Here is a 72,089-nt window from a genome sequence, read left to right on the forward strand (position 1 = left end):
ATTTAAGTCACACGAGCCCTTAGACGTTTCCGCCGTCTGGTTCGGGGGTGTGACATTTCTGCTGAGGAATGAATCAATGAGCTCCACGAAGCGTTTGACATTTACGGTTTGAACAAGAATGGGTTAATTGGTGATGCACGAACAAAAAAAGGTAGTTGGAGTGGGCTTACGAGAAAGAAGGCAACATCACGGTGGAGGGTGGTGGTGGCTGTGAATCGGTGGTGATGGCAGGTGGCCGACAGCCTCTCGTTGCCATTTTTTCTTGCTTTTTCCGGTGAAGTCGAAGGCAAAGGGGAATAGAGGGAGGATGGAGAAGGGTTTCTAGACATCACACAGTGGTAAAGGGGTGGTTTTCCGGTGGGAAAAGGGTGGAGGCAGTGGGGTGTTTGGTGGTGGCAGTGGGTGGTTGATGCCCTATTTTCTCCTTTCTTTTTTGACATAACTCGATGGGTGAGAAGTTGAGGAGGTGTAAGGGAGATGTTTGATGGTTTTAGTGGTGGTTTAGGGTGGTATAAGGTGGTGGAAGTAGTGGGTTATGGTGGTGGTGTGGGGTGGTTTAAAGCATAACACACATAGAGAGGGAGAGAGATAGTATATTTTTTCTTTTTTTTAAATAAAACAAAACATCATAAATGGTCCCTGGTAGTAAAATGATGGAATGTCCCTGCAATATAATATTAAAAAAATGAGTTAACGGTGAAATGCTAACGGAGTTAACTCAAATGACCAAATGTTAAATGTTTTGAAACCACAAGGACCATCTGTGAGGTTTTTTGAAATTAGGGACTAAACTTGATATTTTTGAAAACCAGAGGGACCATTTTTGAAGTTTTGTCATATATATATATATATATATATATATATATATATATAGAGAGAGAGAGAGAGAGAGAGAAAGAAAGAGAAAGAGGTTCAAATGTTTCTAGCAACTATTGTTTTCTTAAATGCACTAATAAGAATTCAACAAATAATAAATCTTGCAATTAAGGAAATAAAGTAAATATATTTGACCAAGTCATGTGTGTGGTCAAATACGTTCATCATCGACATCAACATCATCACCATCACTGTTGCCCACTTCCTCTCTTCGCTGACCTCCATCTTTTAATTTCTTCAATTCTTAACAATTCAAAACACTCAGTTGAGTGCTAATCTTACTGCAGCAGGTATCAAATACCACCGCCGTATATATAAACTTTTTTTATTCTTTTTTTGTAATCGATCGACCATGAAGACTCTGTTGGAGTCACGTTCCTTTTTCTTTGTGTTTCACTGCTGGGAAAAACCACCACCGAGGGGTGGTGGTGTTGCTGCTGTTGTCCATCGAACACCACTAAGAACCACTTTTTCCTCACCATTCTTACCGATCAGCAACAACTCAAACCACCTTCCATCTACAACATCGATTACATGTAAGCTTCATCTAACCTATCAATTTTGCAAGATTATTGGTATTTCTAATTTTTTTCTTTCATTCTTTGTGTAGCAATCCTTGCCCGCCAACTATTCGCTGAAATGGGTGAAAGAAATTTTTTGTCCATTTCCATTTACTCTTCATCACTCTTTTACTTTAATTCAATTTTAGTATATATATACATATAAATATAAAAGACGATTTTTATACATTTTGAAGGTATACATCAAATATCTTAGTGCAGTTTTTGACCCCCTTCCATCAAAAATAATTATGTGAAGAACCTAATGGAAATGGTGCAGGGCAAGTGGTGGCGAGGACACCGTCTGGTATTTAACAATGTCCTAATTAGTTGATACATGAATTGCTTCGATTGATTTCCAGTACTGTTATTGTGAATAGAACTTTTGGTTCTTGCCGGCAATTTTATGGAATTAGACGGTCTCATCTTTTCATCTTGAGTCTATTGTTTTTGTTTCTTTTTATGACTTATTCATCTTTTCAAACCCTCCATTACAATTGAAGTTTTTTTTTATGCAGCCTTATTATTCATTGTTTAGACTTGCATGAAAAAAAACAACACTTTTTTATGTATTCTGTCAGAATGTATTCTGCACAAAGCTGTCTAAGAGGAAAGTTGATGAGAACTTGCATTTACTGCATACCATCTTTTTTGGAAAACGAATAAAGGTGAAAATAAACAAATTAAGCAATCTTTTTATCTTTTTTCATATATGAAAGCTAGGTTTTTGTGGCTTCTGAATATCATGTAACAAGTATATTATTCTGTTAGAATATTCAACAAAAAATGTTAAGAATTTTATGCAACAAATATATTATTTTGCTAGAATATTCAACAAAGAATGTTATTTTTTAGTCACCTTTTGTGTTAACATGATCTTTTCATGTATTTATATTTCAAATGTTTTTTTTCGTTGGATATATTCACGATAATACAAATTCTTTAAGAATATTCAAAACCATTCTACAAGAATATTTTATTCTATAAGAATATTGTTGCTGTATTTTGATAGAATTGTAGTTAATTATTTATATGTTTAGTGTGCACTTGTTACAAGTGTATCACTATAAATTTTTTGGCAATGAATTTGTGATAGAAATGGTTTGAAGAATGACTTGAAGACCTGATGGGAAATGCTTGAAGAATGAATTAAAGAATGATCACACTCATTGTTTAAGAATGTTGTTATTTTCTAAGAATTATAATTGATATTCTTTCAGAATGTTGTTATTATTCAATGAATCACAATCATACAATGTAATTATTTGGTATATTATTAGTTCAAGAATCGATTTTGTGTATTCTTTCAGAATGTATTTACTAGTTTATGGTTGACATTCTATCATTCTGACAGAAATAAATTGAAAAATATATTTACTAGTTGATGGTTTGCATTTTATCATTCTGACAGAATAAAATCGAAATTTTAAATTTGAATTAAGTTAAAATTTTCAAAAATTTAAAAATAAAGGAATTAATTATCCCTAAAAATCCGAAAATTTTCTTTTTTAATATAGGTTAATTGACTAAAATGCCGTTATGCTGAATTTGTGTGATTATATGGTACATGTTATCCTATTCTAATATCATAGACCCTCAGATCATGACCTTTGATTCTATACCATCCGATGGTCCAGATCTGTGCATTCTGGCATACAATAGTTAGTAAAAACAAAATAACCTAAACCTATATATATATATATATATATATATATATATATATATATATATATATATATATATATACTAATAGAGTTAGGTTCAAATGTTTCTACTATCTATTGTGTGCATGTAGAAATCATTTTGGACCAATCATTTTAGTTATTTTAAAAAAAGTAATTAATGCATATTAAATGTTGAATATTTAATTAATACTCAATATATCCTCAACATGTAATATGCATTAATTATATTTCTTAAAATAACTATAATGATTGGTCTACAATCAATCCTACATGCACATAATAGATAGTTAAAACATAATAACATAACCCTATACTAACAACCCCCAAAGTTTTATTGCTAGGAAGGGGAGGGGTTGTACATACGTTTACACTAGACCGAAACTCACTAAATAGAGATGGCGAAAACCATTCGATGAAAATATTTGCATACTAAAAGGTGGAATGAACATGAAATACTTGAATACGAGCAATATCTTTGTGATTGCAAACCATGTAAATATCAATTTCATATGTGCATCCTGCGTTGGCGTTGAACCAGATAGGATGACATTTAGACCACATTTGGGTGGAGACGAGAACATCTCTCAAAGAAGGTTGTGGATTCATCATGTCTCAGAAACAACATTGATGAGGCCTTGGTATTCTGCCTTGACACTCGTTCATGAGATCACACTTTGTGGCTTGGAAGGCCAGGAAACGAGGTTACCGTCGGGAAACACATATTGATCGGATGTGGACCCTTGAGCATCTCGACAACCGCCCTAGTCAATATTCGAGTAAGTGACTAGGTCAGATATAATGTTGGTGTGAATCTGTAAATTATGGTCAAGCATGCCCCATGCATAGAGAAGAATGTGCTTTAGCACACAAAAGTGGTCCTCATGGGGATTGATGTGTTATTTTTATACTAAAATTTTATCAGGTTTTATTAATCCTAATTTATCATGGCTCAACTAACGCACATATGTAGTGAACCCGATCGTGTAATAGTGTATTGATGGTAAATAAAGATGTTAAACTCTCCGGGAACAGGATTGATTCAAATTCAGAATTTTACTATTAATTAAACTAAAGAAAATAATACGAAGGGGTTTTTTCTGATTTTAAAGTTCAGAAACTTTTACACTTAATTATTAACGATTAAAACTAACAAAACTTAAACAAATAATGAGTACAAAAAGATTTTAAACAAGATTTTAAAGATACTTCCATTTAGATTCAATTCCCTTCTCAACTATGGTTGATTTCCTAGTGCAATGGATTGAACTTTATTATTTACCGATTTCTAAATTGATTAGTTTTCCTAATTAGATTAGCAATCATTTAATTTTAATTGATTCATAAGTGCATTGATCAATTGTATTACATACCTAACATTGGTGTTCAGTTCGGAATATGAGAGACTTGATTAACTACTGAACTCATAGATAATAAATTCAATTTAACATATACGATTGATATATATATATATATATATATATATATATATATATATATATATTCTTACACATTAAAGTTATCAATTTTACTATATAACCTAAGGTTTTAATTAAACACTAGTAATACAATCTTACGACGCATAAAATTAATATTATTCAAGTATACAAAGAAATGATGATCATCAATTTAAGTAATACTCGACAATAAATAATAAAAATAGCAGCTTTAACACATAACAATTTTTATCAAGCAAACATATGTTATAAACAACTAATTTAATCCGAAATCATTGAAATCGACACATAGTTTTGAGGTCCATCTACTATAAACGAAAGTAAATGAATTTTACCTAATCATCTAGTTAGAAATATAACTGGGAATCATAAAAACTATGTTAGACATGATTATAATTACAAACCGAATGATTTCACTATGTATATTTGCTTAATTCCTTCTAATCTCCCTCCGATGTTGATATCTGTAACACTTGTTTCAGGTCTGAGTTAATTTCTAATCTTAAACTTTCATTTTTGGTGGCCATGGCATGGTGGATCTTCACCATGGTGTGGCAATACTTTTTATGATCGCTGGATTTTAATGACCCGCCACGACGTGGCCATGGATGCCACTGTGTGATAGCTGTTTTTGAAGAAAACCCTAAACCTTGGGCTTTAGGCCCTATTTAAAGGACATTATGGCTAGAGTTTCGTGATCATTCAACCTCCATCACCCTCCCAAGCTCAGAAACCCTAAACCAAGCCTTCTTTGCATATTGTGAGCTCATTTTTGGTACTTTTTTTTAATCATTGATGGAGAAGGAAGCCTTTTGGTGTGGTTGTTCACCTTGCAAGCATCATCCTCATCTTCTATCTTATCTTCTGGACCTTGGTGAGTGTATAAGACTGAATCTTTATGTTGCTAATATGCCAAATCCCTATATTTGTCCCTTATTCTTCATGTATTGGTAGGTTGGGATGGTGGGTCTCATAAAGTTTGCAACTTTATGAATCTTTGGGACATTTACGGTGTTTGGTGCCTTGGATCTGAAGTAAGAATGAGTTTTAGTGTCATGCATGAAATCTTGGTCATAAAATCCTTATTTTGAGCTAACATGAGTTCAAGACATGCATTAGAAATGTATGTATGTAAAGCATGCATTTTTATGATAAGTGTTGGTGCTAGAAGCTCTTATGGAGCTGATGGACAAGGAACTTTCAAGATTTAGTGCTTAATGATTAAGTCTATGTTATGTTTTGCCTTGTTTGGACCTAGAGTTTGAGATCTTGATTTCTTAGAGGGGGTCTTAGGGATAAAATTGGAAACGTTATTCATCAAGAACATAGGAAGGACCAGATCCGAGCTTTGGATCTCTTAGAATCGAAGAAAACAACTTAACCCATAAAGCTGTTAAGAATCCAGTGCCGACGTCATGGCCTTAGGTCGCTACATCGTGGCGTCTAGGAAAATTCCCATATGTGTTATCTTTTATGGGCACAACACGGTCATGGATGGTCACGACGTGGCGGTCGACTAAAGTTAACTCTAAAAACTGACTTTAAAGGTTGAATTTTGACTTGAGTTGATTTTTGGTCAAACTCCTAGTTTTTTTAAGGAAGGCTAAGGGTTTACCTTGTGTGACTATATAAGTGGTTTTTGGCATCTGTATTTTGGATAGGAGAGTAGTAGCAGCTGATTATCGTCTTAAAGGTGAGTCTCTTCACTGTATTTGTGGGTCGAAGGCACCAATGCCGGCCCATTGGATTATGTTCGTAGGGTGATAGCTATCTTTGTGAGTATTTCATGTGTTTGTATGTTTTATATGGGTTGGGTATGATTATGTATGTTATGGGCTGGGCCCAATTATGTATGATATGGGCTGGGCCCAAAGCAATGTATGTTGGGCTGGACCCATTTGTGTTCTATGTATGGTATTTTGGGGAACTCATTAAGCTTTGTGTTTACAGTTTCATGTTTATGTTTAAGGTACTTCCGGTTGCAAGGGGAATAGCTCGACGTTATTGCATTGCATCCACCAGTAATCCACACTCTATGATTTGTTTTGTACTATGATGACTTTTGATACATTTTCCTTATACTTTGATTGGGTTTCTGAAATGAACGAATGGTTGTTTTGGTTGACTTAAAGAAAATTTTTACTTAGTATTTTTGGGACCTTACAATAGCTCTTCTCCAGAATAGTTATGGGTTTTTTTGTCGTAATTCTTCGTATCAAACTTATGGTCTCTTCAAAAAGTAAAAGTATATCCATATTTATATGGTTTCTATCTTTTAAGGGATCGCGCTGCTATCGCTGATATATCATGTCCTTAAGCAAAATCTTATGACATAAAAGTTTCGTTTTTAGATTAATAAATCGTTAATACATAACATCTTCATAAAACCAAGGTAATAAAGATTTAGCAAAATATCATTAAATCAGAGTAATTCACAGAATGCGGAAACATATGGTGTGTGCTTTGTAATCATCTCGAGCCCGTCCATTTGAAAACCAAAGTACATGAAACATAATCTGAAAACCGTAAGCACAAAGCTTAGCGAGTTCCCTAAGATACCCCATACCACACATACATAAATCACATACCGGGCCTTCGCCCTCCACCGGGCTTCGTCCGGTCTCGAGTCCCACTCGACCTCAGGCCCTGCCTGGCATTGAGCCCTGCTCGGATAATAGATCTATCAATCATCAGGCCCCGCCCGATACATACATAATTGTATAACCATATAATCATATAAATAGATACCCTTACTGACGCATGAAATAATCACAAAGACTATAACATACGATACCATCATTGAGCCCCGCCGGACATTAGGCTTTACCCGGTAAGCATAAAAACAGATCCTAATTACTAGCATACAATATACTCATCAGGCCCGTCCTGGAATCGGGTCTTGCCCGGTAAGCATACCATCTCATAATGCATGCAAGAGTTATGTATACATTTAGCCCTCTAACATAAAAACCATGGGCCAACATTGGTGCCTTCGACCTGCTAAACCTAGTGAGGAGACTCACCTCACACTGCCAAATCACACAGACGATCCCTGACTGTTGGCTGACAGATTCCCAAACTGTCAATATCAAAACAACACCCAATTAACAATTGGATTCCAAACCATAACCATAAATCCGTACTCGAGGTAAAAAATCCATTTTACCCCTAACCTAGCTTGGTCCAAGACTAAGGCCTAAACTCACAGACTAAAAGGCCCAAAATCAAATTAACCAACCAAGGCCCAAATATGTCCCAATTTTCCAAATTGGGCCCAAACCCCTTACATGGGCCTTACCCTAAAGCCCAACCAATTTTCCTAGTCCAAAACACTTGTACTCAGATGGCCTATTTGATGGGTTTTGGTCATAAGACATCCTATGTGCTCATACAAACCCTAATGCTTGGATCTAGGTTTCTCTATTGTACATGCTTTGAATCCAAGACTATAAACCCTAATTCTAGCATATGGAAATCAATATTAACATATAATTAGGTTTATGATATTACCTTGATTGTTATGTAGCAATAACAATCCCAATTCCTCCTTGAATTGACTTTGGAAGGCTTAGAGTCACAAGTGTCACTCCTCTAATGGTTTACAAACACCATAAGCAAGTGGAGAAGGTATAAGGAGAGAGGGGAGGTATTGAATTTGTTTCTAGGACCTCTTGGGAAGGCTTAGACGAATTCATGAGCCTTGGGGTCTTTATATAGGGTTAGGATTAGGGTTTCAGTCCTTATCCTTATCTAGTTACTTGCCCATCAAGCAACCATAAGATAAGCCTTGAAAATCCCTATCTTTTGGACCTTGGACGATTTTAAGGATATCCTTATCCTTGAATTCGTCCATCCTGTAACAAGGATAACCATTGCCCTATTTTGTAACTATCACATAATTACAATTCAGCCCCTCTAGTTTAATTAATTACACTTGATCACAAAATTAATTCTTAATTAATTATTGACCAATATTAATTAAACAAATATGATTTCTCCTTTAATATATTATTCTTATAACATATTAATAAATCATAATAACCTCTCTCTTTATTTATTTCTCCAATCAAGTTGCTTTGGTGAAGGCAACCTAAAAGGACCATGCACCATCGGGTCAAGTACATACCAAAATAGTTATGGACTTAGACACTAATCCAACAGTCTCCCACTTGGATAAGTCTAATAACTATTCTGCGTATGACTTCAAATCCTGATCTGCAATCGTAGCTTTCCAAAGCCGCTGTCAACTCTGATCCTATCAGATACGCGTGTCCTTAGATAATGGATCATATATTCCTCCATTCTAGATATCATATGAGATATGATTTCAAATCATTCTCTTTGTACTATATCTCGATTCCCGATTTATGACGAATGACTAATTGAACAAATCAAATTAGCCCTAGCCCGGCCGAGCATTTACGTTTGTCATCACTAAATCATCGAGGGGCCCAAAGATATCGTTTTTATCCTACTTTAGATAAAAGGAACGGATAAAATTTGATACAATGCTTGCTTGCACTCACTCACCGAATCACACACAACAATATGTTTTATAACACCAAGTTACTAGTGCGTTTACATATTATCAATGTGCAACCGATTTGCAAGATACAACTCACACAGCTCAGTTTCAAGAATATAAGATGTTATCGTCTCACCAATCACTCGTGATACAATCCATGGAGTGATCCAAGTGAGCGTGGGTTTATTCCAATGCTCAAATCATATTCATAAGCACTCATGAACGTTGCAGCAAACCTTTGCTATGTCTAATACGCTCTAGACAATCTACAAACCAATTCTTGACAGTCTTCATTCATACTTACTTCCAACGTATGACTAACTGTGGTCCGTTTGAATAATTCGATTATTCTTAATAAACTTAATTATTCTGGAAGTCAAAACATGCAAAATGAAACACAAGAATAATACTAATCCCATATGGCCTCAAACCTTCAAGTATAAATAAAACTCCTTTTATTTATCACCATATCGATTACTCATTATTTGTCGTTTCGGGTAATCAACTTCTTACTTGAATTATTACACTTGTCCCATGCTCCTAGCATGCACACAATGTTTACCTACGGTTCTTACTTTGTGAAATAGATCACATTGAACACATTTCCAATCATTATCATTTCACAACTCCAAACCCTTTTCATAAGTGAAAGAATATCAAATTCTTGCTACTTATAGAATATGCTAGATTCTAACATTTTATGCAATGATCTCCTTTGTAATGTCACTGCACCAAAGTCACAAAGACTATTGCCAATGATATTACAAAGTCTTCTATCGGAGATTGTTACAAGACAATTCCTTAGATATGATGTCTCTCACTCAAAGTACATTCCTTTGAACATCCTTTTGCATAAGAGTTTCTAATCTAGACATAGATTTTCAATATTTAATTCCCTAATATGGACACGCTTCCATATTTTCCATATGACAACTCATTCTTAATAGAATCTTATCTATTCGTAATGATGTCAATATGGTCCATCCGATATCATGCTTCCAACTACTCACAAGCGACCAATCCTCGTCGAACTTTGGATTGTCCTTTGATAGTTGTTTAATTATTTTAGCCAAAACCAATTCTTGTCCTTTTTCCTTCTAAATGCGCTAGACATTTGGAAAATTTTAGAATGGTCAAACATTAAAGCATTCGCAATCGATCCTATACCCGAAGCGTATGAGACACGACGCATAATGTTTTATTTGCTATGTTCTCAAAATTCGAATTGTGAAGAGGAATGCCGTAATCATAATCGAAATTTTAAGAACACACTATGTACCTTTGACTAAATTTATTAACATTTCTCAACCTAATCCTTTAGATTTGAAATGAAGCATAATATTCTCTCCCTTAATTATAGCAAAACAACTTTACAACCCTTACGACTTTGCAAGGTATAACTCTTGTTTTCTATAATTAATATTGCCAACTTGCAATACGTGCCTTAATAATCATACAATCATAACATTTATGCTCCCACTATCATGATGATTATTATAAAACATAACACTTATGCTCCCACTAGCTTCGACATGTATTCATAAACATCTTAACTTTCAGAAAAACAATGCTTATTGAATTTCTTAAGTTCATGTTTCTAATACTTAGTGCTTTGATAATCTTTTATCAAGGCTTCTTGAACTTATACACCTTTGCCTTCGATAGTTCATATGTGTGTCTAAACACTTAAGACTAATTGCCAAACCTTACAATTCAAATTATGGAAAGGGATACCGTAACCATAATCGAATTCGAGAATGCAATTTTACAATCACTATCTTCTTAAAATCTTTCTTAGTGAAAGCATTTCCTCACAATCATTTTCATGAAGGAGGAAATATTATGACACTTAGATTTAAACGGTGTATGTGTTCCTATCCATGTGAATTTGTTAAAACCAAAGTTTACGACAAATTCAAACTCATATGGATCGAACTTTCTTAATCTCGATTTCTTGCCTTATGGTAGCACAGCTGCCCACCATGTCTTCCAAGTAGTTAATCACCTCACCTTTTTCTTATCAATGTACTTTCCATTGATCAAGGTCCTTGCCTTTTATGCATTCAAATGAGAACTCATAGGACTCACATGCATAATTAACTCGATTGGATTGGCACATAAACAAAATAATGTCATCACGATAGGTTGTAAACCTCAACTCGTGTGCTAGTGATGATCGATAAGGTTTATTTGATTTGTTCTTGAAACCTTTCAAGACCATTAAGTCTCCCACTGACTCCTTGACATATAAGATTCTCTTGTCAACAAACATTTCTTGACAAACAAATATTCAAGAGTTAGTGTAGCTTTTATCAAAAACATTTCATAAATTGGTCCTAGTTGGTCTTTGTCTTATCCAAGACATCACAACTTTCCACATTTGATGAATGTTATAAACTTTCTTAATACTTGTCACTCAATGTTACAATCTTAACTTTAAGACTTGTTTCGGAACGAAGTATGATTGACTTATTGATTTAACCATTTCTTCAATCCTTGATTCCTCTTCTTAAACATACAATTGTACTAAGACTCACTTAGAGGATCAATTGAGATATGGTTCTTAATCATTAAGACCTATCATAAAGCATAAAAGGTACTCTCCCTTCTTCTTAGAATGGAGAAACTTTTATCTTTCTGCCTACTTGATTCTTCTTATTCGTTTTGCTATTGATTTAAACCTTTTTCAATCAATTCATAATTACACTTAATCTTGTAAGTATAATCATATTTACTAAACCTTTAGTAAATCATGACGAATATCTTTGTTACTCTTATGGTGGACTTGATCAACACGCAACTTTGTGTATTCGATCTCCAAGTCCTTCACTTGACACTTTGTCAATGAATTAGTCTAATTTCCAAATATGAAATTTCTCATTCATCGTGCAACCAAGTTGCATGATTCCAAATTTCTGTCCAATTGAAACTTTGGCGATGAGAAACTCTCCCTATTTGGTAAATTCTCTACTTTTCCATAAACACCATAAATAAGAATCATATCCATTTGTTGTAGAAATATGCAAACACCAATTTTCATAACGATTTCATTGCAAGGAAATAAACAAATAAATAAGTCAAACGAAAATTTATTTTATTTATAAACGGAAAACATTTGTCCTTACAATGCAAAATCCATTGAAAACTATGTATTTCAAAAGAAAAATTTCTAACAACTCTATCATAACTATCTAAGCTCAAAATCTAATCTTCAAGTCCATGCGATCAAGATCCATTCCTTGTGATTAGATTCATCTTGCTCTTTCACCAAGCTTCCTTTCTTTTCACCGATCCTGTAAAACATTCAAATGCAATCTTATTACATTATGTATTAAGAATTAATGAATAGGAACTTAATGGAGTTAGTGGATTTTACCTGAAGCGCAGCCATACTCTTTGACTCTCCCATCTTCTGGGCTCTTCAGGCTCTTTGGGCAGACTTGTATCCAAAGCCCTTTCTTTTGGCAGTAAACGCAGGCCGGTTCTCCTAGAACGTCCTCGGAAGCATGGTCGGTTGACTTTCCCAACAAATACGCTCCTTTGCTTCGCCAAATCATTTTTGATTCAGCAACAATGAGCATGTAAGTTAGGTCAATGAGGTTGTCGTCATGATCCATCATATAATACTTTCTTTTGAACTCATTATATGATTCAGGAAGTGACTGCAAAACCCAATTCACAGCCAACTCATCTGGGAATGACACACCCAACATTATCAACCTATCAATGTGTGATTTCATTCCTAGAACGTGGGCACACACGGGTTTACCATCTTCATGTTTCATTTCCAATAGGGCTTTAGTGATATTGAACCTTTCAATTCTTCGATCTTGTGGGTTGGGGAGAACAATAGGAGGAGGAGGAGGAAGTGAAGCATGATTTCTTGTTCCTCGATTTAATCATGGAATACCATCTTCATGTGGAAGGCTTGTTCCATGGGATTTGGGAAAACCATAGTTGTCGAACTTTGACATCTACAAAACGGGAGAAAAACAAATTCAAGTTAGTTGATAGATTGAGTCCTTAGTAAATCACCCAAATGAGATACTAAGGCTAGGACCCAACACAATATTCTACAACTCGGGAGAGGGATGCCGTAACCCTAATTGCAGAATATTTGAAGGTAAGTGAATGACGATTCACTAATTTCCACCACGAAAAACGAAAAAGAAATTTAAGTTTTAAATCTATGAAAACTCCTAGATCCTTTGAGATTCATTGAACTTTCAATGGCATGTTTAAATCTCGATATGCCCCTCTTGTTTGTGACTGGGATGCTGAGGATCACAAAGCGGGTGTGAATAACCATGCAAACTTACATGGTGCCCTCACATGTTACAGTCACCTATTCGATGTGCCGGTAAACCACACACGCTCCACCGAACTATGACAAACATTGAGTCACCCTTTGCTACCTTTGCTTAGAACCATTTAGTGTGCCGGTAAACCACACACGCTCCACTAACATCTTCGCAAGGGCACAAAGTGTAATTTCATGGAATTGCATCAATTCACTTTTGCCTAAGTAACTAAGATTGGGAATTTATAAAAACATTTAGTTACTTTGATAATTCATTATACTTATAATGGAAGGTTTTGTCCTATCCTACCCGTTCGGCTAACGACCCTCCACTAGTCAAGAGTGCGGTGGGTAAGAGTGGATACCCATTCAATCGCCATTTTATAGGCAATTTCCTTAAACACCCCTCATAGACCAGCTTCGTGAATGAGACCTACTAACGGTAAGACTGACTTTTACTCATACATATATATAATGTTGGACTTTTAATGTTATATATAGTATAGGGTGTATTTTATACTTTTAAAATATTAGGTGGTCAAATTTAACAATTATACCTTTAATTCAATTAAATTGTAAACCAAAACTTTTATGGATTTATTAAACCTCTTTTAATTATACACCTTAATTAATTAATAAAACCATAAGGGTGTGATTTGAACTTTTTCAAAACAATACTAGGGTTTTAGAATTTAACATTCCTAATTAAACTTTTAATCAACTTTTAAATTCCAAAACTTGAGGGCAAGTTTTGAAACCTTTTTCAAAACATAAGGGTTTCAACTATTTAAATTTCAAAACTTTTGGGTTCAAATTTAAACTATAAAACCTAAAGGGCAAAATATGAAACTTTTCATAACAACAAGGATCAAATAAAAATAATTTAAATTAACATTTAATCATATAATTATCCATATTTGATTTGTTTAATGATTTCTTGCAAAACAATTTATCAATTTAGTCAAAATAATTAATCAATTATCTTATAAGGAAACAATTATCCTATTAATTGATAAATATCTTCAATTAGATCAAAATTATAGTCAAATATATCATATAATCGGATTAATATTGATCTAACATGATAAGGTAACTATCCCAATGCAAAAACAGCAAGAAATCCCGAGATAACCTCCATCTGACGAGTTGACTCGTCGAGTCAAGCCTGGACTCGTCGAGTCACCTTGGACTCGGCGAGTTCAGCTATGGACTCGGCGAGTCCAGCCTCCAGAAACCCAAAAAAACGAATTTTCCAGATATGCAATGCATCAATACAATTGAAACCAAGCTAGACTCTGATACCACTGATGGGTTTTGGTCATAAGACATCTTATGTGCTCATACAAACCCTAATGCTTGGATCTAGGTTTCTCTATTGTACATGCTTTGAATCCAAGGATATAAACCCTAATTCTAGCATATGGAAATCAATATTAACATATAATTAGGTTTATGATATTACCTTGATTGTTATGTAGCAATAACAATCCCAATTCCTCCTTGAATTGACTTTGGAAGGCTTAGAGTCACAAGTGTCACTCCTCTAATGGCTTACAAACACCATAAGCAAGTGGAGAAGGTATAAGGAGAGAGGGGAGGTATTGAATTCGTTTCTAGGACCTCTTGGGAAGGCTTAGACGAATTCATGAGCCTTGGGGTCTTTATATAGGGTTAGGATTAGGGTTTCAGTCCTTATCCTTATCTAGTTACTTGCCCATCAAGCAACCATAAGATAAGCCTTGAAAATCCCTATCTTTTGGACATTGGACGATTTTAAGGATATCCTTATCCTTGAATTCGTCCATCCTTTAACAAGGATAACCATTGCCCTATTTTGTAACTATCACATAATTACAATTCAGCCCCTCTAGTTTAATTAATTACACTTGATCACAAAATTAATTCTTAATTAATTATTGACCAATATTAATTAAACAAATATGATTTCTCCTTTAATATATTATTCTTATAACATATTAATAAATCATAATAACCTCTCTCTTTATTTATTTCTCCAATCAAGTTGCTTTGGTGAAGGCAACCCAAAAGGACCATGCACCATCGGGTCAAGTACATACCAAAATAGTTATGGACTTAGACACTAATCCAACACTATTAAGAACTTAAACACCCAAGGCCAAAAGGAAGCCCAACACGAAGCCTAAAAGCCAAAACCCTCCTGACTAAGTACGTGGGGTGTACTCAGTTGTACGCTAAGTGTACATACAATTTGGCTTGTACGCTGTGCGTACAGACTTGTACGCTGGTCGTACTCATCAATTAAGCCAAAAACTCCATTAAGCACTTAATGCTCAAGACCAGGAGTCCAAACCACATATCTATTTCTTAATGAATGTCTAAAACCATAAAGTCATTGACTTGATGACTTTGCATTCCCCAAAAGAACCCAACATCAAAATAAAGCATTATACTTTCACCAAATGGACACCATCTTATGAATGGGGGATTCCAAACCCTAAAGGAGACAACTTTAAGCATCTAGAACCTCAGAAACACCAAGAGTGGCAACTCATAGCGCCTAGAGTGGTACCAAACCACTATATCTCATTCTTGGGACCAAAATGAACCAAAACTCATACAAATTAGATCTAAGCCAACAATGAACAAGATCAAAGCTTTTTACCTCAAACAAGCTGGAAATGAAGCACATAATCAAGATCCACAAGCTCATCCTTGATTTACAACCTTGCACCAAACTCCATCTTCTTGGAAATGTCCCAAAAACACCAAAATACACATCAGGAGCTCAAAATTACAACCATGGAGGCTTAGAGATGATTTCTAGGGTTTTAGGGACTTGGAGTCTGGTAAAGGGACCAACCAAAAAGACTTAATGAGATTATATAGGGTACAACTCCAAGAATTAGGGTTTTCACTTTTCCCTCGTACGCCCCGCATACTTCTTGTACGCCCAACGTACGAGGTCTTGCACCATTGACCAAACCCTCGCATTACGTTAAGCGTACACAACATTAGGCCTATCGTAAGACCATTCGCTTCAGTACACCCCACGTACTCCCTAAGTATGCCCCGCGTACTAGGGTTCCCTCTTAAACCTTTAAGTACTCCGAAGGCCATAACTTCTTCGTTATAAATCCGATTCCGACGATCCATATATCCATGAAAAGGTAACGAGAAGCCCTACACTTTAATCAAACCATACTTGCCTTATGATACCCCGACCAAACCTCCAATTTACGTAAAAGCCTGAGCTGAAAAATTACCAAAATACTATTTGACTCCAAAACACAAACCAAATACCCAAACCATCCAAATTACATTATCCAACCCAATGAGTCCAAATCTTATTACTCAAGGGTCCCAAGCCTGCTAATACCCAATCCCTGATCGCTCCAAAATGGGAAATGATTCGAAACAGGGCGTTACAACTTTGTTATCATTTTGGTGTCGCTAGGAACGTCGTATCACGCCGCTAAGTTTCAAATTTCCATTTTTTCTTTCTTCAATTAATTTTTTCCAACTTCTTAAATATAGCAATATGGTTCCTTTTTGTCTAAGAACATATTGAAAGCTACATAACAAATTATAATCCATTTAAGTATCATTTTCTTTTTTTTCACACTAAAATGTGGCTAAAAATACTAAGATATCACTTAATATATATAAATAAATATGGATATATCATGGATCATGCAGAAAAGAGGCAAATTTGCTGCACAACATACATGATATCGGTTATGATTAAAGTAAGGTATTATAGCATACCAATAAGGTTGCGATACTCCATGTGGTTTATAATTGGAGGACCAAAGTTATCCATTTTGGACTCAGTGATAACAAATTTTTGACATGGCTTATAGTTAAGCATGTCGGATGGCTGCATGATCTTAATAACATAGTTTGCTACTAAAAAAGAGGCCTAATGAGTTTTAAATTGTGGATATGTCAAGAGAATGGCGGTGACACAGGTCTGTCATCAAAAATTCACTAGTAAGAGCATATATAATCAAATAGAGGACATCCTTGGATGAAGCGATCAAAATAATATCATCAACATAAAGTAATAATTGAGCAATATAATATCGCTACCGGTAAACGAACAAGGATATATTTGAGCATTTATTGTAACACCCCATTTTTACGATTACTGTAGATTGTAATATAAAACAATTATTATAAATTGGAGTTGGAGATACATTACTTAATAGACTTAGTAATCTAAACTAACGTTGTAGTAATCATAAAAAGCGAGAGCACACATAGTTAGAACGCCCAAATCTAACTTCGTAAGAGGAAGTTATGATTTTTAGAAGTTTCAGCGTACCAATACGCGACATAGAAACTTAAAATAAGATTGGTCGATTGTCAGGAAAAACAATCTAAATAGGAGTCGAAGATCTCATCCATACCTATCTGTCAATATAAAGACAGTCTGGAACAAATATAGTATGAGAGAGTTATGATTTTTACACTTTTTAATAGTCTAAGCCTGTAATATTATAACTTTAAAAATAAATTCAAAATTAGCCGACGAAGTCTAAATGAAAATTGTAGATATCGTTGATAGCTACACATGGATATAAATCTGTCGAAAACGGAGTTTGTATGAAGAGCATATAAGTTTTCTAAGAAAGTAAAATTTCCCACGTGCAGCCACACACACAGACGAGTTGTGCGGCGCGCCTGACACCCCCACCCGAATCACAAAATGTGTCACCATCCGTTGCTTGCCACGTCATCGCTTCTGACTAGGTCTGCGGTGCGCACTTATTCCCAACCTATAAAATCCTACATTTCAACTCTTTTTTCTGCATACCCTTTCTTTGATTCTCTCTAGAATACATTCTAGTTTTTAGCCCTTTTACTCCCTAGTTCCCGACTATCTTAGTGAGCCCTTGCGACGTCAAAGTGATGGAAATTAGAAGCTCTAGGTCAGAGTTTTGCCCACATAATCCCGGTTTCGCTAGAAACACTCTGTAAGTTGGGCTACACTTACTATGTTTTAAGTGTAACTTGTATTTATATTCATAGTCGTTGTTATGGATATGTAAATAAAGATTTTTCTATAAACTGAGTAATAATAATGATCAATATACTTATGGGAGAGGTGTCTAGAATGTTCACGTTAGCCTGGTTGTTGGATTTTTGAAAAGCTACATGCCGAAATGATCCTAGCTCCGTACTTTCCTGCCTGGCTGATCTTTATTTAATAGAACCATCGTTATTCATTGGGATTAATGATCGGTCTAGCCTACGTTACCAAATTAACCTGGGGACTAACAACCTCCAGTATTATAGGTTAGTACCTGTTAGGCGTGTATTCACCAACTGGATCACTCGGTTAGCTGTTAACCATCTAAGAGCTGTCAAGGTGAGTTCATATCATTATATTGTATACTCAAGTATGTAAGACCCATATGTTAGGATATAGTTGCATGTATTATACACTTAAGGAATTAGGTTAGGTAGTTTCCTATAATGTTGGAGTATTCTTGCTATATGTGTTAATATATTATGTGGGAGTTGAGGGCGAACCAGCTTGGTGTTGAAGGCCAATAGACTCGGGAGGACTAACTTTATGCTAAAGGCCAAGGTGCCGACCAACTATATGATGCAGGCAAAATAGGGCAGACCAACCTTATGCTAAAGGCCATGGGGTGGATCAACATTATGTTGAAGGCCATTATGCCTATGCATTGTATAAAAAAACCCTATGGAAAACAAAAAAAACCCTAAAAATCATAAAAATGTATAAAAAAAATACATAGAGATCACCAAACTTTTTTTGAAATTTTTTTTTGAAAAAATCACACCTTTTAACACAAAATCGCGAAAAAAAATTTATAAAAAAATTGATCTTTTTTTTTCAGCGAAATTTTAAAAAAAGCTACGATTTTTTGATGTGTAAAGTCAAAAAAAAGTTTGTGATGTCTAGGTATTTTTTTTAGGGAAATCTCCGGAAAAGTTCCAATATTTTACCTTAATTTACGAAAAAGTTCCAAACTAAAATTGGTTTATGAACAAGTCCCAAAAACCGGTAAAAATGACGATTTGACCCTATATTCTCGGTTTACCGGTTTCATTACTTACCCGGAAACATTAAAGTCCCATTATTTTACCATAATTTTTATTAAAGTCCTATTATTTTACCATAATTTGGGACTTATTCGTAAATTATGGTAAAATAATGAGACTTTATTAAAACCGGTTAAGTAATGAAACCGGTAAACCGGGAAAACCGGGCAAAAACGTCATTTTTACCGGTAATTAGGACTTTTTTCATAAACAAATTTTAGTTTGAAACTTTTTCGTAAATTAGGGTAAAATATTGGGACTTTTCAGGAGATTTCCCATTTTTTTATGCATTTTTTATGATTTTTAGGGTTTTTTTTTTATTTCCATATAACCCTTCCCTATATATATATATATATATATATATATATATATATATATATATATATATATATATATATATATATATATATATATATATCCAATTTATTGCCAACTATAATTATTTTGCTACTTTTTGCGGTGTAGCTGCAAAGAAATGATACATGACTTGCTAGCTATGAAATTGTATTTATATAATTAAAGTAGTTCTCTAATCTTATACAATGAACTGATACATGTTTATACACATAAAATCTAACATAAGGTCCTAAAAATATGACATTATCTATCCATGACTTTAAATACTTTTATTTGACAGTTTCAACTTTCCTATAATTGAGGAGGAGAGAATAATCTCATTATCTCTCGACTAGCTCAATGACCGGACGAAATTGATGCATGTTTCTAAGATGAACAACATGTTGTTTTCCAAGTGGTTTGGTAAAAATATCAGCCAATTGATTAATAGAGGAGACATGACAAATTTTCAATTTTCCAGCTTCGACTTGTTCCCTAATGAAATGAACATCCAAAGAAATATATTTGGATCGTGTCCTGATCATCAGATTTTTGCTTAAGAAAATGGCACCTACATTGCCACATAGCAACATTGGAGAATGATAAATAGGAGATTGAAGATCAGCCATCAGTTCAGCAGTGGTATAGGTGAGAGACCTGACTCATATTCAATACTTGAGCAAGAGATAACTCCTTTTTTTCTGGGAAGTTCAGCTGATAAGATTGAATCCATGAAAATTTATAAATCCATATTTGTGGTGGTTCTTGTCGTTATTAGACATATACCTAGCATCAAAATAGGAAAGTAAAGATGTCGTTTTCAGTTTAAAATTAAGGCCATTCAAAGTACCATTTAAGTAGCGTAGAATTCGTTTTACCGCTTGCCAATGAAGATTTGATGGAGCATGCATAAATTCACACACTCGATTTACAACATAAGTTATATACGGGCGGGTGACAGTTTCATATTGAAGAGATCCGACAATTTTCCTATAGAGTGTAGGATCAGAAAATGATGTGCCCATTTAATCGACCTTTAATGTAGGATCAACATGAGAAGAGACTGGTGTGGATGTGGTCATGTTGCATCATGCAAGAACTTCATGTATGTAGCCTTGTTTGGACAAAATCAGTCAAGTGGATTCTTATGGATGTGTAAGTCGATAAAAATTTAAAGAAGCAAGGTCTTTAAGAGAAAATAGTTGATTCAACTGATTTATGAACCATTGCATCAGTGTGTCATTGGGTCATATGATTATGAAGTCTTCGACATACACAAATATATAGATAGTGGAAGATGAAGAATGGTGTACAAATAAATATGTGCCAGATTGATAGGCCCGAAACCCATGTGACAAGATAATAATTTAGCTTGTTGAACCAAGTTCTTAGAGCTTCTTTGAGGTCATAAACAACCTTGACACACCGAATGGTGGCAAGTTTGACAACAAGGTTGAAAGTATCATAGAAATCAACACCTTCTTCTTGATTGAATCCTTTTGCTAGTAGATGAGCTTTGTGAAGCTGTATTGAACCGTTAGAGTGTCTCTTTAACCTAAAAATCCACTTAAAACCAATTATATTGAAATTAGTAGGACAAGAAACTAGAGACCAAGTGTTATTTCTCATGAATGCATCATATTCTACTTTCATCGCAAGTTTCCAACATGGATGCTTTAGTTATTGGGCAAAGGTATGACTAAGGATGTTAAAAAGTCTCGTGGAACCCCGATTCAGTACAAGATAAATTTTTTTTTAAAATTCGAGGGCGAGAGTGGGGGTTAGGATTATACCCCGTTTTATTTTTGGGATTGGGGTTAGGGTGGGTATTTTCGCCCCGTAATGCATACGGGGCCCATTTGTATATACACATATTATCCAATATATATATATATATATATATATATATATATATATATATATATATATATACCCATATAATCTGATTGCTAGGGTTTTGTGACCTTGTTTCTTTCATTTCCTTGGGATGTCACTATTGGGAGTCTGAGAAGAGAAATCAGAATCATTCACTTAACATCTTCACCTTTCTTCACTTTGATATCTCCACCAGTCTTCTCCTTTGCTGATTCTTGAGATTCGTCTTCAAATCCATGGCTTTTTCTTGAACTCGTATTCACAACTGAACTTGGAACTCGCCTTCACCTGCTACCGACTGCTACCTTTCGCCTACCGCCTTTCGTTGAGTTGATTTCATATCTACCTTCGGTAATCTAGTGTCTCATTATTATAATATTTGGGTCTATATATGTGGTTAATAATGGATTTATCGTTCTAATATCTAGTTTATGAGGTTAGATATTTGATTATGTTAATTATATCATTATGTTTTTCGAGTTAAATATGGTTGATGTGGTTAGATATCTGGTTGTTGTAGTGTTTCATTATTTATCATAATTTTTGTTTTGTGCATTGTGTATTGGCACTAGCAGTATTAAATGAGGAATGTTTTCTTCCACCTAGAGGATGGAGCTTTCAAGAATACTCATGAGTGAAAAGAAATTTAATCAAAGGACCGATCATTGGTTTCATTTAAGTAACCCAATACTTCATAGTTATATTGAAAATGTTCAACTCCCTCTGCGTTGTGGTAAAGCTAGTTTTTGGATAATTTTCCAAAGTAAGTCACTCTTTATAACCTTTTTGCATAACTTAATGCAACTTTCATAATATTCTTATCATTTTATTTTTCTATTTTATAGTTTCATTCAAGGATGGACTTAGTCACCGAAATTATATTTTTGATTTTTGTTTTTTGAATAAGTATTTTATTTCTGTCATTATGTGGTTGATAAAAAATATGTTTAGGTATTTCAAATTTTGGTTAATAACATGTTTGATTTGTAATCTTAATTTGATTTGTATTAATAAGATTGATAGTAAATTGATATTTTGTTTTTGTGTGAACCATTTTCAGATTTAATGTCTTTAGTCGAGCCATTCATCCTAATGATTCAAACATAGTTAATGATACCATCAATTCTGCAATTGAACATGAAACAAATAAATTTTAGATCTCCAAAATGGCATATTTTTTTTCTTCCTTTGTAATGTTGGATTGGTTGTATTTTATATTTGTAAATTTTAAGTCATAATGTTGGATTTTTTTGTTTTTGTAATGTTAGATTTGTTGTTTTTTTAATGTTGGACTTGTAATTTTTGAGTTGGTAAATACTAGATTTTAAGCTTTTCAAATTATGGAAATAGCTTTTTTAGCCCAAAATATTACGTGGTTTTAGCATAAAAAGTCATTTTTAATCCCATGAAATGGGGGAACTGTGAAAGGATTGGGGGCAATGGAGGCATTAGGGGTGGGATTGGGGACTGGGATACCAAGGCATTCGAGGGCAGGGGAAACAACTAAATTTAAGGACGGGGATTCTATTTCCGTCCCCATTTGCTCTCGTTGACATCCCTATGTATAAGGCTTGGTATTAGGGTTAAGAGAAAGTGTGGTGGTAATCTTTTTCATTTGATTAAATTTATACGAGCTCGAGTTACCATAGAGTGTTGATTTGTATCAACGGGTCTGTAGTGCGATGCAATAGTTGGAGTTTGTTTGGAACGTGAGCTTATGGTTGGATGTTAGTAATATGGATTGGATGAGGACGGTTGGTATAGAGAAGAGTATGAGAACTTGTGTCGTTGTTGATTGGAAGAGTTGTAAGAGATGATGGGTGGGTAGATAATGGAAGGGAAGGATATGATGGGTGAAAAAGGACATGTGGGTTGTGAAAGGTGATATGGAAACATATATTCATTAAAAACAACATGGTGAGAGACATATATTCAAGACGTGGCTTGATGAAAACAAAGGTAACCTTTGTGAGATACACTATAGCAATTAAAAACACAAGGATAGAGGGAAAAGTTGATTTTATGATTGTTGTAAGGCCAAAGAAAAGGGCATCATAGGTAGCCAAAAGTTCTTAAAAAACTATAATGTGGGAACTTGTTGTAAAGCTTGTGATATGGAGATTGATAGTTAAGAGATGGAGTTATGGTGTAGTTGTGTAGATAACTGGTTGTCTTAAAGGCATGTTCCTATAATTCTTATGGAAGGGATGATTGAGCAAGGAGAGTAAGATTTTTTTCCAACAATAATACGACTGCATCGATGAAAGAAACCATTTTGCTCATGAGTATACGGACAAGAGATATGATGAGTTATACCATGATTGTGAAGAAAAGTGGAAACATTGTGGAATTCTCTTTACTAGTTAGTTTGTAAACTTTTAATATCACAATTAAACTAAGTTTTGATCATCAAACAAAATTGCAAAAACGTTGAAAAAACTTAGGATTTTTGTGATAGGAAATATGTCCATACAAATTTAGTACATTTATCGATAAACAAAAGAAAATATCTATGTACATTCAATGAAAAATTAGGAGAATGTTCCCAAACATAAGATTAAAGTAGTTTAAAAGGTTTAGAAGAAGCAACATGAGAAGTGAAAAGAGGAAAATTGTGACTTTTTCAAGCTAACGTGAATCACACACATCTAAGAATTCATTTGAAGTAATAAGAAGCTAAAAATTAGAAACTAATGCCTAGTTCAAGAGTTATAGCAGAGAAAATAAAAAAAGAAAAATGAAAGTAAGGAGAGAAAAGAATATAAAGGAAAGGAAAAGAAATTTGTCTTTTTTTGTTCATGAGTTGGAGAGAAATGGAAGGAAAATTAAACATTTTTTTCTTTCTCTCCAAATCCTTCCAAATCAGAAGGGGAGTTAGGAGGGAAAGTGATCCTTCCATTTGCTTCCACTTCCTTCCTTTAATGAAACTCGGAAACACCAATTTATTTTACTTTCTTCTCACTTCCACCCATTTCTTTTCTTTTTTCTCTTTAAGTTGAACTCAAGAACGAGGTGTAAACGTGGTAAGAGAAGTTCACGGGCATGTACAAGTTGTCAATGACATACATGTAAAGATGTGTGTCTACCGGTGAAAGCCATAGTGGATAATGGTCTATTGGTTAGGAGAGTGAGTTGGTATAAGCCTTCGTTAACGTCCTCACAAAAGATGGTTTTTCCATAAATAGTCATAACACAATAGTAATGAGGCCAAAATTTCATAAACATATTATTGTCATGGGTCAACATGGATACACTCAGCAATTCTTTTGTGAGTTAGGGACAATTAGCATGGTAGGAAACTTAGTATTAGGCAAAGAACATGAACCAACATGAGAAATAGGCAAATCAGTATCGTTCCTAACTTAACATTTGTCGTCTTCATTGTAATCTTCAGTAACATTGAGTTTTTGGATGTACAGTGAAGCATGATCAATGTCACAAGTGTCAAAGTACCATGAAGGATTGAAAATAATCGATAGACTATTTTATTGAGAAATGTGGACTTGTCGATGTTGGTTCTACAGATTGGGACGTTGAGAAGAGAAATCTATTTAGTTAGACAGATGTTAACAATCAATTGAATCATAGGCCAGTTTGCTACACATTTGACATTCAACCTGACAACGACATGTATCGGGATGACAGTGTGTAGAAGACGAACCATACCTACTGTTATTGGTGGATGAGATTTGATCTACTATTGAAACGTACTACAACAAGTGCTGATGATCAACTTGGTTGTTGGGATGGAGTGTTGGAGAAAGGGCTAAAAGGCGTTGAAAGGCAAGCATATTCTTGTTGAATATGTGCTTTCTTCCTGTATTAATAATCCAACCAGATCATTAACAACGACCACATCATTCTTCATCAAAAATGTAACATTAAATCTCAATATGAAGAATCAATTCCATTTAAGATATTATGAATGAGATCCTCTTCTAAGATAGGATGTAGGTTTTCTACAAGAGAATCATAAATTGACCGTGTAACACCGAATTTAGGTATGAAATAATGCTATTCATGGTTAAAGTTTTTATTTGGATTTTAGGAATTTTATTTTCCCACATTGTGGTGGTTGGGTTACCACGACGTGGTGTTGGCATGTGTAACACAGTGATCATTTAATTGTTGCGCTGTGGCCATAATGGGCATGAGACCCTAAGTTATGGGCCTTGAGCCATATTTAAGGGATGTGATGGTTAGGGTTTCCTCAACCTTCAGTCTCCATCACCTCCAGAGAGCATATGCCAAAGCCCATGCCTCCTGCATGTTCTTGAGCCTCATTTGTCTAGATATTGTTCTTTGAAGGAAGAAAAAGAGTGTTAAAGGAGAAAGGAAGCACTAAGAAAACCTAATCCATTCTTTTGCGAACGTTCTAGACTTTTGTAAGTCTTCAAGGCTCCATTTTGTGGGTTTTTGATAAATGGTTGGAATAAAGTTTGCAACTTTATTGCTTTCTGAAGTCCCATAAGTATAATATGTGTTATATCTGGTCTCTACTCCCGATTTGGTGCTACGTATGGAGCTAGGACGATACTTTACCATTTTTGACCTAGAATGATGTGAGACTATCAAGGGTTATGCATGTTCATAAAGTTTTGATTTTTATGGAGCATAAGATAATACTAAAGCCTTCTAGAAAGTTTAAGGCTTGGACTTAACGGATTAAGAGTTTAATGAAGATGTTGTTCTGCCAAACGAAACACAACACGGTCAAGGATTGTTAACACGCTGTCGCACGCATATTAAACAAATAAATTATCACTGCTGGTTGAACTAAAAATATAGCACATGGAAGCAGGGTCGATGTGTCATCCTCATTTTTCTCGGCCAGAAAAGACCGATTTAGTTTATGCTTTTAAAAAAAAATCAGAGATATTTTCCAAAAGATGTTGCGGAATTTGTTCCCAAAACAAAATATAATAAAAAAAACTTTATCAAAACATTTCTTAAAGAAATGTATTTTCATTATATAACAAAACCTCGGGATTTCATGTTCCGATACAGAACAAAAACATAAACAGTACATTATAAGCCCTACAACAGTTATTTACAACTACTGCCCTATAATCCAAAAATCCCTCTTCACTTCCAAATTATGCTCTAGGTCCACTACCTATAATATAAAAAGCTTAGTGGGTCAGGCTTGGGAGTCTGGTGAGCATATAGGGTTTTCAACCCACATATAATAAATTTATTAATTTTCATCAACCAACAATAAATTTATTAATTTCATCAAACAACAATAACCCTGATTACCCATTCCAGTTATCGTCACTTTACGTCCCTAAACACCTTTCATAAGGAACCTAGCCTAAGGATTTTCATCGGGGTGACAACACTGCTTTAGGGGATTCCTCAGCAATTTATGTCAAATAAGGCAACCATATGGGGAGTGGAGTATACTATTAAACACTAAGTTCGCAAACACCTACAGGTTCCCAGCCTACTAGCATTCCACTGGACTGTCTAGAAAGGTCTGTGGTCGTCATCTATACTCCGCTAGATGACTGAAACAATAACAATATCGAGGCCTCTCATCATTTTAACACATAACAAATATTTCATATACCCATGTTCTACCTAACATATTTGTAGATAAAAATACATATACAGTTTAAAACTTGTATAAACAACTATTCAACACCCATCTCAAATAAACAAACAATATAATTACACATAGCACATATTTTATAGAAACTAGTTCATATCTATGTGTAAGATGAAAGTGACTATACACTCACATGATAAGACGGTGATTGGACAACACTTCGTCCCTTAAAACAATATTCTTCGATGAAACCATGATGGTTTCTTAAAAATCGGGCTTCACGTGGGCAGAGTTTCAACTAGTAAGATGATTTTCTTGAGAACTTTTGGGCTTCGGGACTTGCTTCGGGTGTCGGGGATGATAACGGGACCTCGGGGGTTTAAAAGTAGCTAGAGAAGTAGTAGAGAGAGAGAGAATTGATTTTGTAAACAAAAACTCGGAGGTCTTGCTTTCTATTTATAGTAGCTGAAGCCCGAACTACGTTGGGCGTAATCTTCAAGTACGTTGGGCGTACTGCTCTATTAGCCATTACGTTGGGCGTACAGCTTAGTACGCTAGGTGTACCCTGATGCGTGGCATCAGACATGTCAAACCTGCATGATACGTGTTGATTGCGAAGAATAGGCGACGTGGTCAACTCCAGATCACACACATGAGTACGCTATGCGTACTCCGAATTTTCAAACTTCAAAAATTCGTAACTTTCACATACAAACTCCGTTTTTGACGTTCTTTATATCCACGTGTAGGTGAGACTATGCTCTACAACTTTTGTTTAGACTCCGTCGGCTAATTTTGACTTCATTTTTTATATTATACTTTTAACAGGCCGGGATAGGAAATGTCCGTTAAAAATTCATAACTTCTTCATCCGACGTCCATTTTCATTTGTCTTTTTACTGTTGAACTACTATCAACAAGATCTTCGATTCTTGTTTAGGTTGTTTCGGCTAATAATCACTCAATCTAAAATTCATGTTTCGGGCTACATGCCACTATGCTAAATCTTAGAAAATTTATAACTTCCTCATACGAAGTCAGATTTGGACATTCTTTTTATGCAAACTCTTGGTTTAACAAATACTACGACTTTCATTTAGGTTGTTAAGGGTAAAAAGCACTTTTTCGTAAATTCACTTTTTTTACGTCCTACAGCGTTGTTTCGGTTCTGTCGCGAAACTTCGACATGTCATAACTTCTTCGTTATAACTCGGTTTTCGGTATTCTTTATATCTCCGGAATCCTTGTTTCAACCACTAAAACTTCATTCTTAGATATCGGGTTTATCTAACATTTATTTTTATTCTTAACTTATTAAATCATAATAATTAAGTAAATAAGCACATAATTCACGTAATATTCACATAATTCCTCTTTATTATTTTAAAACGAGTTACAAAGGTTGACCTAGACTATTACATCATCATTTATTCTTTGGCCCAGAAACACAGGCGTTACAAGTCTCTCCCCATTAGGATGATTCCATTCCTGGAATCACACATCAGCAAACAAATGCGGATAGCGACTCATCATGTCACTCTCCGTTTCCCAGGTGAGATTTGGCCCATTTGCATGTTTCCATCGCACAAGAACTAACTCGACCATCTTGCGTCATAACTTCTTAGTCATACGATCAACCATTGCCTCTGGTTCTTCAATTAACCTCTTGCTTTCATCCAACCTTAATTCAGAAATTGGAATGATGTCGGGAACTTCTCTCGTGAACTTCCTCAGATAACACACGTGGAAGGTGTTATGAATACCTTCTAGTTCTTTTGGTAGTTCTAGCTTGTAAGCTTGATTTCCAATCCTCTGAAGAACTTTAAACGGTCCAATAAACCGTGGACTCAGTTTTCCCCTTTTACCAAATCTTATAAGTCCCGTCCACGATGAGACTTTAAGTAAAACCGAATAACCAACTTCGAATGATATCGTTTGTCTTTTCTTGTCAACATAGCTCTTTTAACGATCCTGAGCTGCTAACATCCTTTCCCTAATCACTTTCAATTTTTCAGCAGTCTAATGGACTATTTCAGGTCCCATAAACTGCTTTTCCCCAACTTCAAGCCAACACGACGGCGTTCGACACTTTTGTCCATACAAAGATTGGTAAGTTGCCATCTTGATGCTTCAGTGGAAACTATTATTATAGGAAAATGCTACCAGAGGTAAATGTTCATCCCAATTACCTTGGAATTCCAGTGTACATGCTCTTAGCATATCCTCCAATGTTTTAATCTTTCATTCGCTCTGACCATCGGTTTGCGGATGGTAAGCTGTACTTAAACATAATTTCGTACCCAATTCCTCTTGTAGACTTCTCCAAAACCTCGACGTGGAACGACTATCACGATTTGATACAATCGTTTGGGGAACACCATGAGATTTCACTATCTCTTTCACATAAACCTTTGCAAGCTTTTCCATAGACCAATTCTCATTGGCGGCTATGAAATGTGCACTTTTTGTGAACCGATCAACGACCACCCAAATCATGTCGTGACCGTTCTTTGTTCTGGGCAGTTTAGTTATAAAATCCATAGTGATGTCTTCCCATTTACCCATGGGTACAGGTAAACGTTCTAAACTCCTATATGGTTTCTGATGTTCTGCCTTAACTCTCGCACATGTCATACACTTGGCCACATACTTAGCAACATCAAGCTTCATCTTCAGCCACCAGTAGTAGGGTTTCAGATCCCTATACATCTTTGTGCTGCCGGGATGGATCGAGTACATGGTCTTGTGAGCTTCCTCCATCAAAAGATTTCTCGTTCCTCCTGTCTTAGGCACCCAAATCCTATCTTGGAATACCTTCAACCCTTGGTTGTTTGTACCAAACACTAACGTTTTGCCCAAACGTTCTTCCTTTCGGTCATTTTTCTCTGAAGCTTCCTCTTAAGCTTTCTTTATACTTTCCACAATTGTCGAGACAACTTCAATTCTCAATGCTCTTGGCCTTTTCTCATCAAGGTTTACCTTCCGACTGAGACCATATGCGACAACATTTGCTTTACCAGGGTGGTAAAGTATTTAACAATCGTAATCCTTAAGCAACTCTAGCCAACGCCCTTGTCTCATGTTTAATTCTTTCTGATTAAAGAGATATTGAAGACTCTTATGATCAGTGAAAAGTTTGCACTTTGTGCCATAAAGATAATGCCTCCATGTCTTTAGGTCAAATACTACTGCTGCCAACTCCAAATCATGAGTGGGGTAGTTCTTTTCATGCTCTTTCAATTGTCGAAATGCATATGCTATCAACTTTTCTCTTTGATTTAGAACGCATCCCAACCCGAATCCCGACGCATTGCTATATACTGTGAAGTCTTCAACTCCATCGGGTAGAGAAAGAATCGGTGATTCACATAATTTCTTCTTTAACTTCTCAAAGGCTTCTTTATGCTCTTCACTCAAAGTATAAGTAGCTCCTTTGTGGGTGAAATCTGTCAATGGAGCAGCTATCGAAGAAAAGCCTTAGATAAATCTTTGGTAATATCCAGTTAATCCTAGAAAGCTGCGGATCTCCGTAGGATTTTTTGGTTGTTCCCACTTTGTTATAGCTTCAATCTTAGCTGGGTCAACCTTAATCCCTTCTTGGTTAACCCCGTTACCCAAAAATTGGACTTCTTGAATCCAAAAATCACATTTGGAGAACTTCGCATACAATTTCTCCTTCTTTAATTCTTCTAACATTTCTCGCAAGTGTCTGCCTTGCTCCTCCTAGCTTTTCGAGTAAATTAGAATGTCATCTATGAACACTATCATGGATTTATATAGGAATGGTTTACAAACCCTGTTCATTAAATCCATAAAGGATGTTGGAGCATTGGTTAGTCCAAATAACATAACCAAAAACTTGTAATGTCTATATCTTGTTCTGAACATAGTCTTCTCAATATCATGCTCTCTTACCTTTAGTTGATGATATCCTGACCTAAGACTAATCTTTGAGAAATAGCTCGAACCTTGCAACTGATCAAACAAGTCATCAGTTCTTGGCAATGGGTACTTGTTCTTTATTGCTGCCTTGTTCAGCTCCCTGTAATCTATACACATTCTCATGCTCCCCTCTTTCTTCTTCACGAATAACACTGGAGCTCCCCAGGGTGATGAACTAGGTCTAATGAAACCGTTGTCCAACAATTCCTAAAGTTACTTCATAAGCTACATCATCTCTGTCGGTGCTAATCCATATGGGGCTTTTGTTATTGGTGTTGTTCCTGGTAACAAGTCTATTCTAAACTCCACTTGTCTATCAGGGGGCAATCCAGGAAGATTCTCAGGAAAAACTTTCTCATAGTCACACACCACTGGTATACTTCGCATATCCTTTTTCTCCTTTTTAGCATCGATCACGAATGCCAAGTATGAAGTGCATCCTTTAGATAAACATTTTTTGGCTTTCATTAGGGAAATAATTACAGAATTTACTCTATGCTTATCTCCGTATACCATAAACGATCCTTTCCATGCGGGTTTACCTTTACTATCTTTTTCTTGCACAATATTTCAGCATCATTGGCGCTAAGCCAATTCATCCCCAGAACGATGTTGAAACCATTTAACTCGATGGGTAACAACTTTTCTTGGAATTCATTTCCATTCAGGTCGATGACGATATTTCTAATATAATCGCTAACAGGTATGAATTTGCCACTAGCAACTTCTACAATTAGGGTATCATCTAGCTTTTCAATAGGCAATGCCAGTCTTTCACCAAATTTATGAGATATAAAGGAGTAATTCGCTCTGGAATCAAACAATAAGTTGGCAAGCAATCCATTCACAAGAAAGGTACCTGAAGCGATATCCGTTGCATCCTTTGCAACTTCCAATGTCATTTGGAAAGCTCTGGCATTTGGCTTTGGTGGGAGATTGGGCTTCGCTGCCTCTTTCTTCTTCGGGAAATCCTTTAAAATGTGCCCTTCTTCATGTCATCCATAGCACACCCTTTTTTTGGTTGTGCACTTGCTGGCGTAGTGCCCTGACTTTCCATATTTAAAACAAGTGACCTCCTCACTACATTTCCCAACATGTTTCTTCTTACATTTATCACACGATTCTACTTCGCCTCTTCTTCCTCATGAATCAGACTTCGAGAACTTACTTTTCTTATTGGACCTCAATGATCCATCGAACTTTATTTTCTCACCAACCGCTGCCCTCTCCTGATTCCTTTCTTTTAATCGGGTTTCCACATTTTTAGATGCTCGGAATGTTGTCTTTAGAGTAGCTGCCATCTTAAACGTTGGGCCAAAGTCGGCTGGCAGTCCGTTTGCAAACCTCTCGATTTTTGAGAGTTCAGTTGGCACTAATTATGGAAATAATTTCATCTTTTCGGTAAACGCAGTAGCATAGTCGTCTATGCTCATTTTCCCTTTCTTCAAGTTCTAAAATTCATTGTTTATATCTATCAGATCTATCTCTGAGCAGTACTGCATCTTTAACTGTTCCAAGAACATTTCCTAAGACATTTTCAGGGCTTCTCCATGTGGCATCGTGTCTTCCAATAACTTCCACTAGCTTAAAACTCCGGTCTTCAGTTTTGTGACCGCGAAAACAGTTTTTTGCTTGTTTCTACAATTGCAGCTTTCAAATACCATCTCTATTTCGGAGATCCAGTCCATAATCTCAACAGGTTTTGGGCTTCCAGCAAGACTTGGCGGTTTGGCACCCAAGAAATTCGTATACATATGCCCATCTTTTTTCATTTCCCTTTCCGGGTTATTCCTTTCTGCCACTGTAGGTTGCGCTTGACTGACAGTACGACTGTAATTTCCATCCTCTGACCGTTCATCATTTAATTCAGGTTGTTCAATAGGCATTGAAGATTCACTCCTGTTGTTCAACAATAGTTGCCTCATTTCCTCCCTTTTTTCATTCGTCATTGTCTGAATCAAGGCTTGTACTCTAGCCATGGTGATGGGTTATGGTGCAGCTCCTGCTATCGGCACCTGTTCCACCACTTGGGGTTGAAGTTGCTCGTTTGTATTTGCATTTTTAGCTCCACTTCGGGTTCTCACGATTTGATCTATACACCAAATTTGGCGAATTTAGATCTTTATTCACGATAGACATTTAAATTCTCCTTATTACTCCGAAACATTTACATGCTAGTTATAATATCGTAGTCGTACACTTAGAATTCTAAACACATAAGGTTTATAGATTTGGTTGGCAACAGACCATAGATTCGAACAAATAATGGCATATGTGGCAAACATATAGCATTTAGCACATAAAAGTATTTTAGGCATCTTTCCTGAAATATACTAGTGCTCATGTCTAAAATATGGTAGACACTTATCTTATGATCATCACATAGCATTCTAAGTTTAAGTCTAGAAACCCTTTAAATTCCTAGTTCGCTTAAACTAATGCTATGATACCAACTGTGATATCCCCATTTTTCTCGGCCAGAAAAGACCGATTTAGTTTATGCTTTTAAAATAAAATTGGAGTAATTTTCCAAAAGATGTTGCCGAATTTGTTCTAAAAAATTATCATATATATATATATATATATATATATATATATACACACACATTAGGTCGAATTCAGGAGGTTGACTGGAGGATTAAGATAAGGTTTTCGACTGAAAACCCTTAGAAAACCTCCAGAAGTGAAGAATTTAATTTACACTCAAGCTTTGAAGAGAATTAAAGAAAGATCATCACTAAATCATTCAGGAGCTTTGAAGAGAATTAAAGAAAGATCATCACTAAATCATAACTAGTTAACTTCAATTTATTGCTTGTTTCTATTTTAGTTATGGGCTAATCATCCCATACTTCTGTTTGGTGAAGATGAACCCGTATCTTATGTGTTGATTTTGATTATTGGATGTTTTATGAAGATTTTACTCGTGTTTGATAATCAAAAACCCTGGCATGTTAAGGATTTAGTTTTTATTTCTTATTAATCAAGTTTTGTGTGATAGATGATCTTTCTAGTTGCATGAATTTGTTACTTAATTGTTTATGATCATTAAATAATCAGAGCTAATATTAATCATATCCTAGGGTTAAGTAATTAAAAGTTTATAACTTTAAATGTGTTGGAGAGCATAATTAATAATCATTTGTGCTTAGTTGCTTGAATTGATCATAGGAAATTAACTCTTAGAATTATCATTCATATTCAAATTCGTGATTATATTGATTTTGTGTTTAACCTATGCTTGTTTATTACATGATAATTCATAAATTGGTACATCTAGGTATTTGGTCATAATAAATAATTAATGAATTGGTAATCAGTACAATTCATCCACAAGAAATCAACCATGGGAGAAGGGGGAATCAGAACTAAACGAAAGTACACTTTAAATCTCGAAGTAAAAGTAGTTTTCTTCTGGATAGATTTAATAGTTATTTAGTTAATAGTAGTTTGATTTAAGTTCTTACGATCTTGCAAAATCAGTAAAAACCCCCAATTAAAGTTTGTTCTCTTAGTTTAATTAAAAGTAGTTATTTTATAAATTGAATTTTGTTCCCTGTGTTTGACGCTCTACTTACCCAATCTATTCTATAATCTGAATAGGTACACTGTCTAGAGGTGCATAAGTAGTTAAGTAGTTAGGTCATAAATTTAAAAGTTGATATATATATATATATATATATATATATATATATATATATATATATATATATATATATATATATATATATATATATGCACATCAAGTTTTTGGCACCGTTTTCGAGGAACGACTTATTTCATTTTTAATTTAGTTTCTTTTAGTTATTCGATCATTTATATGAGGTAAAAACCACAAAAAGTTATTTTTCTGCATTCAATTTTATTTTTTCCATCCAGAAACCACGTCGTGGGCATACATGGCCACGTCGTGGTGATTAAATAGTGACTTTATTTTATTCATTTTACACGTTTGGATTTTGTTTACTTTATAGTGATTTATGACCCGAGGATCCAAAACTCCATTCTTCCACCACTCCAAAATCCAGAATCAGCTTTCCACAAAAAGAACGACAAGAAGGTTGACTAGTCAAGTAGCACTTTCTAATCCGACAAATTCGAGCTCTTTGAGTAGACACAAAGCAAAAAGGAAGTAGGATACGAGCCATAAACATATACTGATGAAGATTCACATGAAGACTTAATACGCGAGGTTGAAGATATGGTGGATATCATGACCGTGACAAGGAGGGAGTACAAGAAAAGGTTGCATAACGACAACGGTCCATGTCTTGTTCTACTCAAGATTCCAGTTGACAGGGGTTTGAGCTCAAGGGAGACATTCTATCAATGCTCAAGGACATACCTTTTTTCATGAAAGATTATGAAAACTATTTCAAGAACATCGATGAAGTTTTGGACATTGCTAATTATTTCAATGTTCCAAATGTTTCAAGAGATGCATTGTTATTAAGAAAGTTTCATGTGACATTTATTGGAGATCAAAAGATATGGTTGAAGTTATTAGCTCCTAGAACAAAAAGAACATGGGAAAATCTTCGTGAAGCATTTATCGAGCAATTTAGTCCTCCCTCCAAGATAACTAAACTCAAGAAAAAGGTTGCCAATTTTCAACAAGAAGATGGAGGATCCTTGTATGGAGCTTGGGAGGGATATAAAGGCCTTTTGAGAAATTATCCTCAACATGACTTGAACGTGCAACAAGAAGTCTCTATTTTTATGATGGAGTGAATGTTACAACAAAGAAACTTCTTAATTGTCAAGGACCAATGACAAACAAAGAACCGGCCACCATCAAAGAGTTGATCGAGGAAAGGGAAGTAGAAATGGAGGAAAGGGAAGGGAAATGGAGGAGATTTGGTGGTTGTTATGGCTAAGCTAGAAAAAATGGTGATAAGAATATTGCACTATTAGATCGATAGATTCAAAACAGTTAAACATGAAAGAAGTAATTAAGAACACAAGAATGAGACAAATGATGTCGAATGATTAATCTTTCACACCTCAGAAGAGCTCGATGAAGAACTTCGACTGTAGAGGTGTATATAGGGTTACTATGCAAAACAATTAATGAGATCTCTTCTAAATGCTATACATGCAATCATGCATGCATAATATATAGTCTAACCCTAACCGTAAATCACGGATGGACAGACCCAATCTGGATAAACAAAGCAAAAACATTTAAGCCCAACAAGACGCAACTCTAATACCCAACAAATGGATTGAAGAATGACAAAAATGGATCAGTCCATACATGCCACACGAGTTGGATACGACAATTGCAATGGGTCACATTTGATGAAGGATTGAAATTTAGATGCAAATGGGAATCGGAAGGCCCGAGTACATTATTCAAGTGGAGAAAAATATTATGAAGATTGGAGACAACCCAAGATGGAGCGGTTGCCTCGTGATAAGTACATGAAGCAAAAGGAATAGAAATTTATGCAAACCAATCAAGGAATTATCAAAAAGAACAATCGGCCGATAATAAATCCAAGTTCAAATCGATGCTTGCATGCTACGGTTATGAGAAGAGGCATGATGTGACTATTGCTACAATAAGAAACCAACAAGCTTCTTTCAAAAAATCGAAACTCAACTTGATCAATTGACGAAAATAGTACATGAGCGATTGCCGCCCAAAACTCCCGATCAATCTAATGTTATGACAATTTACACTGAAAAGAGGTTCTTTTTGAGCTATTAGTGATCCATGATACAACTACTACCCAGCCCGGTCCACAGCTGGAAGGAGAGAATATCGAAGCAAAAATAGAATCGAGCTCTGCCTAGTGCCCAGGACGTGGCGACCTTACCACGTCGTGGCCACTGGATAGTGGAATTCTTTTACTTCAAAATCATATCAGCCTACTCTGCCATATCCATCTCGAGCCCTTAATCATACTCTAAAGTTAGACCATAAGAAATTCATGGAACAATTACTATCTCTCTTGATAAATGCTCTATTCCTCAAATCCATGGCTAAGATTCCCAATTTTGCTAACGATGTGATGACTAACTGAAAATAATTGGTGAAAGCAACTATCATCGTGCTAAATGAGTTGTGTTCTTCTACTACAATAATTGATGGATTGCCAATTAAGATGGGAGATCTGGGGCAGATAACTTTTCCTGATGAATTTGGAAATTCTTTTTCAATAAATGCTTTAGTCGATTCAGGGGTAAGCATCAATCTCATGCCATACTCTTTCTACGAGAAGCTCGATCTACTAAAACTACAAAACACAAGGACAACACTTTGCATGGCGGATCACTCGATCCCTCACCCATGTAGAGTTCTTGAAGATTTTTTGGTAAAAGTGGGAAATTTTATTTTTCTAGTTGAGATTGTGGTTCTAGACATGAAAGAAGATGAATACCTCCCCATAATTTTGGGAAGACCATTCTTGAGCACCGTAAGAGCCCTCATTGATATCCATGAATCTAAGCTCACAATTTGCGTAGAATATGGGTGATGATGATGGGGAAATGCATGGCGAGAAAACGGGTGACGAATTATAGGAGTTAATAATTGCCAAGATGGAGGTAAACAAAGAGGAACATAAAGAAAATGAGGAGTGGAATAAAAAGATAAAAGGGCAAGGAAAAGGGTTGAAACGCAAACACGAGGAAAGGCATACATAAGGAGAGTCCAAGCATAAAAGAGAAGATGGAAAGAGCAAAAAGGAGCAGCATGAGAGCCCACTCCCACCCGCAACAATGAAGAGCGGGAAGGAGTCCAATTCATCGACTCCTAGAAAAGAAGCGTTGCCCAGGAGGCAACCCGATGCTTGAAGAAGTTTTTATCCTTTTAGTTTATTTTATTTTTCTTTGTTTTTTGTATTTATAACCGAATGATTGTGATGTTTTCTGAATTTATCTAGGATTTTTTTTTTAATTTTGGTTGTGCAAGATAGAGGCTAAGTTTTAAAGAATTTTTTTTGTAACAATTGAAGTGTATAATCGAGAGCTACAACTTTGCATAAGTGTGGGGTGCATGTAGAGACTTTTATGATAGTGTTGGAGAATGAGAGGCTTACAATTTGCAAAACTCACATCTAAAGAAATTCCAGGCATTCCCAGAAGAACATTTAAACCGAAGCTCTTTTACTGAACTTGCAGTTCCCACGACGTGGTATCACTAGGCAACGTCGTGGTGTTCCTAATTTTGCGACCTTGACAATTTCTTACTCGACAACACCATGTGGTGTTGCATTGTATGTCAAGGCTAGGCTATAATGAATATTTTGATGTTTTGCTACACCACCTTTTCGAGGGAATGGTTCCTGCTTTTATTTATATCCGACACATTTACATTTACGAGCAACAGGAGTCCAGCTTCGAGTTTCCAACAATTTATTCGAGGTGTCGACCACACAACATTCAAGAATTCGATCTTCCCACTTCTACCCCAGGGGAGTCTGTTGTAATTTCTCATTTTTATTTTTATGTTCTTTTATTGTTTAAGTATGTAATGGGGACATTGCATCAATTAAGTGTGGGTAGGGAGTTAAATTTAGGAATGCAAGCATTCTAATACAAGTGATTAAAAAAATGAAGTTGATTTAAAAAAAAGTATTAGAAAGATTTGAAATAATAATCTAAAATTGAATCTAGTTAAAAAATTGTTGTAACATTCCAAAAATCACGGTAAATTTTTTTATTTTTGAAACCAATCCAAAACCATAAGTGTTTGCAAATAGTCGTTTCCAAAAGTCATAAACATGAATCAGAGTATCCCAAAATCATAATCTCATAGAATCCAGGAAGATGTGTGTAACCCCCGTGTTTCTAGACTAGGCATATTTGTATTGATGTAATAGTCTAGCTTAACCTTTGTAACTTATTTTGAAATAAGAGAAATGTATTATTTGAGTATTATGTGTTTTATGCTTAATTATTGTGACATAATTGATTTAAGGATAAAATAAGCGTTAAAGTAAAATATTAGATAAACCCAATATTTATCAAGGAAGTTGTAGTGGTCGTGACAAGGGTTCCAGAAATATAAAGAATGCTAAAATCCGAGTTATAACAAAGAAGTTATGACCTGTTGAAGTTTCGCGACAGAACCGGTACGACACTATGTGACATAAATAGTGAATTTACGATAGAGCGATATTTAGCCTTAGTGATCTAAACGAATGTCGTAGAATACGTTAAACCGAGAGCATGCATAAAAAGAACATCTAAATCTGACTTCGTATGAGGAAGTTATGATTTTTCGAAGTTTCAACTTAGCAGTATGCATCCTAAAGTTCTAATATGAGATCAAGTGATTTCTAGCCGAAAAAATCTAAACGAGAATCGAAGATCTCGTCGATAGTTGTCCAACGGTAAAAAGACAGACAAACACGGACGTCAGATAAAGAAGTTATGAAATTGTAACAGAGTTTTCCTGTCCCGTCCTACTAAAAATAATATAATAAATATAAAGTCAAAATTTGTCGTCGAAGTCTAAGCGAGAGTGGTAGAGCATAATCTCACCTACGCGTGCATATAAAGAACGTCGAAAACGGAGCTCGTATGCGAAATTTATGAATTTCTGAAGTTCGGGGCACGAACCCCGACACTGTGTCAGATTTCACGACGTGAACACAATGTTCACGACGTGAACTCAGAAGTGACACCTACCAGAGCAAGTGGACTGATGACGAACGCAATGACCTATGTCTGACTTAACTCATGACGTGAATTTTGAGATTCACGACGTGAATCCAAAAAAATGGCCCTATAAATAGAAACCAAAGGGCAGCCGGCCATGGTTGCTAATTCCTTCACTCTCTCACTACCGATACCCTCTCTAGCCCTCTTGAAGTGTAACATTCCAAAATTCAGGTATAGCTATTTAACCCTTCTTCTTTGTCAAGTTGTCAAGATCAGCCCTTGAGTGGAAAGTGTTGCAAATGAGTATGCTGGGCGTACTGGAGAGTACGTTGCGCGTACTCATGCGCTTAAGTTGGACGTGGAATCGCCTAGGTACACTGGGCGTACCTATGGTTACGTTGGGCGTAGCGGGCCCATATGCAAACCCTAATTTGTGGCTTGTGCACTATAAAAGGAATGTTAAGGCCTTATCCTCAGCCACCATTTCAGAGAGTGAAACCCTAAGAGAGCATTTCCTTCATCCTAAATCTTTTTTGTGAGTATTTTGAGCTATAGGTGCCTTTGTGTGTTAGTGAAGAAGAAGGAGAGGAGCTTATGGAGGCTAGGGTTTGAAGTTCAAGCTTAGATCTGAGTTCTTCAGAGGAATGAGCTTCACTTTGAGGTAAAAAGCTCAAAACTTTCCTCTTTATTTTGGTTCGGTGTTTTATGGTCCATTTCTAGGGTTTAAGTCCCAAGGGTGGAGACTTTATGAGCAAGAGGGGCTCCATGGACCTAGATCTGTCCCATTTCAGTGTTATGAGTGATGTTGATCCATAAAAATCCCAACTTGGTCGTTGTTATGGAGTCTTGCTTGAGTTATGAGCTTTAAAATGGTTAAAGTGGAGAGATGTGGGTGTTGGTGACTCTCTCAGCCATGCAAAGGCTTAAAGTCACCAACTTTATGGATTAAGAGGCTTAGGGGTGGTCAGACCTGAAAGTTGGACGTTGGTCTTAATCGTTTAAGACCCCAAAAGCTAAGGAGTTTGAAACTGGGAGTTACGCGGGGCGTAATCCCAATACGCGCAGCGTAGGGGGTCGCGTTCCCCGTTTCTGTGAGGTTGCCGGGTACGCCCAGCGTACAAGTTTGGTACGCGCAACGTAACCTGGAGAGTTAACTTTTTGTTGACTTTTAGGGTTTGGTCAATGTTAGGGTCTTTGATCCATGAGAGGGGTAAAATGGTCTTTTACCCTTCCGAGGGGTGCTAAGAGAGGGATTTAGTCTAGCCTTGAGAGTTGTATTGATTAGAGTGCTTATTCCATGTGATTAGGCAGAGGCTAGACCAGATTTTACCGAGTTCGAGATTACCAAGTTACCCGAGGTGAGTCTTCTCACTATACTGTACTTGGAAGGGTACTTATGTGTGACCGGAAGGTCTTATATGCCATGATATGTATGTGCTATATGCTGATATGTGATATGTATGCGTTATGTATGCTATGTATGATGAGGACCGGAAGGTCAAGATGATATGGACCGGAAGGTCAAGGGGACATGGACCGGAAGGTCAGGAGGTTATAGACCGGAAGGTCGATACGGGTAGGATCGGAAGGTTTACCGGGATTCGGGACGGAAGTCCCCTGAGACATTTGGACCAGAGGGTCCCACAGAGTTATGGCCTGGAAAGGCGTATGTGTTGTATGTGGTATTTTGGGGAACTCACTAAGCATTTATGCTTACAATTGTGGTGTTGTGTGTTTCAGGTACTAGCGAGGACCGTGGGAAGACGCTGGCATGATCCGTACACAGTGAGAGGATTTATGTATTTGAGATCTTTTGAGATTCTGGGATTTTTTTGTTATGATGACATTGGATACAATCATTTGATATTGTTTTTGATAATTGAAGATGTGATTTAAAAATGCAAAATTGTTTTGAAAATTTACGTTGTTACATGAAGCACCCCCGAAGCCCCAAAATCATACCGACACCCGAAGGAAGTCTCAAAGCTCCGAATATCCTGAGAAGAAAAGAGTTTTCGAGCCGAAGCTCTGCCCACGAGAAGCCCGTTGTGTGAAGATATCCCAGATTCATCTAAGAATTACTACTTGAAGAGCCGTAGTGTTGTCCGACAATCGTCTTATCAAGTGAGTGCATAGTCTCTTTCATAAACACGATTTTAATACACGTATTGTTTAAATGTATTAAGTATACATTTTAAGAGAGTGTATAATCCTTTTCTTCTAACACATAGGTATGAAGTATCTTCTATAGAATACGTGCTATGTGTATATATATATTATCTGTGTATTTGGAGTGAGTATTAAATGAATATTTTATACATGTTTTAAGCTGTATATGAATGTATAAGTATATTGTTATCTACTAAAATGTTGGGTAAAACATGGGTAGATAGTTGACTTGTGATAAAATGATGAGAGACCTCGATGTTGTTGCTGATTCAGTCATCTAGCGGAGTTTAGATGACGGCAACGGACTTTTGTAGACAATCTAGTGGAATGTTGGCAGGCTCGTCACCTGTAGGTGTTAATGAACTTGAGTGTTCATTTGATGTAATCCATCCCCCACATGGTTGCCTTGTTTGACATATATTGCTGAGGAAATCCCGAAGCATGTGTTGTCGCCCCGATGAAAATCCTTAGTCTAGGTCCCTTGTGATAGTTGTTTTAGGGACGTAAAATGAGGATAGCGAGACTGAGTAATTGGGTTATTGTTGGTTGATGAAATTAATATAATTATTTATTGTGGGTTGAAAACCATATATGCTCACAAGGCACCCAAGCCTGACCCACTCAGTTTTTCTTTGTATCACAGGTAGTGGTTGTAACGCCCGCAGATCCGGGCTAGTCAATTTAGAGGTAATAAGTGTCAAAATCGACTTTTCGACAAAAAATTATTTAGAATAAATATTCTTAACTAAGTAATAATATATGTCACAAGGGTTCCGTAAATATAAAAACCCCTATAATCCGAGTTATAACGAAGAAGTTATGACCTGTCGAAGTTTTACGGCTAAACCGACACGACACTTCGTGACGTAAAAAGTGTGTTTAGGATAAAGTGCTTTCTACCCTTAGCGATCTAAAAGAAAGTCTTAGTATACGTTAAAACGAGAGTGTGCATAAAAAGAATGTCAAAATCTGACGTCGTATGAGGAAATTATGATTTTTCTAAGATTAGCATAGCAGTGCACAACCCGAAATTCAAATTTTAGACCGGTCGATTTTTGGCCGACACAACCTAAACGAAAATCGAAGATCTCGTTAATAGTATCGCAACGGTAAAAAGACAGATGAAAACGGACGTCGAATGAAGAAGTTATCAAAATTAGTCGACGGAGTCTAAACGAAAGTTGTAGGGTACGGTCCTGCCTACGCGTGGATATAGAGAACGTCAAAAATGGAGTTCGTATGAATGTGTTATAAATTACAATAACATATTTACATATTAAAATAAAATATAAATCATCTATATATATATATATATATATATATATATATATATATATATACAAATGTATATATCATTAGAAAGGTATCGACGATGCGGTGATTATAAGACTATTGTTCAGTACTTTCGACATTAGTTTAATATAAATATCGTTAAATCTATTTAAAATAGTATTATGAAGGGGTGTTTAGTCGTTTATATAACTATAAGGTCATTAAGTAATTATGGAGGGTAGTTTTTGAAAATTCAATTACTATAAATAAGAGCCTTGGGCTCTCATATTTCTTGCACCATTCTCTTGATTCAAGAGTCTTTCTCTTCTTACCCCCCGAGCATTTTGGTCCCTCGTGATTCGACTTCTCTTTCTGTAGTTTTAGTATAGTAAGGTGAGCGTTGAAACGCTGCACGAATCTTTCTTAGAAAGATTCAACGACGAAGTTCTGCCCCTACAGAGCTCGGCTCCTAGCTAAAACCCCACTGAAAGTAAGTTATACTTACCCTATTTTAAATATAGCTTATATTTAAAATTAATATTGTTATTATGAACTTATAATAAATATTTGGGCTATTATTATGACTTATATAAGTGTCGTTATAATATCTTTTTAACAACTCGCGGTACGGGGAATCTGGTTTAAAGAGCCGCACAGGGTTGTTGGATTTCAGAAGTGTTATATGCCAAAATGGTCCTGCTCTCCGGTGTTTTATGTCTGGCCCCTGTCTGTACATAATGGTTGGAAAATATTGTTTAAACGCTTATATAATAATAATAATAATAATAATAATAATAATAATAATAATAATAATAATAATAATAATAATAATAATAATAAGACTAATAATTAGTCACGGTAAATATTAGACTAAAATCTAGTGGTAATAATTCTAGGTTTCGTCGAAAGAAAATAAATTAATAGAAGCGAAGCGCTGTCTGAGTTCGGTATCACCACCTTATCAAGTGAGTGCATTGTTACTTTCATCTTACACATAGATATGAAGTATTTTATATAAACTACGTGCTATGTGTGTATATTATCTTTATACTTGCTATCTATGCTGGATGAAAGATTTTATACAAGTTTTAAATGATTTAAACTGTATATGTATTTTATATCTACGAATATGTTGGGTTAAACATGGGTAGATGAAAGATGAGAGATGAAGGATGATATGAGTAAACATAGGCAACTATAGACTTAGTGCATAATAAATAACATCGACAACTATGGAATTAGTGCCAATTAAATAAATGCTGGTAGCTATGGACTTAGTACCTGTTAGATAAACGTTGGTAGCTTTGGCCTTAGTACCTGTTAGATAAACGTTGGTAGCTATGGACTTAGTACCTATTAGATAAACACTGGTAGCTATGGATTTAGTACCTGATGAATGAACTTTAGCAGCTATGGAATTAGTGCTTTACGAACACTGGTAGCTATGGATTTAATACCCGATGAATGAACTTTAGCAGCTATGGAATTAGTGCTTTACGAACAAGCATTGGCAGCTATGGACTTAGTGCCTATCATATAAACGCTGGAAGCAATGGGCTTCGAAATGAACGAATGCAGGATAAATGATTCTTAGGGTAGATCCTTAAGAGTAAGGAAGATAATGGGGATGTGTAGTTGGGTTGATTGTTGATGTTTAAACATAATAATTATATTATTGTGGGTTGAAAACCCTATGTAATCACCAGGTTTCCCAACTTGACCCACTCAAGCTTATTTGTATCAAAGGTGTCGATACGAAGCTACTTTACGCTGAGAGATTTAAAAGAGATGTAAATCACTAGTGTAAATGAATGTAGGTTCTGTTTATGCTTATGTTTCTGTATTGACGATGACATCCCAAGGTTTTAAAAGGAATAAAAATACATTTCTTCAAAAATGCTTTGATAACACATTTATCATGTTTTTCAGGGAACAAATTCTGCAACATTTTTATTAAAAGAAGTACTCTGATTATTTAGAAAGCATAAACAAAATCGGTCTTTTCTGACCGTGAAAATGGGGATGTCACAGTTGGTATAAGAGCAATAGTTTAAGCGAACTAGGAATACGGATTTATTTCTAGACTTAAACTTAGAATGCTAAATTGCTTTTATGTGCTAAATGATTTCTGATGCTTTATGATGATATTTTTTGAACGGACCTATGGTCTGTTGTCGACCGAATCAGGAAACTTTATGGGTTCAGATTTCTAAACGTTTAATTACGATATTAGAACTGGCATGTAGTTTTTCGATGTAATAAGGAGGAATACGCGCCTAAACCTTCCTCTATCTATATTCTCGTCTCGATACACCAAACGATTGCTTTGGTGTGCAGAGCATTATGGTGAACACTATTAGTGAACTGAGTAAATGGAGGAAATGAGAAGGCTTACGATACTAAATGGTACCTATCGGAAGATATCGTAAGAGTGATATCTTGCCTTTAGAATGCGTCTAATAAATAATACGTCTAGTACGGGAGAAGTACACTTTCGAATAGCAGAAAAAAAAGATCTTTGGTATAATCCATGAAGTTACCCCATCGTCTGACATATCCATTACCAACCAAGTTGAAGTAGAATTGATGATTGAAGATACGCATGGAAGAAGTCCTAGTAGAGTCTAGGGAAAATTATATGATTGTTTGGACACATTTCTATGTGTTAAAATTATTTTTGTGATAATGTTTTGGAGAACTACGAGACAATACTTAGGACGAGTGAGTAGGTGTGAAAGGTAGTAGAGGCCTATACTACCGGAAGCACATGACTCACACTTGGATCAGAGAAAGTGACAAGGTCACCAAGAAGCTAGTAATTGATTCTGTTTTGTTTGTGTATGTCGTTACCACTGTTTCGGTAATGACTAAGAAGATGATTGTTATTCCGACCCTAGTGGTCTTGTGAAATTGAGTCCGATTAAGATAAGTATGTTACATGGTTCAGAGAACCAAGTTCGATGTAGCATCTGACTTAAGCCAGACAATTAAAGTGAAAGATAATCAAAATGATCAATAGAAGTATCACCATCGTTGTAAGAGCTTGTGGCTAGAAGTTGTCTTCAAAACTGGAATTTGACTCTAAAAGACATAAGACTAAGCATTGCATCATACGATGAGAGGTCATTAGAACATGACCCATCGGTCTATTATGACAATCGAAGGAAGGAACTTATCTTAAGTTGTTAAGAAGAAGAAAGAGTCTCCAATAAGGTTCGAGATTGTGACAGGAAGGTCCTGATTGAAAGTCTGATACGAGACAGAGTGCGGGTGCAAGATCAAGCACCGCCTGCAGTCAAGAATTCCAAGAGTCAGATACTCGTTCAAAGAAACACAGAGGTTACAGTTATTACTTGGGATGAAGAGATAACATATGGAATCATTATACAAGCCTGTTTCGTTGATGATTCCAGGACGTAATCATCCTAAGGGGGGATCATTGTAACGCCCGCAGATTCAGGCTAGTCAATTTAGAGGCAATAAGTGTCGAAATCGACTTTTCGACAAAAAATTATTTAGAATAAATAATCTTAACTAAGTAATAATATATGTCACAAGGGTTCCGTACATCTAAAAACGTTTTAATCCGAGTTATAACGAAGAAGTTATGACCTGTCGAAGTTTTACGGCTAAACTGACACGACACTTCGTGACGTAAAAAGTGAGTTTATGATAAAGTGCTTTCTACCCTTAGCGATCTGAGCGAAAGTCACAGTATACGGTAAAACGAGAGTGTGCATAAAAAGAACGTCAAAATATGACATCATATGAGGAAATTATGATTTTTCTAAGATTTAGCATAACAGTGCACAACCCGAAATTCGAATTTTAGATTGGTCGATTTTTGGCCGACGCAACCTAAACGAGAATCGAAGATCTCGTTAATAGTATCGCAACGGTAAAAAGACAGATGAAAATGGACGTTGAATGAAGAAATTATGAATTTTTAACGGACTTTTCCTGTCCCGGCCTGTTAAAAATATAACTTTAAAAATAAAGTCAAAATTAGCCAACGGAGTCTAAACAAAAGTTGTAGGGTACGGTCCTGCCTACGCGTGGATATAAAGAACGTCAAAAACGGAATTCGTATGAACGAGTTATAAATTATAATAACATATTTACGTATTAAAATAAAATATAAATCATATATATATATATATATATATATATATATATATATATATATACATATATATATATATATATATATACATACATACAAATATATATATATCATTAGAAAGGTATCAACGATCAGTCATTATAAGACTATTGTTGAGTATTTTCTACATTAGTTTAGTACATTATGAAGGGGTGTTTAAAATAGTATTATGAAAGGGTGTTTAGTCGTTTATATAACTATAAGCTCATTAAGTAATTATACAGGGTAGTTTTTGAGAATTTAATTACTATAAATAAGAGCCTTGGGCTCTCATATCTCTTGCACCATTCTCTTGATTCAAGAGTGTTTCTCTTCTTATCCCCCGAACATTTTGGTCCCTCGTGATTCGACTTCTCTTTCTGTAGTTTTAGTATAGTAAGGTGAGTGTTGAAGCGCTCCACGAAACTTTCTTATAAAGATTCAACGACGAAGTTCTGCCCCTGCAGAGCTCGGCTCCTAGCTAAAACCCCATTGTAAGTAAGTTATGTCTACCCTATTTTAAATATAGCTTATATTTAAAATTAGTATTGTTATTATGAACTTATAATAAATATTTGAGCTATTATTATGACTTATGTAAGTGTCGTTATAATATCTTTTTAACTACCCGCGTTACGGGGAATGTAGTTTAAAGGGCCGCATAGGGTTGTTGGATTTCTGAAGTGCTATATGCCAAAATGGTCATGCCCTCCGATGTTTTATGTCTGGCCCTGTCTGTACATAATGGTTGGAAAATATTGTTTAAATGCTTATATAATAATAATAATAATAATAATAATAATAATAATAATAATAATAATAATAATAATAAGACTAATAATTAGTCACGGTAAATATTAGACTAAAATTTAGTGGTAATAATGCTAGGTTTCGTCGAAAGAAAATAAATTAATAGAAGTGAAGTGCTATCTGAGTTCGGTATCACCACCTTATCAAGTGAGTGCATAGTTACTTTCATATTACACATAGATATGAAGTATTTTATATAAACTCCGTGCTATGTGTGTATATTATCTTTATACTTGCTATCTATGCTGGATGAAAGATTTTATACAAGTTTTAAATGATTTAAACTGTATATGTATTTTATATCTACGAATATGTTGGGTTAAACATGGGTAGATGAAAGATGAGAGATGAAGGATGATATGAGTAAACATAGGCAACTATAGACTTAGTGCATAATAAATAACATCGACAACTATGGAATTAGTGCCAATTAAATAAATGCTGGTAGCTATGGACTTAGTACCTGTTAGATAAACGTTGGTAGCTTTGGCCTTAGTACCTGTTAGATAAACGTTGGTAGCTATGGACTTAGTACCTATTAGATAAACACTGGTAGCTATGGATTTAGTACCTGATGAATGAACTTTAGCAGCTATGGAATTAGTGCTTTACGAACACTGGTAGCTATGGATTTAATACCCGATGAATGAACTTTAGCAGCTATGGAATTAGTGCTTTACGAACAAGCATTGGCAGCTATGGACTTAGTGCCTATCATATAAACGCTGGAAGCAATGGGCTTCGAAATGAACGAATGCAGGATAAATGATTCTTAGGGTAGATCCTTAAGAGTAAGGAAGATAATGGGGATGGGTAGTTGGGTTGATTGTTGATGTTTAAACATAATAATTATATTATTGTGGGTTGAAAACCCTATGTAATCACCAGGTTTCCCAACTTGACCCACTCAAGCTTATTTGTATCAAAGGTGTCGATACGAAGCTACTTTACGCTGAGAGATTTAAAAGAGATGTAAATCACTAGTGTAAATGAATGTAGGTTCTGTTTATGCTTATGTTTCTGTATTGACGATGACATCCCAAGGTTTTAAAAGGAATAAAAATACATTTCTTCAAAAATGCTTTGATAACACATTTATCATGTTTTTCAGGGAACAAATTCTGCAACATTTTTATTAAAAGAAGTACTCTGATTATTTAGAAAGCATAAACAAAATCGGTCTTTTCTGACCGTGAAAATGGGGATGTCACAGTGGCACCAGAGCGTAAGTTGGATGACTTATCAAATATATTTTGGATTATAGGCCAGTAGGTGTAAATATCTATTGTATGGCTTATAATGTGCCGTTTATGCTTTTGGTCTATATCGGAACATCACATCCCAAGTTTTGTTATATAATGAAAATACATTTCTTTAAGAAATGTTTTGATAAATCTTATTTTATCATATTTCGTTTTCGGAACAAATTCCGCAACTCTTTTAATCAAAGGATTACTCTAAAATCATTTTAAAAGCATAAATTAAACTGGTCTTTTCTGGCCGTGAATTTAGGGATGTCACAGTTGGTATCAGAGCATTAGTTTAAGCGAACTAGGAATTTATAGGATTTCTAGACTTAAACTTAGAATTCTAAGTGAAGACTGTGAGATGAGTGTCTGTTATATTTTAGACACGAGCACTAGTTTATTTTAGGAAAGTTGCCTAAAATGCTTTTATGTGCTAAATGTTATATGTTTGACATATATGATATTATTTGTTCGGATCTACGGTTTGTTGCCAAAAGGATCTAGAAACCTTATGTGTTTAGCTTCTAAGCGTATGACAACAGTATTAGAACTAGCATGTAAACGTTTCGAAGTGATAAAGATGATTTAATTATCTATCATAATTGAGGATCAAAATTCACCTTATTCGGTGTATATATCAAATATGGCAAGAACCAGAAGTGGAGATGGAAACGCAAAAGAAAACAGGAATCAACCACCTGTGATTGAGCAAGTAGCTGTTGCAGTAACAACACCTGGGCCAATGACAATGGTTGGGGTACAAGCGATGATTCAAATGATGTTGGACCGTCAAAAGGAAGAAACTTGACTTCTTGTTCAGCTAAATAGTAAAGAAATTTCAATGCCGATTGAAAAACCCGAGTTGAATGAAGGGCAGTCGGAAGGAGGTAACTTCAGTGGGATTGTTAGTCAAGCCAACCCTCCGATAGTTAGAAAAAATAACCAAGAGGGAGGAATTGATGGACTTGGATGGAAGTACAAAGATTTTATGACTTGCAAACTATCGACCTTCACAGGAAAGGAAGATCTGATCGGAGTTATGGATTGGATCTCAGAAATGGAGCTGGCCTTTATGACATGCGGTTGCAAGGGAAAACTACAAACCATATATGCAGTACATCAGTTCAGGGGCAACGCTGTTCGCTGGTGGAACACTCTGGGGAAGACCCTAAGCCCTAATGATCCACTACAACTGACTTGTTCAGAGTTCCTTGTGCAATTCAAGCGCAAGTTCTGCTCGTCCTACAATCTGCTGGAGTTGGAGAACAAATTTCTGACATTGAAGAAAGACAGCATGTCAGTTGATGAATGCACCAACGCCTTTACAGATAAAACGGAGTTTGCTTTGTGGATCGTCCCAGACGAGCTGACAAAAGTTGATCGGTACGCAAAAGGACTTGCGGTGCCAGTACTCAGGCACCTACTCTGGAGACAACTATTTGGGTTGCCAAGTCTGTTGAGGATATGATCAAGGGGAGAACCGCCAACAAGGTTGAGGTTGGCGAAAAAAGAAAGTTTGAAGGAACTTCAGGTTCCAACAAGAAAAGAAAATTTTCGAAGTCTAATTCGAAGAAGTTTGGAGGAGGAGGAAGAAGCGAAGGGAAATGGTGTGAAAAGTGCAATAAAAAGCACTCTGGGAAGTGTAGTGAGGAGGTGACCTGCTACAAATGTGGAAAAACTGGGCATTATGCCAACGAGTGTCCCTCCAACAAGAGGATGTGCTTTGGATGTAACGAGGAAGGGCACATTTTGAAAGACCGTCCGAAAAAGAAGGAGGCAGCAAAAGCCAACATTCCACCAAAACCAAAGGCGAGAGCCTTTTAGATGACACTTGAAGCTGCGAAAGATGAAGCTGATGTCGCTTCAGGTACCTTTCTCATAAACAAATTGCCTGACCAAATTTTATTTGATTCTGGAGCTAACTACTCCTTTATTTCGCATGAATTTGGTAGAAAACTAGCTTTGCCTGTCGATAGACTAGATAATGCTTTATTAGTCGAAGTTGCTAGTGGCAAGTTTGTACCTGTTAGCCATCTTATGAAAAACATCTTCATTAACTTGAATGGGAATAAGTTCCACGAGGAATTATTTCCTATCTAACTAAACGGTTTCGACATCGTGATGGGAATGGATTGGATTAGCGCCAACGATGCCGAGATATTATGCAAGAAGAAGATAGTAAAAGTAAACCCGCCAGGGAAAGAGTCATTTATGGTGTATGGGGACAAACGCAGAGTAACTTCTGGAATCATTTCACTAATGAAAGCCATAAAGTGTTTGGCTAAAGGATGCATATCATATTTGGCATTCGTGATTGATGCAAAGAAGGAGAAAAAGGAGATGCAAAGCATTCCTGTGGTGTGTGATTATCCGGAAGTATTTCCGGAAGATCTTCCCGGATTACCGCTTGATAGACAAGTGGAGTTCAGAATATACTTGCTACCAGGAACGACGCCAATAGCAAAAGCACCATACTGATTAGCACCAACAAAGATGAAGGAGCTGATGATGCAACTTCAGGAGTTATTGGAAAATGTTTCATTAGACCTAGTTCATCACCATGGGGAGCTCTGGTATTATTCGTAAAGAAAAAGGACGGGAGTATGAGGGTGTGCATTGATTATAGAGAGCTGAATAAGGCAACGATAAAGAATAGATATCCGTTGCAAAGGATTGATGATCTGTCGATCAACAACAAGGTTCAAGTTATTTTTCAAAGATCTACCTAAGGTCAGAATATCATCAGCTGAAGGTAAGAGAGCAGGATATCGAAAAAACTGCATTCAGAACACGATATGGACACTACGAGTTTTAGATTATGTCGTTTGGACTAAATAATGCTCCAACAACATTCATGGATTTAATGAAAAGGGTTTGTAAACCGTTCTTTGATAAATCTGTGATAGTTTTCATAGATGACATTTTAATTTACTCGAAAAGCCAAGAGGATCATGGCAGACACTTACGAAAAGTGTTAGAAGTCTTGAAGAAGGAGAAGTTGTATGCAGTGTTCTCCAAATGTGATTTTTGGATTCGAGAAGTCCAATTCTTGGGTCACGTGGTCAACCATGAAGGGATAATGGTTGATCCAGCAAAGATTGAAGTTATGATAAAATGGGAGCAACCGAAAAGTCCCACGGAGATTCAAAGCTTTCTGGGATTTGCTAGATATTACCGAAGGTTTATCCAAGGATTTTCTTTGATCACTACACCACTAACAACTTTTACCCACAAAGGAGCTACTTATGCTTGGAGTGATAAGCATAAAGAAGCATTCGAGTTGCTAAAGAAGAAGCTATGTGAAGCACTGATTCTTTCTCTACCCGATGGAGTTGAAGACTTCGCTGTCTATAGCGATGTGTTTGGTGTTGGGTTGGGTTGTGTTTTGAACCAAAGAGAAAAGGTGATAGCATATGCGTCTCGACAGTTGAAAGAGCATGAAAAGAACTACCCCACTCATGATCTGGAGTTGGTAGCGATAGTTTTTGCTCTGAGGTTATGGAGGCATTACCTCTATGACACAAAGTGCAAACTTTTCACTGATCATAAGAGTCTTCAATATCTCTTTAATCAGAAAGAATTGAATATGAGGCAATGACTCTGGATAGAGTTACTTAAGGACTACGACTGTGAGATACTTTACCACCCTGGTAAAGCAAATGTTGTCGCTGATGCTCTCAGTCAGAAAGTCAATCTTGAGAGAAAGAGGCGAAGAGCGTTGAGAATAGAAGTTGTCTCGACAATTGTGGAGAGTATAAAGAAAGCTCAAGAAGAAGCTTTAGAGAAGAATGACCGAAAAGAGGAACGTTTGGGTAAAACGTTAGTGTTCAGCATAAACAATCACAGACTGAAGGTGTTCCAAGATTGGATTTGGGTACCTAAGTCCGGAGGAATAAGAGATCTTCTGATGGAAGAAGCTCACAAAACCATTTACTCGATTCATCCTGGCAACACCAAAATGTATAGGGACCTGAAACCACATTACTAGTGGCCGACGATGAAGCTTGATGTAGCAAAGTATGTGGCCGAGTGTGTGACATGTGCTAGACTTAAGGCACAACATCAGAAACCATATGGGAGTTTGTCACTAAACTGCCCAGAACAGAGAATGGTAACGACATGATTTGGGTGGTCGTTGATTGCTTCATTAAGAGTGCTCACTTCATAGCAGCCAATGAACAATGGTCTATGGATAAGCTTGCGAATTCTTACATGAAGGAAATTTTGAGGCTTCACGGCGTTCCATTAACGATTGTATCGGATCGTGATAGCCGTTTCACCTCAAGGTTTTGGAAAAGTCTACAAGAGGAATTGGGTACCAAGTTGTGTTTGAGTACAACTTACCATCCACAGACTGATGGTTAGAGCGAACGGACGATACAAACACTTGAAGATATGCTAAGAGCATGTACCCTGGAATTCCAAGGCAATTGGGATGAACATTTGCCTTTGGTAGAATTTTCCTACAATAATAGTTTCCACTTGAGCATTAAGATGGTACCTTATTATGCTTTATTCGGACAATAGTGTCGTACGCCGTCTTGTTGGCTTGAGGCTAGGGAAAAGTAGTTTATGGGACCTGAGATAGTCCATCAGACTGCTGAAAAGTTGAAAGTGATTAGGGAGAGAATGTTAGCAGCTCAGGATCGTCAAAAGAGTTATGCTGACAAGAAAAGGCGACCGATGACTTTTCAAGTTGGAGATTTGGTTTTGCTTAAAGTCTCACCATGGAAGGGACTTATAAGATTTGGTAAAAGGGGAAAGTTAAGTCCAGATCTATTAGACCGTTTAAAGTTCTCCAGAGGATTGGGAACCAAGCTTACAAGCTCGAATTACCCGAAGAACTAAATGGAATTCATAACACTTTCCATGTGTGTTATCTAAGGGAGTTCACAGGAGAAGTTCCCCACATGATTACACTTTCGGAATTAAGAATTGATGAAAATAAGAGGTTAATTGAAGAACCATAAGCAATCGTTGACCGTAAGACTAAGAAGTTGCGACGCAAGATGGTCGAATTAGTGTTTGTCCGTTGGAAACATATGAATGGGCCAAATCTCACATGGGAGACGGAGAGTGACATGATGAGTCGCTATCCGCATTTGTTTGTTGATGTGGGATTCTGGGGAAGGAATCATCCTAAGGAGGAGAGAATTCTAACGCCCGTGTTTCTAGACTAGGCATTAATATTGATGTAATAGTCTAGGTTAACCTTTGTAACTCATTTTGAAATAATAGAAATGTATTATTTGAGTATTATGTGTTTTATGCTTAATTATTGTGACTTAATTGATTTAAGGATAAAATAAGCATTAAAGTAAAATATCAAATAAACCCAATATCTATGAAGGAAGTTGTAGTGGTCGTGACAATGGTTTTGGATATATAAAGAATGCTGAAATCCGAGTAATAATGAAGAAGTTATGACCTCTCGAAGTTTCGTGAAAGAACCGGTACGACACTGTGTGACATAAATAGTGAATTTACGATAGAGTAATATTTAGCCTTAGTGATCTAAACGAAGGTCGTAGAATAGGTTAAAACGAGAGCGTGCATAAAAAGAATGTCTAAATCTGACTTCGTATGAGGAAGTTATGATTTTTCGAAGTTTCAACTTAGCAGTATGCAGCCCAAACTTCGAATATGAGATCAAGTGATTTCTAGCCAAAAAAATCTAAACGAGAATCGAAGATCTCGTCGATGGTAGTCCAACGGTAAAAAGACAGACAAAAACAGGTGTTAGATAAAGAAGTTATGAAATTCTAATGGAGTTTTCCTGTCCCGGCCTACTAAAAATAATATAATAAAAATAAATTCAAAATTTGCCACTGGAGTCTAAGCGAGAGTTGTGGAGCATAATCTCACCTACGCGTGCATATAAAGAACGTCGAAAACGAAGCTTGTATGCAAAAGATACGAATTTCTGAAGTTCGGGGCACGAACCCCAACACTTTGTCAGAGTTCACGACGTGAACACAGTGTTCACGACATGAACTCAGAAGTGATGCCTTCCGGAGCAAGTGGACTGATGACGAACGCAATGACCTATGTCTGACTTAACTCACGACGTGAATTTTGAGATTCACGACGTGAATCCAGAAAAATGGCCCTATAAATAGAAACCGAAGGGCAGCCGGCCATGGTTGCTGATTCATTCACTCTCTCACTCCCGATACCCTCTCTGGCCCTCTTGAAGCACCCCCGAAGCCCCAGAATCATCCCGACACCCGAAGGATGTCTCGAATCTCCAAAGATCCTGAGAAGAAAAGAGTTTTCGAGCCGAAGCTCTGCCCACGAGAAGCCCAGTGTGTGAAGATATCCTGAATTCATCTAAGAATTACTACTTGAAGAGCCGTAGTGCTGTCCGACAATTGTCTTATCAAGTTAGTGCATAGTCTCTTTCATAAACAAAATTTTAATACAAGTAATTTTTGAATGTATTAAGTATACATTTTGAGAGAGTGTATAATCCTTTTCTTCTAACATATAGGTATGAAGTATCTTCTATAGAATACGTGCTATGTGTGTGTGTGTATATATATATATATATATATATATATATATATATTATCTGTGTATTTAGAAGGAGTATTGAATGAATATTTTATACAGGTTTTAAGTTGTAGATGAATGTATAAGTATATTGTTATCTACTAAAATGTTGGGTAAAACATGGGTAGATAGATGACTTGTGATAAAATGATGAGAGGCCTCGATGTTGTTGCTGATTCAGTCATCTAGCGGAGTTTAGATGATGGCAACGGACTTTTGTAGACAGTCTAGTGGAATGTTGGCAGGCTCGTCACCTGTAGGTGTTAATGAACTTGAGTGTTCATTTGATGTAATCCATCCCCCACATGGTTGCCTTGTTTGACATATATTGCTGAGGAAATCCCGAAGCATGTGTTGTCGCCCCGATGAAAATCCTTAGTCTAGGTCCCTTGTGATAGTTGTTTTAGGGACGTAAAATGAGGATAACGAGAATGGGTAATTGGGTTTTTGTTGGTTGATGAAATTAATATAATTATTTATTGTGGGTTGAAAACCATATATGCTCATGAGGCTCCTAAGTCTGATCCACTCAGTTTTTCATTGTATTACATGTAGTGGCACCAGAGCGTAAGTTGGATGACTTATCAAGATATTTTGGATTATAGGCCAGTAGTTGTAAATAATTGTTGTATGAATTATAATGTGTCATTTATGCTTTTGGTCTGTATCAGAATATGACATCCCGAGTTTTGTTATATAATGAAAATACATTTTTTTAAAGAAATGCTTTGGTAAATCTTATTTTTTCATATTTTGTTTTGGGAACAAATTCCACAACTCTTTTAATCAAAGGATTACTCTGAAATCATTTTAAAAGCATAAATTAATCTGGCCTTTTCTGGCCGTGAATTTGGGGATGTCACAATGTGCACGATCAAGCCTTTGCCTTGTCCCGACCATTTGAAGTACTTGAAACATAAAACTGAAATCGTAAGCACGAAGCTTAGTGAATTCCCCATAAGTACCACCACACAAACTGATAACATACACAATCCTACATGATGGGTCCATAACCTCTCGGTTGGCTTACCATAGCCCACAACCTTCCGGTTGGATTGCCTTTTATATCACATACTGCATCCACAACCTCTCGATTGGATTTCCCTGGCCCATAAACTCCCGGTTGGATTGCTCTAGCCCACAACCTTCCGATTGGATTGCCCTGGTCTGTTGACTAATAACACAAAGCAGTAGATGCAATCCCAACATAACATGTTGACATATAACAGATAACAAACATATTTAACAGACATATAATCATACAACCAGTGATTACAATTAGTCCTACAGATCTACCAGTCTAACGTATATCAGCAGCCATCATATAATCATATAGAACTCAGCATATCATCAATCATTATATATCAGGATATTAAATCCAATGAGCCGACCTTCGTGCCTTCGACCCACAAGTATAGTGAGGGACACTCACATGAATTGAAGAATTCTGAAACACTATGTTACGATCCCTTTTAAGCACTGCTTGCGCTCGCGAATCCGCTAAACTAAAACGAGGTAGAAGACAAATGGAACTTCCAAGCGAGGTAGAAGGCAAATTGAAGAATTCTGAAACACTATGATACGATCTTGGTTACTCACAATGGTCCATAAGTGTAGGTAGAGGTTGCAAATGGAACATCTAAGATGAAACTATGCTTCAATGGTGACCTCTTCTTCTCTAAGCCACCAAAACTCCACCAAAAGCTCAAGAATCACAATGAGAGGCTAGGGTTAGGATTTTACTGAGCTTAGGGACGAAGGAGGCTATTTTTGGAACCCTAAAATGAAGTTTATGGGGTTTAAATGCAAAGGAAACCCAAAAAGATCATGGGATTGGGCTGCAGTGCATCTCAGGTCGTAAGCTCTTAATGCTCACGTCGTGAGCTTCGTTTAAATCAAAATATTATTTGATCACTACTCATGTCGTGACCTCTCTATGGTCACGTCGTGAGCCATGGTTTTACTAAAAAACCATGCGTTTGACTCCTCGAAGCCCTAAATCAATCCGAATTGGAAATCGGGTGTTACAATTCTCCCCCACTTAAATCATACTTCATCCTCGAAGTCACTCATTACCACTCTTCAGAAATACCCGACAATTTGGAAAATTCCTCCATGACCCCGATCTGAACTGAGAATTCGACTCCTATAAGCGACAGCCTTCCCATACAACAATTGAAACCCAGTCTAAGAAGATCTAAATACCCTAGCTAATAATGAATCCTTGACCCATTATACTTAACCCTTGAAGAATAACCATTTCTACTTTGCCCGAAATCCGAAAATCCAAAGCCTTGACTAGTTATCCACTGCCGTTAAACCCCCCTCCCAACACGAGTCTCTACTAGAAATTCATTGTAGTGAAACACTCATACATCACTGACATATTCCACAACTCCTTTAACCACCTCAAAGTTATGGCTTCATATAAAGAAAATTTGAGGAACCACTCAGAATCCCGCAACTGCCAACCAACAACTCCATAACTTGAAAATGCCCAACCGCAACCAGAACTGTAAGACCCAACTGTTGGATTAGATGTCTAAGCCCATAACTATTATTGGTATGTACTTGACCTGAGAGTAGCATGGTCCATTTGGGTTGCATAACATCAGGACAATTTGTTAGGATTGACTTTTGAGAGAAGAGATTATATATGATTTATTAATATATTATAAGTTATAATATATTAATATGAAATCATATGAGTTAATTAGTATTGATCAAGAATTAATTTGGAATTAATTTAGTGATCAAAACAGACTAATTAAATCTATGGGGATTAATTATGTTAATTAGTTATATATATATATATATATATATATATATATATATATATATATATGTGTGTGTGTGTGTGTGTGTGTGTGTTGGGCTTATGATCCATGTTGGACCAATTTTATGTATGGATACATAAAGAGTGTGGCCACATGATCCATGGATCATAAAACCCATGGGTATGGATTTGGGTTATATGCACGACCCTTGAAATCCCACATATAAATACATACTCCATTGCCCCAAAAAAAAGGGCCACTAGGGTATTATTGGAGTTTATGGTGGTTTTGGGTGCATGGAGATTCTCTCTCAAGTTCCTCCTTTGTCCATGATGTGTTGTTATTCCACTTGAGGCTTCCACACTATTGGGGCTAAGCTCTTAAGGTTAGATACATCAAGACTTCAATCTCCACCATAAGGTATGTTATCTTAACTAGATTCTTGTGTGGTATATGATAATTGTATGCTAGGTATAGGTTTAATACCTTGGAAACACTATTGCATGTATAATTAGTGAAAATATAGATCCAAGGTATTTAGAGTTGCATGAACACCTTAGGAGTGTTAGAATGCTCAAAACCCAACAGTTGTATCAGAGCCTAGGCTTGTTTTCAATTATACTTGATGCAACACATTTTTCGAAGCCAAGAATCTGCCAAGACATGAAACTCGATGAGTTCCAGCCAAAAACTCGACGAGTTCATGTTTTAAAGCATGAACTCGACGAGTTTCTTGATAAACTCGACGAGTTTGTCTTCCATAACGCATATTTTCGAGTTTCTTGGTTGGAATTGGACTAGGAACATTACCTAAGATGTTTTTGAACCTATAAACCTGTTTTTGATGTGGTAGTGATCATTCTAATCCAATTCAAAAGATAATTGTCAAAAATTTCATGTTTTGTATTAGTTTAATGATTAGGCTAATTACATGAAAATTGTTTGATTTGAATTGTCTTGTTCATATGAGTTTAATCTAGATCATAGTTTTTTCTTGACATGCTTGTTAGTTGAATTGATGATCTTGATGGCTATTAATGGATTCTATAACTTGTCCTCAAGTTATGTAAAACCAGAAGTTTTTTGAGTTATGTCTCCATTAAAGCCATAGGTTACATAATTAAAGAGCCATTTTCTCATAAGTAGTTTTATGAACTCCACAACTTGTCCTCAAGTTATGGATGCCCTAGATTCTCTTCATTAAAAGTTTTAAAAGCCTATATTAAACTCATATGTTATGAAATTGAAGTGTTTTGAAAAGTTTCAAAAAATTTCCCTCAAGTTTTGGAATTTGCAAAGTTACCTCCCCACGTATACTTTAATTCCAAATTAAACCTTAGAATTTTAAAAGTTTAGAATTCAACCTTATACTATTATAATATTAAAAGTTAATGGTTATATATATGTATAAGATAAAGTCAATCTTACCGTTAGTAGGCCTCACTCACGAAGCCAGTCTCTAAGGGAGTATAAGGTTACCGCCTATAAAATGGCTATTTAATAGGTGTCCACTCTCACCCACCGCTTCCTTGACTGGTGGAGGGTCGTTAGCCGAACGGGTAAGATAGGACTCTAATTCTCCTTTCATTAAAAGTATAATGATAAATACTAAGTAACTAAACTCTTATAAATTCCCAATCTTAGTTACTTAGGAAAATGTGAAATTGTGCTAACCCATGAAATTACACTTTGCACCCTTGTTAAGTCATTAGTCGAACGTGTGTGGTTAACCGGCACACTAACATGGGACTGACATAGTGTGGCAAAGGGTTACTTAAGTTTTATCATAGATTGGTGAAGCATGTGTGGTTAACCAGCACATCGATTTGGTGATAAAATTAAGGGTACCAAGTCAATTTGCATGGTTATTCACACCTTGTTTTCGATCCTTGGCATCCCAGTCACAAACTTGAGAGGACACAATCGAGATTTGAACATGCCATTGAAAGTTCAACGAATCTCAAAAGATCTAGGAGTTTCAATCCAATTAAAACTTAATAATTTATTTTATTTTTCATGGTGGAAATTTGTAAATCGTCATTTACCTTCCTTCAAATATTTTGTAGCTTGGATTACGGCATCTCTCTTCCAAGTTATAAAATAGTTTGTTGGGTCCTAGCCTTAATATTTCATATTGGGTGTTATGTTAAGGACTTAAATCAACTGAAACTTGAATTTCTCTCTCATAGATGTCTAAGTTCAGACTACTATGGTCTTCCTCATCCTTTTGGATAGAGCTTAACTTCCTCCACCTCCTCCAATAATTCTCCCTGACCCACAAGTTTAAGGTCACTCAATCCCTATTTGGCAAGCAAAGTCTATATGTGCTTACATCTTGGAGATTAAGTAACATATTGGCAATCCGGGAGAGTTGGGTGTCAAAGTCTTAAGGAAGTTGACTGTTAACTGGGTTCTTCAGTCACTTACCAAGTCATATAGTGAGTTCTTTAAGGACTGCTATGTGACAGACCATGATATAACCCTTAATGATCTTACATATTTGCTCGATGCTAATGAATCAACAATGATTTGGAGCAATGATAAAGCAAATTTGATTGGAAGATCTACTTCCCATGCTTCCATGGACATTGGCAATGGTAACATTGAAAGTCCAGAAAAACTCTCTTCCCAATGGAAAGGGATCATCCATGGTCAAGTCATTTGACCTAATGGTGAAGAGAAAGGATAATTCTAAGATAGTCTCGTGCACCATTTCCAAAGAGTCCATATGTTTCTATTGCCAAGAGAAGGGACATTGATTGCGAAGCTTCCAAATATACCTCAAAGTTCATAAGGATGGTAAAAGTCAAAAAGTTTGACTTTGCTTCAGGTAAAGTCCATTATTTAACTCTATTAAGTTCCTATTTGGAGATTCCTAATACGTGATGTAATGTATTTGCATTTTGATGTTTTGGAGAATCAAAGGAAGCTTAAAAGAAGAGTATGTTGATTTTGATCGTGAAGAGATGGATTTCAATCGCATGGTTCGATGATCAGAATTTTGAGATGCTGCTTAAAGAGTTATGATAGATTTCTTAGGAATAGATAACAACATGTTTTTCATATGTATTTGCATTGTCAGGATAAGTTTTTTCCGAAAGTTTTAAAATAAAAGACAAGTTTTGATTTTATTTATTTTAAATATCTTTACAATGGCATTTGTGGAAAAATGTCGTTTATATGATTTCGTTGATAGCAATATTGGAAAATAGATTTGATTCTTTCATTTGTGGTAGTGTCATAATTTACCAAATAAGGAAAGATTCTCATCACCCAAGTTTCAGTTGGATAGAAACTTGGAATCATGCAACTTGTATTGTATGATGAACGAGAATTTTCATCTTTTGTAAACTAAGACTAATTCCTTGTTCATATGTACATGTGAGTCAAGTGAAGAACTAAGGATCGAGTACACATTTTTGTGCACTGGTCAAGTCCACCACAAAATATCGAGAAGATTGTTCGTCATGATTTACTAAAGTTTAGTAAATATGGTTATACTTACAAGTTTAAGTATAATTCTAAAGCACTGGAAAAAGTTTCGATGTATGGCATAACGAATGAGAAGAATCAAATTTGGTAGAAAGATAAAAGTTTCTTAAATCTAAAAAGATGTGAGAGTACTTTAGTATCATGTTTTATGATCATCTTAATGATTGTGAGACCATATCACAATTCATCCTCTAAGGACATCTTAGTACCTTCCTATGGCTAAGAAGAGGAGTCATGAATTATTGAAGTGGTTAGATCAAGAAGATGAGTCATACTTCGTTCCAACACAAGTCTTAGAGTCATACTCCAAGATTTTAACTTGAGTGACACACCTTAAAGAAGGTTTATAACACTTATCAAATGTAGAGTAGCATGTTTCTTACTCTTGTACATTTGAAATTGGTAATTTGTGATGTTTTGGATAAAACAGAGATTAAATAAGAGCAATTGTGAGAAGTGTTTATCTTGATAAGAATCCGCACTGACTCTTGAATATTTGTTTTGTCAAGGAATGGTTCTTGACAAGAGAGTTTTATATGTCAAGAGGACAGTGGGAGTCTTAAAGATCCTGAAAGAGTTTCATGAACTAATCAAGAATAAAACCTATTGTTTAATCGCTATGTGACATCCCTATTTTTCACGGCCAGAAAAGACTGATTTTGTTTATGCTTTGTAAAAATCAGAGTACTTCTTTTCATAAAAATGTTGCGGAATTTGTTCCCAGAAAAACACGATAAATACGTTATCAAAACATTTTCGAAGAAACGTATTTTATTCGTTTTAAAACGTTTGGGATTTCATCGTCAATACAGAAACATAAGCATAAACGGAACTTACATTTATTTACACTAGTGATCTACATCTCTTTAATCTCACAGTGTAATGTGACTTCATATCAACACCTGTGATATAAATAAACTGAGTGGGTCAGGTTGGAAAACCTGGTGAGTACATAGGGTTTTCAACCCACAATAATATAATTATTATGTTTAAACAATCAAACAATCAACCCAATTACCCATCCCCATTATCTTCTTTACTCTTAAGGATCTATCCTAAGAGTCATCTATCCAACATTCGTTTATTCCGAAGTCCCTTGCTTCCAGGGTTATAAGACTGACACTAAATCCATAGCTGCCAATGCTCGTTCGTAAAGCATTAATTCCACAGCTGCTATAGTTTATTCATCGGGTACTAAATCCATAGCTACCAGTGTTTATCTAATAGGTACTAAGTCCATAGCTACCAATTCCTATCAGGTACTAAGTCCATAGCTATCAGTGTTTGTCCAATAGGCACTAAGTCCATAGCTGCCGATGTTATTTGTTAGGCACTAAGTCTATAGTTGCCAATGTTTACTCACATCATCTCTTATCTCTCATCATTCATCTACCCATGTCATACCCAACATACTTGTATATATAAAATACGTATCCAGTTCAAATCATTTAAAACATGTATAAAAACGTTCATCCAACATAGACAGCAAGTATTCAGATAATATGCACACATAGCATGTAGTTTACATAAAATACTTCATATCTATCTGTAAAATGAAATGGACCATGCACTCACCTGGTAAGGTGGTGAGTCGGCACTCGGACAACACTTCGTTTCTCTTAAAACAACTATCCCTTGACGAAACCTAGTATCATTACCACTAGAGTTTAGTCTAACGTTTGACGAGACTAATTAATAGTCTAGCTATTATTACTATTATATAAGCGTTAAACAATACTTATATAACCCATAATAATAGCCCAAATACTCCTTATAAGGTCCTAATAACATTACTATATTGAAACATAAGCTATGCTAAAGATATGGTAGGCATAGCTCACTTATAGCGGGTTTTATTGAAAACCGGGCATCGTTGGAGCAGTGTTCCCGAGCCAAAAGCTTTTCTTTTTGGAGCCTTCGGGCGCTCCGGGGCTTCCGCTTCGTGCTAGGGGGTTACCTAGGCTTTTTTTTAGGGGGGGGGGGGGTTTAGCGCTTAGAGAGATGTTCTAGAGAGCGAAAGAAGTGCAGAAAGGTGTGAGAAAAAGAGGCAGCCTCGAGCCTCTATTTATAAGCCTTCAAGGGCGTCACCACGTCGTGGTGTTGCGTAGGCTCCAAGTTTTCACCTGGCGCTGGCACGTGGCATCGCACACAGGGTGGAAATCAACTGATTTTCAAAAATTCATTACTTTCGCATACGGGCTCCATTTTGACGTTCTTTATATCCACGCGTAGGTAAAAATAGGATCTACAACTTTCATTTTGACTCCGTCGGCTAATTCTCGACCAATCTTAAATTTAACAGTAAGAGGAGTTTAGACTATTAAATGACCGTGAAGAATTCGTAATTCTTTCATACGGAATCCGTTTTCGTCTGTATTTTTACCGTTGAGTTCCTATTAATGAGATCTTCAACTCTCATTTAGGTCGCGTAAGCCAAAAACCGCTCGAACTAAAATTCGAGTTTCGGGTCGTGCACTGCTAAGCCGAATCTTAGAAAAATCATAACTTCCTTGTACGAAGTCAGATTTGGGCGTTCTTTTTATGGATGTTCTCGGTTTAATGTATACTACAAATTTGGTTTAGATCACTAAGGATAACAATTCCTCCATCATAAATTCACTATTTACATCTCCCGATGCCGTGCCGGTTTTGCCGTAAAACTTCGACGGGCCATAACTTCTTCGTTATAACTCGGATTTCGGCGCTCTTTATATGTACGGAACCCTTGAGACATATTCTACAACTTGGTTAATATTATTTATTCTAAATAATATTTTGTCGAAAATTCGTTTTCGACCCCTATTATCTCTAAATTGACTAGCCCGGATCTACGGGCGTTACAATTATCCCCCTCTTAGGATGATTACGTCCCGGAATCATCAACGAAACATGGCTCGTATAATGACTCCATACGTCATCTATTCATCCTAGGTAATAATTATAACCTCTATATTCCTTCAATTCTATCTTTTAGACTTATTGACTGTAAGTAGTACTCGATCGTGCACCTGCTATCTATCTCAGGTTAGACTCCAAATTATGACCTACCATCATGTGATGCACTTTTGACTCAGGTATCTTAGAGTTAAATTCCAAAACAAACTATACCTTCCTTCATGTTCTAATGTGAGATGATCACATTTTAAAAGTAGCATTTCTAACTACAAGCAACCGTCGTGATACCTCTACCGATCACTTCGATTATCTTTTACTTTAATGCTATGGCTTAAGTCAGATGTTACATCGAACTTGGTTCTCTGAACCACGTAACATATTTATTGTATTCGGGCTCAATTCAATATGACCACTAGGGTCGGAATAACAACAATCTTCTTAGTCATTACCGAAATGATGGCAACGACATACTTCAATAAAACGGTATCAATTACTAGCTTCTTGGTAACCTTGTGACTTTCCCTGATCCAAGCGTGAGTCTCTTGCTTCCGGTAGTATATGCATCTATTACCTTTCGGACCTACTCATACTCATCCCAAGTATTGTCTCGCAGTTTTCCAAGTCATCATGAGAGAAAATCACATAACAGTTTAACACATCAGATAACAAAACGAAGGCTTTATTATTTCTTGAAACTATTACATAGGTGTTCAAGTTCACCCTAGACTATGCCTCTAATAGGCTACACCATATGGTTCTATCTCTTTGGCTACCTCATAACTCGATCTTCAGATATGAATTCCTCATCCTTGGTTCCTAGCGTTGTTTTCCGCTTCGTCGAGGATCATATGGAATGCCCTTGGCCTTGGTGGTGTGTTTGGCTTTGCTGCTTCGTTTTTCTTTGGGAAATTTCTAGACAGGTGCCCCTTGCCTCCACATCTGTAGCATACCTTATCATTATGTGTACAATCCTTGGAATAGTGACCAATCCTTCCACACTTGTAACAAGTCACTTCTTCGTTGCACTTCCCACAATGCTTCTTCTCGCATTTATCATACCATCTCGCTTCACCTCCTTCTCCTCCTCCAAGCTTTGAGAATTTGCTCTCCTTTTTGGACCTTGAAGATCATTCAAACTTCCGATTTTATCATGCCTTATCTTTTTCTAGACCTTTTTCTCTTATCTGGGTCTCTACGTTCTTAGCTGCTCTAACGGTTGTTTTCAAAGAAATTGCCATTTTGACCATTGGGCCAAAGTATGTGGGCAATCCGTTAGCAAACCTATCAATCTTGGAGAGTTCAGTAGGAACCAAGTAGGGAAATAACTTCATCCTCTCGGTGAATGCGGTGGCATACTCATCAACACTCATCTTCCCTTTCTTTTGGTTCTAAAACTCGTTGTTTAGGTCTATCAGATCTATCTCTGAGCAGTACTGTATTTTCAACTGTTCCAAGAACTCTTCCCATGACATCCTTAAGGCTTCTCCTCGTGGCATCGTATCTGCCAATAGCTTCCACCAGCTCAAGACTCCAGTTTTTAGTTGTCTTACAACGAAGACGATCTTCTTTTTCTCGCTACAGTCGCAGCTCTCAAACACCATCTCCATCTCGGAGATCCAATCCATAATCTCAACAGGCTTTGGGCTTCCTGAGAGACTTGGTGGTTTTGCATCCAAGAAATTCTTGTACATTCGCCCATCCTTTTTGTTTCTCCTTTCTGGGCCATCCCTTCGTTCACCTTTAGTCCCCACTTGACTCACTTGGCGGCTGTAGTTCCCTTCCTCCGATTGCTCGGAAATCAGCTCGAGTTGCTCAATGGACATAGTAGGTTCGTCCCTATTCGATATCCACCTCATTTCTTCCCTTTGTTCAGCTAACATAGTCTGAATCATGGCTTGTACTCCAGCCATGGTGATTGGCTCGGGTACATCTTCTACTATGACATGTATTTGTTGAATCACTAGGACTTGATTCCTATTCCCATTTGCATTCCCAGCTCCACTGCGGGCTCTTGCCATTTTGATCTATACACCGAATAAGGTGAATCTAGATCTTAATTTAGGATTGATGTTTTTAAATCGTCCTTATCACTCCGAAATGTTTATATGCTAGTTCTAATATCGTAGTTAAACGCTTAGAATCCTAAACACATAAGGTTTCCAGTGACGGTCGTCAATAGACCATAGATTCGAACAAATAACAACATATCAAGCACAAGTATTTAGCACATAAAAGCATTTTAGCCACAAATCCTAAAATAAGCTAGTGCTCACACCTCACAATCATCGCTTAGCATTCTAAGTTTAAGTCTAGAAATAAATCCATATTCCTAGATCGCTTAAACTAATGCTCTGATACCAACTGTGACATCCCCATTTTTCACGGCCAGAAAAAGACCGATTTTGTTTATGCTTTGTAAAAATCAGAGTATTTCTTTTCATAAAAATGTTGCGGAATTTATTCCCAGAAAAACACGATAAATACGTTATCAAAACAATTTCGAAGAAAAGTATTTTATTCATTTTAAACGTTTTGGATGTCATTGTCAATATAGAAACATACGCATAAACGGAACTTACATTTATTTACACTAGTGATCTACATCTCTTTAATCTCTCAGTGTAATGTCACTTCATATCAACACCTGTGATATAAATAAACTGAGTGGGTCAGGTTGGGAAACCTGGTGAGTACATAGGGTTTTCAACCTACAATAATATAATTATTATGTTTAAACAATCAAACAATCAACCCAATTACCCATCCCCCTTATCTTCTTTACTCTTAAGGATCTATCCTAAGAGTCATTTATCCTGCATTCGTTTATTCCGAAGTCCCTTGCTTCTAGGGTTATAGGATTGGCACTAAATCCATAGCTGCCAATGCTCGTTCGTAAAGCACTAATTCCATAGATGCTATAGTTTATTCATCGAGTACTAAATCCATAGCTACCAGTATTTATCTAATAGGTACTAAGTCGATAGCTACCAATTCCTATCAGGTACTAAGTCCATAGCTATCAGTGTTTGTCCAATAGGCACTAAGTCCATAGTTGCCGATGTTATTTGTTAGGCACTAAGTCTATAGCTGCCAATGTTTACTCATATCATCTCTTATCTCTCATCATTCATCTACCCATGTCATACCCAACATATTTGTATATATAAAATACGTATCCAGTTCAAATCATTTAAAACATGTATAAAAACGTTCATCCAACATAGACAGCAAGTATTCAGATAATATACACACATAGCACGTAGTTTATATAAAATTCTTCATATCTATGTGTAAGATGAAAGGGACCATTCACTCACGTGGTAAGGTGGTGAGTCGGCACTCGGACAACACTTCGTTTCTCTTAAAACAATTATCCCTTGACGAAACCTAGTATCATTACCACTAGAGTTTAGTCTAATGTTTGACGAGACTAACTAATAGTCTAGCTATTATTACTATTATATAAGCGTTAAACAATACTTATATAACCCATAATAATAGCCCAAATACTCCTTATAAGGTCCTAATAACATTACTATATTGAAACATAAGCTATGCTAAAGATATGGTAGTCATAGCTCACTTACAACGGGTTTTATTGAAAACCGGGCTTCACTGGAGCAGTGTTCCTGAGCCGAAAGCTCTTCTTTTTGGAGCCATCGGGCGCTCCGGGGCTTCCGCCTCGTGCTAGGGGGTTCCCTAGGTTTTTTTTTTTTTTTTTTTTTGGGGGGGGGGGGGGTTTAGGGCTTAAAGAGATGTTCTAGAGAGAGAAAGAAGTGAGGAAAGGTGTGAGAAAAAGAGGCAGCCTCGAGCCTCTATTTATAGGCCTCCATGGGCGTCTCCATGTCGTGGTGTTGTGTAGGCTCCAAGTTTTCTCCTGGCGCTGACACGTGGCATCACACACAAGGTGGAAATCAGCTAATTTTCAAAAGTTTATAACTTTCGCATACGAGCTCCGTTTTTGATGTTATTATATCCACACATAGGTAAAAATAGGATCTACAACTTTCATTTTGACTCCGTCGGCTAATTCTCGACCGATCTTAAATTTAACAGTAGGAGGAGTTTAGACTATTAAATGACCGTGAAGAATTCGTAATTCTTTCATACGGACTCCGTTTTCATCTGTATTTTTACCGTTGAGTTCCTATTAATGAGATCTTCAACTCTCATTTAGGTCGCGTAAGCCAAAAACCGCTCGAACTAAAATTCGAGTTTCGGGTCGTGCACTGCTAAGCCGAATCTTAGAAAAATCATAACTTTCTTATACGAAGTCAGATTTGGACGTTCTTTTTATGGATTTTCTTGGTTTAACGTATACTACAAATTTGGTTTAGATCACTAAGGCTAAAAAGTCCTCCATCTTAAATTCACTATTTGCATCTCCCGGTGCCGTGCCTGTTTTGCCGTAAAACTTCGACGGGCCATAACTTTTTCGTTATAACTCGGATTTTGGCGCTCTTTATATGTACGGAACCCTTGAGACATATTATAAAACTTGGTTAAGATTATTTATTCTAAATAATATTTTGTCGAAAAGTCGTTTTCGATTCCTATTATCTCTAAATTGACTAGCCCGGATCTACGGGTGTTACACGCTAGCACACAACTTGAGGTTTGTAACCCATTGTGTTGACATATTTCTGTTTCTGTGCCCGTTCCAGTTTAAGTTGATGATGCTTGTGAGCTCTATAAGTTCTCAATTGTTTGCATAACAACTTGGAAGAAATGGTAGGCACTTGTTCTGTCGGGTGGCAAGAAAATGAGATTGGGCAAGTTTAGTCCATATGAGTTTGGATTTGTCACTAACTTTGTCTGGTGATTATGGTTATGAAAAATTTACATGGATAGGAACACATACACCATAAAATCTAAGTTTCATAATGTTTCTCTCCGATTCATGAAAATGATGGTGAGGAAACTCTTTCACTAAGTAGACTTTAAGTAGATAGCAATTGTGATATTTGCATTCTCAAAGTCATTAGTGGAGCGCATGTGGTTAACCAGCACACTAACATGGACTTGTAAGAATGGAAAAAAGGTCTAAACATTATGATTACGTCACCCCTCTTCATAATTGTTTAGACACACATGTGAGCTATCTAAGGAAAGGTGTATGATTTTGATAAGGTCTTATCAAAGCAATCTCGTATCAGAAATCTGAAGTTTGGTAAGAAATTCAATAAAGTATTGATTTCTAGAAGTCTAGTTGATTTCTGGGAACATGTCAAAGCTAGTGGGAGCATAAGTGTTATGCTGGTAAGATAATAATCATTATTCTAGTGGGAGCATGATTATTATGGTTAGTGTTGCAAGTTAGCAATGTTAAATATAGAAAACAAAAGTTTTAATTCTCCTTGAAAAGTTGTTTTGCTATAATTAAGGGAGAGGATTTTATACTTCATTCCAATTTGAGAAGCTTAGATTGAGATTTTAGTCAACTTTAGTCAATGATATATATGAATGTTATGTTAGAATGGTTCAACATAAGGAAATTCTATATATGTTGCATTCTCAAAATTCGATTATGATTACGACATCCCTCTTCATAGTTTGAATTGTGAGAACATGGCAAATAAAAAATTTTATAGCATGAATCGTGTCCCACATGCTTCGGGTATGGGATCAATTACATCCATTCTAAATTTTCCAAATTCTTAGGGCATTAAGAGGGAAAAATGAATAGAACTGGATATGCCTAAAATGATTAAGCAATTGCTGAGGATAATTTAAGGTTTACCAAAGATTGGTTGCTCATGGACAATTGGAAGTATAGTGTAAACTTTGGAAAGGACCATATTGACATATTCTGAAAGGAGGCAACTCTTGTTCAGAAGTGATAGTCAAAATGTTAATATGGAATTGTTTTCATAGGTGGAAGTTATTCTCTGAATCTGTGTAAGATTAGAAAACTTAATGCAAAGAAGGATGTTCAAAGGAATGTACCTTGAATATGAGAATTCATTTCCATGGAGTTGATCTCCATTGGAATACTTGTAATGTCTGTTGCCAAGTCTTTGTGATTTTGTGCATAGTTATTACAAGAGAATCGTTGCATATAAGTTTAGAATCTAACAAATTACAATAAATGGCAAGAGTTTGGTATTCTTACATTTACAAAAGGGATTGGGATTATGAAATAAGCATCATTGGAGGCGTGTTCAATTGATCTATTTCACAAAAGAAAGGACCACAGGTAAACATCGTGTGCATGCTTGGAGCATGGCATCACTATTGTTTTAATTCAAGTATTAAGTTGATAATTCGAAACATTACATGAATAATGAGTAATCAATATGGTGCTTAGATAAAAGGTGTATTTATTTACTCTCAAATTGTTGGGGCCATATAGGATTAGTATTATTCTTGTGTTTCACTTTGCATGTTTTGACTTCCGGAATAACTAGGTTATTCAAACCGTCCACAGTCAATCATACTTTGGAAGTAGGTATTGAGGCAAGATTGTCATGAACGACTTTGTAGTCTGTCTAGGTGGCTAGACTTAGCTGTAGTATTCATGAGTGCTCCTGGAATAAGATTAAGGTATTGGATTAAACCCACGCTCACTTGAATCTTTTCATGGATTTTATCACGAGTGAATCATGAGACGATAATATCTTATATTCTTCAAACCTAGAGATATGAGTTGTTGACTATGAGTTGGTTAATCATTGATTGTACGAAAATGCATCAGTAACTTGATGTTATAAAATGTGCCTTTGTGTATGATTCAACAAGTAGTTAGTACAAGCATATGAGTCGAATTTTATCCATTACTTTTACCTCATAAGGATAAAAGCGATATCTGTGGGCCCTCGATGATTTAAGTGACGACACTCCTAAGTGCTAGGCTAAGCCTGGACTTATTTGATTTGTTCAATTAGTCAGTTGTCATAAATCGAAAATCGGGAAACGACAATTGGACGGAGAGGATGATTAGAATCCATGTCTCGTTCCATA

General features: G+C 36.1%; 1 non-coding gene across 1 annotated transcript; it reads right to left on the reverse strand.

Annotated features, from left to right (window-relative positions):
* Positions 1-35,745: 35,745 nt before the first annotated feature.
* On the reverse strand, positions 35,746-35,852 carry LOC145091109 (small nucleolar RNA R71). Its single transcript, XR_013701997.1, has one exon. It is a non-coding gene; the product is annotated as a small nucleolar RNA R71 (small nucleolar RNA).
* Between the last annotated feature and the right edge of the window lie 36,237 nt (positions 35,853-72,089).

The sequence above is a fragment of the Lactuca serriola genome, chromosome 2 (genome assembly GCF_051521515.1).
Source record: "Lactuca serriola cultivar US96UC23 chromosome 2, Lser_US96UC23_V15, whole genome shotgun sequence".
Classification (NCBI taxonomy): Eukaryota; Viridiplantae; Streptophyta; class Magnoliopsida; order Asterales; family Asteraceae; genus Lactuca; species Lactuca serriola.